General features: G+C 40.8%; 1 protein-coding gene and 2 long non-coding RNA genes across 3 annotated transcripts; 1 reads left to right on the forward strand and 2 right to left on the reverse strand.

The window, feature by feature from the left end:
* Positions 1-10,772: 10,772 nt before the first annotated feature.
* LOC138980181 (uncharacterized) lies at positions 10,773-53,213 on the reverse strand. Its single transcript, XM_070353016.1, has 3 exons — positions 53,089-53,213; positions 15,071-15,101; positions 10,773-12,542 (listed from the first exon to the last, which is right to left on the reverse strand). The coding sequence occupies exons 2-3, from the start codon at positions 15,095-15,097 to the stop codon at positions 11,202-11,204; spliced, it is 1,368 nt and encodes a 455-aa protein (XP_070209117.1). The 5' UTR covers positions 15,098-15,101; positions 53,089-53,213; the 3' UTR covers positions 10,773-11,201.
* On the reverse strand, positions 18,220-20,394 carry LOC138980882 (uncharacterized). The gene is made up of 3 exons (XR_011460475.1): positions 20,063-20,394; positions 19,510-19,606; positions 18,220-19,052 (listed from the first exon to the last, which is right to left on the reverse strand). It is a non-coding gene; the product is annotated as an uncharacterized lncRNA (long non-coding RNA).
* LOC138980185 (uncharacterized) lies at positions 33,565-37,215 on the forward strand. Its single transcript, XR_011460261.1, has 3 exons — positions 33,565-33,832; positions 34,637-34,872; positions 36,658-37,215. It is a non-coding gene; the product is annotated as an uncharacterized lncRNA (long non-coding RNA).
* Positions 53,214-62,500: the final 9,287 nt, after the last annotated feature.

Genomic DNA, 62,500 nt, shown 5'->3' on the forward strand with positions numbered 1-62,500 from the left:
GGAGGGGGAGCAGGGGGCAGGGTTAGTGTGTGTGTGTGTGTGGGGGGGGGGGGGATGATCATGATAGCGGGCGGGGGGTAACCCTTGAAAATGACACGGTATACTGGTTTGATGAGAGTTACCTCCCTTCCGTGGGTGACAAAGCATGACTTACCTCCCTTGCACTATGTAGACTGTATTGATAGATGGGGAGGGTCATTATCCGAGGAAGGAAACAATGCCTGGAGAAACTAAAACCCAGGTGCACATTTGTGGGTCCAGGGCAGTGTGCATGCAAAATATCTTGTGCTTATCTTTTGCCATCTCTGAGGTATGGCGACCACAGACAGACACACAGACAGACACTCTCTTTTATTATATGTATAGATACAACACAACACCACCGTAGCACAACCATGCACTACACAGCACAACCGTACACAACACAGCCATGCACAACACAACACGACCGTACTCAACACAACACAACCATAAACAACGTAGCACACCCATAAACAACTTCACCTAATCCAGCACAACACAAACATACACCGTACACAATCGAAAACAACACCACAACACAGCACAACCATGCACACCACAACACAACACAACGCAACACATCCGTACCTCTCTCAGCACAACCCAACACAACCCAACACCTCACACCTCGACAAAACCCCTTACAATAGAAAAACAGACATACACAACATAACCGTACACAACACAGCACGATCGTACACAACACAGCACGATCGTACACAACACAGCACGATCGTACACAACACAGCACGATCGTACACAACCCAACACAACCCAAAACAACCCAACACAACAAAACACCACCACACCGCACCACACACCACACCACACCACACCACACAACACTAACATGCACACTACAACAACACATGACACAACCATGCACACCACAACACAACCATGCACACCACAACACAACCATGCACACCACAACAAAACACAACACAACCATGCACACCACAACACAACCACACACAACCATGCACACCACCACACTACCCAACACAACCATGCACACCACCACACAACCCAACACAACCATGCACAACACAACACAACACAACCATGCACACCACCACCACAACCCAACACAACCATGCACACCACCACACAACCCAACACAACCATGCACACCACCCTACAACCCAACACAACCATGCACACCACCACACAACCCAACACAACCATGCACACCACCACACAACCCAACACAACCATGCACACCACCACACAACCCAACACAGCCATGCACACCACCACACAGCCCAACACAACCATGCACACCACCACACAACCCAACACAACCATGCACACCACCACACATCCCAACACAACCATGCACACCACCACACAACCCAACACAACCATGCACACCACCACACAACACAACACATCCATGCACACCACCACACAACCCAACACAACCATGCACACCACCACACAACACAATACAACCATGCACACCACCACACAACACAACACAACCGTGACCATGCACACCACAACACAACACAACCATGCACACCACAACACAACACAACACAACCATGCACACCACAACACAACACAACACAACCATGCACACCACCACACAACACAATACAACCATGCACATCACAACACAACACAACACAACCATGCACACCACAACACAACACAACACAACACAACCATGCACAACACAACACAACACAACCATGCACACCACCACACAACCCAACACAACCATGCACACCACCACACAACCCAACACAACCATGCACAACACAACACAACACAACCCAACACAACCATGCACACCACCACACAACCCAACACAACCATGCACACCACCACACAACCCAACACAACCATGCACACCACCACACAACACAACACAACCATGCACACCACCACACAACCCAACACAACCTTGCACACCACCACACAACATAATACAACCATGCACACCACCACACAACACAACACAACCATGCGCAACACAACACAACACAACCATGCACACCACAACACAACACAACACAACCATGCACACCACAACACAACACAACACAACCATGCACACCACCACACAACACAATACAACCATGCACATCACAACACAACACAACACAACCATGCACACCACAACACAACACAACCATGCACAACACAACACAACACAACACAACCATGCACACCACCACACAACCCAACACAACCATGCACACCACCACACAACCCAACACAACCATGCACAACACAACACAACACAACCCAACACAACCATGCACACCACCACACAACCCAACACAACCATGCACACCACCACACAACCCAACACAACCATGCACACCACCACACAACCCAACACAACCATGCACACCACCACACAACCCAACACAACCATGCACACCACCACACAACCCAACACAACCATGCACACCACCACACAACCCAACACAACCATGCACACCACCACACAACCCAACACAACCATGCACACCACCACACAACCCAACACAACCATGCACACCACCACACAACCCAACACAACCATGCACACCACCACACAACCCAACACAACCATGCACACCACCACACAACCCAACACAACCATGCACACCACCACACAACCCAACACAGCCATGCACACCACCACACAGCCCAACACAACCATGCACACCACCACACAACCCAACACAACCATGCACACCACCACACAACCCAACACAACCATGCACACCACCACACAACCCATCCCAACCATGCACACCACCACACAACCCAACACAACCATGCACACCACCACACAACACAACACAACACAACTATGCACACCACAACACAATGTAACTTAACCATGCACACCTCAACACAGCAAAACACAACTATGCACACCACACCACAACACAACACAACACGGCACGACGCAACACAACACAACACAGCACAATAGAACAAAACCACACACAACCATAGCCCAACCCAACCCAACACACCAACAGCACAGCACAGCACAGCACAGCACAACACAACACAACACAACACAAAACAACACAACACCACACCACACTGCAACACAACACAGCCGCACACAACACAGCACCACCATAAACATCACAACACATCCCAACCATGCACAACATAGCACAACCATACACAACACAGTCGTACACAACACAACACAACCGTACACAACCATACACAACACAACGCTTTGCTTAAAACGGTCATCACTATATGTAGCAAATTCTTCAACGTGTTTTAACTCGCATCTTTCCGAAAGACAGCAAAAAGTCTTCATAAATGACTGACATTCCTCAAAAACATGTTATGTTAGAAGTTCCTTCAGGCTCAGTCCTGAAACCCATTCTTTCCTCTATTACCACTTATGATCTGCCTTTACATGTATCTGATTGTGACTTAATTAACAGCATTGTTGTTGCTGACGCGTTTCTATACACATCTAGTGACACCATGTTATGAGGTCTTTGACTTGTGTTAAACAAACTCCATGATAATTCACACAAAAATATCAAAAGTATGGTGATCACCACAAGACAGAATTATCAACATGCGGTTTTAATTCTTAATGTCTTTAGTTAAAAACTGACGCATTGTAATATGTGTTATGTGCTTGAGATGCAGAACGGACAGGATGTAAGACTAAGTTGTGACTAAATCCTCTGTCCATATGTATCAAAGATCAGTCAGTCAGTCAGTCGATCAGCCCGCAAATTAGTCTCTCTCTCTCTCTCTCTCTCTCTCTCTCTCTCTCTCTCTCTCTCTCTCTCTCTCTCTCTCTCTCTCTCTCTCTATCTCTCTCTCTCTCTCTCAATCTCTCTCTCTCTCTCTCTCTCTCTCTCAATCTCTCTCTCTTTCTCTTTTCTCCATTAGTCTTTCTGGTTTTTTTTTAATTGTGTGTCTCTCTTATTCACACACTCCTTCTCAAACCCTTCTTGTATTATTTCGTTCCCGAGGAGCTTGCAAACACTTATGTGGGTGATTTACATAATTCAGACCGCTCAAGCTAAATGTATGTAGAGCAACAACTTCATAAAGAAAGTCATGGCAAGACAGCACTCGTTTATGATTGTATTGCCTTTATAACTGTTCCTGTGCCAACGGCATTAGCTCAACCGACCGCTCATTTTCTCTTACCAGCTCTGTAGTTTAGCAGATGTAAATCCAGGATGAACCCTTACACAACATATGCAGCAATTTGCGGACCACTAAAATACAGAGCTATAGCTCTCTCTCTTTCTCTCTCTCTTTCTAATGCAATGATCATTCATCCGATTAAAACAAAGAGTATGGTGATAACCACGAGACAAAAACACCAGTTAAGTCCTTTACTATTACAACTGTCAGTTGGTTCAACTCAAGTGCAGCAAGTTAAGGAACATAGACTATTAGGTGTTACCATTGATCAAGAGTTGAAATGGCAAACTCATTTGAGTAATATTTGCAAAGTAGTATCAAAGAATTTGTACCTGTTATCAAAATTAAGGCATTACGCCGATTCTGAAGCACTCAAAATGTTCTATTACGCCCACATAATGCCTCATATAAACTTCGCTTCGACACTTTGGGATAACTGCAGTGATGTTCATTTAAAAAGACTCAATTCCCTGCATCGCCGAGCTGCAAAACTTATTCTGCATGATTTGAATAGGTCCACGGATGAAAAACTAAAGCTCCTAAATTTCCTCCCCTTGAAAGATCAGTTGACGTTAAACAAGGCTGTGTTCATGTATAAAATTCTAAATGACGACTGTCCTAAATATTTGCAATCACATTTCAAACATGCCACAAAAAGATATGGGTCCCAAAAAATCATCCCTCCTATACCTCGCATAGACCTCTACAAATCGAGCCTAGCCTTCTCGGGAGCTTTTCTCTGGAACTCCTTCCCCCAACAGATAAGAAATGCAACTTCAGTGAAATTGTTTAAGAGACAGTCCCGTTCACACATCATTCGTGAATGAAATGTCTTGTTCGATTGTTATTTTGTTGAACATTTTGTACTAGTGTTAACGGATGTGTAGCTTATCTGAGCAACTTAATTCTCAAAATGAAAGGCTTAACTATGTCAATGTAATTTTGTAATTTTTGAGTTCTCCTTATATAATTCCGTAACTGCACATAATATTGCAATACATACAATTCTATATCTTATATGATTGAATTTTTATTTGTTATGTTCGTCTGTCTTTATGTGTTGTATAAAGGACAGGTTGGAAGAATAGGCTTTGCCTAAAACCTTTATCCTTTTGTAATAAAGTTCTGAGTCTGAGTCTGAGTCTGAGTCTCTCTCTCTCTCTCTCTCTCTCTCTCTGTTTCTGTCTGTCTGTCTGTCTGTCTGTCTGTCTCTCTCTCTCTCTCTGTTTCTGTCTGTCTGTCTGTCTGTCTGTCTGTCTGTCTCTCTCTCTCTCGCTTTATTATACATTTGTATTGGAAGTAAGGACCGGTTGTAAGAAAAGGCGTCGCCTTAAACCTCTATCCTTGAAAAATAAAGTTCCATCATCATCTCTCTCTCTCTCTCTCTCTCTCTCTCTCTCTCTCTCTTCTCTCTCTCTCCTTCTCTCTCTCTTTGTATCTGTCTCCTCTCTCTCTTTCCCCCTCTCTCTCCCTCTCTCTTTCTCTCTCTCTCTTTCTCTCTCTCTTTTTTACCAATTAATCTGTGTTGTTTTTATTACTGTGTCTTTCTGACTCGCAGATCACCTTCTTTAACCCTTCCTGCTTCCTCTCTTCCACTGATGCGGGTGAATTGCATAATTTAAACCTACCAAGCTAAATGTATTTGGAGCACCCACTTTATCAACAAACAAGTCCTTGAAAGACACCACTCCTTTATGATTGTATTGCCTTTTTCACCGCTCCTGTGCTAACAGCATTTGCTTTAGCGACCGATCTTACCAGCTCTGTAGTTAAACAGATGTAGTTCCAGAATTAGGCCTGACACAACACACACAACATACCAGCAGCAAGTGAGGACCACTAAAACGCAGGGCTATAGCTCTGTAGTTTTTTGGTCCGCAAATAGCTGCGAAATAGTGACTGTCCGCATATAGTCGCTTTTTTCAAATCGTTCGTAACGCTATATTAAGAGAAATATCGAAGTAAAAGTTTTTTTGACACCTTTGTGTCGAATTCCCTAAACATTTCGCTTACTTTCAACTTTCTATCTCTTCAAACAAAAAAAGTCAAAACAGGTCCTCATATTACCGCATTTTGACAGATGGACACAAATGATACACAATGTCCGCAAATAGGCGAATATCCCCCTATGCGTGTGTGTGTGTGTGTGTGTGTGTGTGTGTGTGTGTGTGTGTGTGTGTGTGTGTGTGTATGTGTGTGTGTGTGTGAGTGTGTGTGTGTGTGTGTGAGTGTGTGTGTGTGTGTGTGTGTGTGTGTGTGTGAGTGTGTGTGTGTGTGTGTGTGTGTGTGTGAGCAGTGTGTGTGTGTGTGTGTGTGTGTGTGTGTGTGTGAGTGTGTGTGCACGTTTTGGCTTAGTACAGTAGTCCCGTGAAAGATAAAGTAATGTTTTAGTTGTAATGTTGTTTTTGCTTTTTTGTCGACAGAAGCCAGAACGCGTTGTCTTCTACTCAAATGTATAGAGCATAGCATTTTGAGAAATGAATCGTCTGCCTTGGTTGACTGTTTTAGGACAGACAAGATTTGACAGAAAACACCATAGTTCTTCGGAAGACTTTAATAGGGTCGTCAACAATGGAAACTATGTTTTAACAGGTTTTGCTTTGAATGCTCTGTGGAACATAAATCAAGATTTAAGAGTTTTGTTTAGATTGTAAGGTGAAGCGAGAACACCTGCTTTGGTTATCAAATATTCAAACGCACAGCGCATGCTGATTGTAAAAATTGAATGGTTTGATTCAAAAAGTGTGTTGATCAAAATTGCTTTAAGCTATCTTGATTACCTTTAAGGCAGGGTTTGGTATCGCTGTGCGTAGAATTTGAAATAGGATAGTCAGTGTGCTATAAAACGTACAACGTAAATTGATGCAAGTGTCCATGTAAGTGCGTTTACGTCTGTCTTTTTATTCTGTGTGTGTATTTTCTTTATCTGTCCGTCAGTATTTGTCACCAAATGCGAAAAAACCCACAATTATGACTTTTTGAAACTGTTTGTAGATAGCTGTCAGAGTAGTTTTCAAGATTTTATTGACATCAATATGTATATTATGCAATGATACAATGATATAGTACGTGTATAAGTAAAGCGAAGCCTAGATCATAAAAATGCTTTGACTTTCGATTTGAATACCCGATAAAACGTGTGTGCAACGTCCTGGGTTGGGGGAGGTGAAACATACTTATATCTGTCTTTTTATTCTGTGTGTGCATTTTCTTTATCTGTCCGTCAGTATTTGTCACCGAATGCGAAAAAACCCACAATTATGACTTTTTTCAAACTGTTTGTAGATAGCTGTCAGAGTAGTTTTCAAGATTTTATTGACATCAATATGTATATTATGCAATGATACAATGATATAGTACGTGTATAAGTAAAGCGAAGCCTAGATCATAAAAATGCTTTGACTTTCGATTTGAATACCCGATAAAACGTGTGTGCAACGTCCTGGGTTGGGGGGGGGGGGGGGGGGGAGGGGGGTGTAACATACTTATATCTGTCTTTTTATTTTGTGTGTGTATTTTCTTTATCTGTCCGTCAGTATTTGTCACCAAATGCGAAAAAACCCACAATTATGACTCTTTGAAACTGTTTGTAAATAGCTGTCAGAGTAGTTTTCAAGATTTTATTGACATCAATATGTATATTATGCAATGATACAATGATATAGTACGTGTACAAGTAAAGCGAAGCCTGGATCATAAAAATGCTTTCTTCCTGAACCCCCTATAAAGTTTACGTTTCATTTCTTCGAGTTTGTGCTTCTCCACCTTTAAGAATGTGCACCCCATAGTAAGTCAACGCAGTGTCTGTTAAGGTTTCTCGTGATACACACGTAAACGTAAGCACATTTACTTACACACGTGCGCATTATGTTCGTTTTTGCACACTGATACACACACACACACACACACACACACACACACACACACACACACACACGCACACACACACACACTCACACACACACACACACACACACACACACACACTGTTTCGCTCTCAAGATCTCTGTCCTCTCGCTCTCTCTCGCTCTCTCTCTCTTTCTCTCTCTCTCTCTCTCTTTCTCTCTCTCTCTCTTTTTCTTTCTTTCTTTCAAAGCTACTTCCTTTATCCTTTACGTAAATCTGCTGCTTGTAAATAAAGTCGTGGAGGGTCTTGAGCTTTTTGCACAGTTGAATACATTGATTTTGGGAAGGGTAACTGTTAGGGATTGTTGGCCCCTCTGAAGACCTATGCCAGGCCTCATCGTGGCCAGAGGGTGACAACAGAGTAGACTGGTGGCTAACTGGCACGGCACCGTTGCTTCTTCCCATTGCTGCTTTTCTTTTTGCTGTCCGTTTGTTGCTGTTACGGAATTCGTATGGCTTGCAAAACCCCCTTTGATGCAAAGCGAATTTAAATTAGACAAATGAATGCGTGCATGCCAGAGCATTTTTATTGCATGTTGTTTTTACTAACATCAAGATTTATATAACGTTATGGTTTTGCTTGGTTGATGGTATCAAATTTACGCTGTTTACTGTTGTATTTTGCTTAATTTGTATTTACTTTGTCGATTGTTTTATGTTAAATTAAGTTGGCCGGTCGACACTGTCTAAACGGGCGGGGATATAGCTCAGTTGGTAGCGCGCTGGATTTGTATTCAGTTGGCCGCTGTCAGCGTGAGTTCGATCCCAGGTTCGGCGGAAATTTATTTCACAGAGTCAACTTTGTGTGCAGACTCTCTTCGGTGTCCGAACCTCCCCCCGTGTACACTACATTGGGTGTGCACGTTAAAGATCCCACGATTGACAAAAGGGTCTTTCCTGGCAAAATTGCTTAGGCACAGTTAATAATTGTCTACCTATACCCGTGTGACTTGGAATAATAGGCCGTGAAAGGTAAATATGCGCCGAAATGGCTGCAATCTACTGGCCGTATAAAATTTCATCTCACACGGTATCACTGCAGAGCGCCTAGAACTGTACCCACGGAATATGCGCGATATAAGACTCATTGATTGATTGATAAACGTTCGACAAAGAACAAAAAAACCACGATTATCTTTTCATAAAAAATCAAAAAACAAAACAAAGACAATGGATATGAAACGAAACTCATTTCGATGACGACATTTCTATTTACGTGTTTGTATCAAGTCGACACTTGACTAATTGTTTTGATATCGCTTCACGCGACTTGTTGTTTTATGCTGATAACTAGCTTGTTTTCTTGCGAAGAAGTTTCATTTTGTGCTTGGTAGTCCTTCTCTCTCAGGTTAACCGTTAGGCCTAAATAAAGTGAAATAGCTTTGACAGACATTCAGCAAAAATTAAATACAGAAAAAATCACAAAGGGTCCATATTAGGAGTCTGGGCGCCTAATATGGACCAGTGAAGCGGCCTTCACGTATCACTGTAAAAAGCCCCCTATACTTCAAAATAACATGATACAACTTAGTGTACAAGTCAGACTAATTCAAATATGCTTTAGATTTATCTGTTTCGGGTTGATGAGAGCATTATTTAAAGCACACCAGGAAACGAAAAAAGCTTAACTTCCACGAAAAGAAGACTTTTTGTTATATTTGTTTAAAATCTCGAGGGCTAATAACAGGTTATTTCCAGCAAGTTTCTTAATGAATTAATAAAACTAGCCTTTAGCTTTTATTTTCTTCGATTTGTTGAAGGTGGTCCATATTAGGGGACTCGCACATACTTTGAGATGTTGCTATTATTTTTTGTTTGCAGCAGAAATTCGGGGTCAACACTGCTAAAATGTAACCAATGCGGCCTTAGCTGTCATAAATAGCAATTTTTGTGTGATAAAAACCTTGGCTGTGGACAGAAACGAGTCCGTTTTAGACGGCAAATTTATATAGAACGCTGCCAAAAGTGAAAAAAGAGAAAAAGCCTAACGGGTTTGAGATTTGTGTTTCTGCAACTGTTTTGACATGTGCAAGTTATCCAGAGAGGGTGAATACAGCGAATAAAACTTTTTTGAGCGCTCTGGCGCCGTTAGTTTGTCAGAACAGGAGGTGGTCCATATTAGGAGCCGGTCCATATTGGGAGCCCTTCCCCTATATTAGTCCCTCTCTGGGCGAGGGCTGGTTAAAAAAAAGCTCGTTTATAATTATTGCTTATGCCACAACCCTCGAAAGATAAAATATGATTTAATTGATTTGATTTGATTTGATCTCTCTCTCTCTATCTCTCTCTTTCTCTCTCTTTCTCTCTCTCTCTCTCTCTATCTTTCTCTCTCTCTTTCCTCTCTCTCCATCTCTCTCTCTTTCTCTCTCTCCATCTCACTCTTTCCCTCTCTCTCTCTCTCCGTCTCTCTCTTTCTCTCTCTCTCCCTCTCTTTCTCCCTCTCTCTTTCTCTCTCTCCCTCTCTCTTTCTCCCTCTCTCTCCCATTCTCTCTCTTTCTCTCTCTCCCCTCTATTTCTCTCTCTCTATCTTTCTCTTTCTCTTTCTCCCTCTCTCTTTCTCTCTCTCCCTCTCTTTCTCTCTCTCTCTCATTCTCTCTCTCTCTCTCTCTCTCTCTCTCTCTCTCTCTCTCTCTCTCTCTCTCTCTCTCTCGTTTTGTTGGTTAACTTTTTAACTTTTCAATTTTTAATTTTTTAATTATATAATTGCGTGTCTATGCGTCCCAAGGACAGATTGTAAGAAAAGGCGTAGCCTTAAATCTTAATCCTTGTAAAATAAAGTTCAATTCAAATCAATTCTCTCTCTCTCTCTCTCTCTCTCTCTCTCTCTCTCTCTCTCTCTCTCTCTCTCTCTCTCTCTCTCTCTCTCTCTCTCTCTCTCTCTCTCTCTCTCTCTCTCTCTCTCTCTCTCTCTCTCTCTCTCTCTCTCGTTCCAAGGACAGGTTGGAAGATTAGGCTAAGCCTAAAACCTGTATCCTTATGTAATAAAGTTCTGAGTTCTGAGTTCTCTCTCTCTCTCCCCTAGCTCTTTCTCTGTCTCTCTCTGTCTCTCTCTCTCTCTCTCTCTCTCTCTCTCTCTCTCTCTCTCTCTCTCTCTCTCTCTCTCTCTCTCTCTCTCTCACCAATCCCACAGTCTACCCTATGACGTGATACAGCTGTCTGAGATGACGCCGCTGACACTGGATGAGCTGTCCCGTCATCAGGATACAGTACAGTCCGCTGTCCGTGCCTCGGATGTAGGCCGCCTGGCGACTCAGACCACTCATACTGACCACCAGCACGTCACAGCGAGCCAGCAGCTGCTGGTCAACCAGCACCTTGGTGAAGCCCTCACACACCTCCTGTCCCCGTTGTCCGCCCTTCCTGTCCACGTGCACGAACTGACCGCTGGTTCGGACAAAGCGCGCACCAAACACCTCTCCAGCCTGGTCAATGTACACCTTGGAGTCGGACGTGACGAAGAAACGGTAGTTGTCTGCCTTGGCGTAGGAAGGGGGTAGGGCAGCAGTGGCGGTGGCGTTGGAAGGGGGGAGGGCGGCGGTGGCGGTGGTGACGTTGAACAGGGGACTGGCGGGGTCGAGACTCTGCAGAAAGCGCAGCACGGTGTGTCCGTGGTCCCTGGTGTGACGCCTCATGGTGTCGCGCAACATCTCCGAGTTGCTGGCGAAGCGCACGTGCCCACACAGCAGCCTGTCGTCCGGGGAGGGTTTGGCTGAGGCGAGCGCGGACTGCAGAGCGCGGTCAACACGTGGGGCCGGTCTGAACAGCTGGTGGAAGATCCGCGCGAAGATCTGGTCGTTTGTGAGGGGCCGCATCCACTGTAACTGTCTCTCGTATCGCGCGTTTTTCTTCAGCAGGTCGAAGTAGTCCAGGTTGGCCTTGAAGAGAGTCACGCGTGCTGTGAAGATCTCGCTGAAGTTGACGGACGGCATGCTGTTGTAGAACGCCACCGACCCGAGCCTGTTGTACATCTTGGCGTCAGACTTCAAGTCCAATGAGTCGGGCAAGTCCCAGGGCACCTCAGCGGGCAACAGGAACTCTCTCAGCGGGCACGGGATGTCGTTGATCCGGATCCCGAACCGTCGATGAGTCAGGTTAGCGATGACGTAAGCAATGGCGATTCCCTTGAGCCGGTCGGCCCAGCCGCCGCATGCCCCCTTGCAGTCGTAGATCATGTAGCGGTCAGTGGCCAGAGGGGGATGAGACGGCTTGCCCCCCGCTGTCACGTTGTCTTCCTTGTGGGTCCCTTGTGACGGTTTACTCAGCGCTGTGACGTTGTCTTCGTTGTAGGCCCCCTGTGACGGCTTACCCTCTATGACGGCATTGTGTGATGACACCATGTGTCGCAGCGCAGTGACGGAGTCTATAGGGGCCAGTGGTGGTGCGGCGTTTTGTCCGGGGAGTAGGAGCGTCCACCACTGGGTGTAATAGATCACTGTCACTGCCGACAGCACGATCACCGGGCGGCTGGCCCGCTGAATCACAAACAGAAAGAACACTACATGTACATGGCTTGCTGTGTCATATCAGCTGAAACACACACACAAAGAACACTACATGTACATGGCTTGCTGTGTCATATCAGCTGAAACACACACAGAAAGAACACTACATGTACATGGCTTGCTGTGTCATATCAGCTGAAACACACACACAAAGAACACTACATGTACATGGCTTGCTGTGTCATATCAGCTGAAACACACACACAAAGAACACTACATGTACATTGCTTGCTGTGTCATATCAGCTGAAACACACACACAAAGAACACTACATGTACATGGCTTGCTGTGTCATATCAGCTGAAACACACACAGAAAGAACACTACATGTACATGGCTTGCTGTGTCATACCAGCTGAAACACACACATAATGCACACTACATGCACATGGCTTACTGGGTTATACCAGCTGAAACACACACAGCCAGAACACTACATGTACATGGCTTGCTGTGTCATATCAGCTGAAACACACACAGAACACTACATGTACATGGCTTGCTGTGTCATACCAGCTGAAACACACACAGAACACTACATGTACATGGCTTGCTGTGTCATACCAGCTGAAACACGCACACAAAAAACACTACATGGACATGGCTTGCTGTGTCATATCAGCTGAAAAACACACAGAAAGAACAGTACATGTACATGGCTTGCTGTGTCATACCAGCTGAAACACGCACACAAAAAACACTACATGGACATGGCTTGCTGTGTCATATCAGCTGAAAAACACACAGAAAGAACAGTACATGGACATGGCTTGCTGTGTCATATCAGCTGAAACACACAGACAGAACACTACATGTACATGGCTTGCTGTGTCATATCAGCTGAAACACACAGACAGAACACTACATGTACATGGCTTGCTGTGTCATATCAGCTGAAACACACACAGAATGCACACTACATGCACATGGCTTACTGGGTTATAACCAGCTGAAACACACACAGCCAGAACACTACATGTACATGGCTTGCTGTGTCATACCAGCTGAAACACACACACAAAGAACACTATATGAAATTGCTTGCTGTGTCATACCAGCTGAAAAACACACAGAACGAACACTACATGTACATGGCTTGCTGTGTCATACCAGCGGAAACACACACAGACAGAACACTACCTGTACATGGCTTGCTGTGTCATATCAGCTGAAACACACTGAAAGAACACTACATGTACATGGCTTGCTGTGTCATATCAGCTGAAACACACTGAAAGAACACTACATGTACATGGCTTGTTGTGTCATACCAGCTGAAACACACACAGAACGAACACTACATGTACATGGCTTGTTGTGTCATACCAGCTGAAACACACACATAAAGAACACTACCTGTACATGGCTTGCTGTGTCATATCAGCTGAAACACACTGAAAGAACACTACATGTACATGGCTTGCTGTGTCATAACCAGCTGAAACACACTGAAAGAACACTACATGTACATGGCTTGTTGTGTCATACCAGCTGAAACACACACATAAAGAACACTACCTGTACATGGCTTGCTGTGTCATACCAGCTGAAACACACACACAAAAAACACTACATGTACATGGCTTGAGTGTGTCATACCAGCTGAAACACACACAGAAAGAACGCTACATGTACATGCCTTGCTGTGTCATACCAGCTGAAACACGCACACAAAAAACACTACATGTACATGGCTTGCTGTGTCATACCAGCTGAAACACACACAGAAAAAACACTACATGTACATGGCTTGCTGGGTCATACCAGCAGAAACACACACACAAAGAACACTATATGTACATGGCTTGCTGTGTCATACCAGCAGAAACACACACACAAAGAACACTACATGTACATGGCTTGCTGTGTCATACCAACTGAAACACACACATAAAGAACACTGCCTGTACATGGCTTGCTGTGTTATACCAGCTGAAACACACACATAAAGAACACTGCCTGTACATGGCTTGCTGTGTCATACCAGCTGAAACACACACAGAACGAACACTACATGTACATGGCTTGTTGTGTCATACCAGCTGAAACACACACAGAACGAACACTACATGTACATGGCCTGTTGTGTCATACCAGCTGAAACACACACATAAAGAACACTGCCTGTACATGGCTTGCTGTGTCATACCAGCTGAAACACACACAGAAAGAGATCTAAATATACATGCCTTGCTGTGTCATACCAGATTTACAGGCGTTTTTTGTTTTAAATATTAAAATGCGAGTGAAAGCGATACGACTTGAATGCAGTCATGTGTGTTAGTGTTAGTGTGTGTGTGTATCAATAAGACAGATAGGCCGGCGACCAAGATAAATTTATACATCAAGGAAAACAGACAGGTACGTAAATACTACACAATTAATACGCATGAATTCATATACAAGCAAACAAACAAAAAAACAATAATAAAACAAACCAAAGCAAACCAAAGAGAAACAAATAAACAAAGCTTAGCAGTTCAACCTGTCGCTCTTACCTTCATATAATACAATGACGTGCGCATCCTCCTGAAAACAGACGAAGACTCAAAATCACTATCTTCACTCTCTCTCACTCTCCCCTCCCCCCTCTCTCTCTCAGCAAGACACACACATACACACACATACACACACACACACATATACACACACACACACATACACATACACACACACACACACATATACATACACACGCGCGCGCGCGGCGCACGCACGCAAGCACACACACACACACACACATAATTATATATGACTGCCATACCACGTTGAAAGCACCGGTTCTCGTCCTACATGTAAATCTGAATGTTGAACTTAACGCCGCATGTACACTTTTGGAGTTCTGCTGCATTTACACCAGCATCTTTCAGACCAACACTCTCACACAAGGCCGCTTTGCAAGTGCATTCTGGTCACATTCAAGTCGACTGAAATTAACCATACTGAAATGTCCTCACAATGTTATTTGTCTGGCAGATGCAATCATAAAGCAAATAAAGATTGAAACACATACAATTATAAATACTCAACATCCAAAATTGTGAAGGACACTAAATGACAAACAGAAAAAAATCAGTTACATTATCAAAAGGAGCCAGTCTGCCCATCATACTTTTGATTGTATGTTTGATTTTACTAGTCTGATTGGTGTAAACTATTTTATGACTTATGCCACCTGTACCCCTGCCGGTTACCTGTGGGAGTTATGAGCAGCTGAGTGCGACTTGAATGCACCTTCCTCCCTAATATTTTGGGCTTTTCGTGACTGATTCAACTGAAATATAGCTTGAACTTAAGACATATTTATCATCCGGAATGTTTGCTCCAACTTCCATGCAAATTACTTATTTATTTTCAGAGCTATAAAGCCAAACAAAGCTAGAATGACCACTTGATCGCTAAGCCTAGCTGGCCTTTTTTCACCTTAGCCAAACACCATTGGGCGGATAGGTGTAGTGGTTAGTGTGCAAGCCTATAACGCTGACCCTTTGTGGGATTGACTCTCACTCAGTGTACCTGATACTAGTTTATTTATCCCCGAGTACGCAGTACTAGGGTCCAACAGACTTTAATTGTGTGTGTGTGTGTGTGTGTGTGTGTGTGTGTGTGTGTGTGTGTGTGTGTGTGTATGTGTGTGTGTGTGTGTGTGTGTGTGTGTGTCTCGACTTAACAGCTTATTGCTGGGAAACTACTGGGCGCAGTTCGTTCAAAAGTTGATACACTAACTTGATAATAGGTCCGATTGATCGTATTAAAACTCCATAATGTTACCTGGGACCTAAATGCGAAATAAATCACAAAAGCCACTCTTAACGGTGGGAGTTTTTGCGGTGGGAGGCTGGTCGCTTTGCGAACAGCCTGAACTTAAAGGGGAGACTTGAGCGGCAAACACGTCACGCAGTGCCGAGAAAAGCATGATTTCAGTGCAAGCCAGACAACGGGTGAGGAAATGGTCTCGGCAAAGAAATTACAATGCAGGGTTTGGTCTCGGTGAAAGAGAGACAGAGAGCACGAGAGAGTCTATGGCCAAAGTGATCCGGGGTCGATTCATTTTGTGCACATGTGTTAGTGTTACTGTTTGTGTGTGTGTGTGTGTGTTTGTGTGTGTGTGTGTGTGTGTGTGTGCATGAGTCTGTACTCGTGTGTGTGTGTGTGTGTAAGAAAGAAAGAGAGAGAGGGAGGGAGTGAGGGAGAGAGAGAGTGTGTGTGTGTGTGTGTGTGTGTGTGTGTGTGTGTGTGTGTGTGTGTGTGTGTGTGTGTGTGTGTGTGTGAATGTCTGAAGAGTACTCGGGTCCAGCGCGAGCGTTTTTTTTTATTAATTTATTAGCTGTTGCTTTTTGGGTCCAGCGGACCATATAGGCCAAATCAGGACCCCACAAGTTTAACATTACACAAATTTGAATTAAACCAATTTCAAAAAAACAAAGTCAATGTATCACAGTAAAATTATTATCACAGTAAAACTATTATCACAGTCGTGGCACCATGGTGCCTCTTCTCTTTTAAGCAGGTGAACATGTTATATAAGTGTAACCAGTGTGTAACCTAGCCAAAACACTTTATTTTTATCTACTTGAAGCCATCAAAACCATACAAGATACGCCCTGAGAATAAATGTGTCAGCCACTCATCCCCTGGTCACACATGACAAACTCGGGATTCACCATATTTTGGGTAAAAAAGGTGGAGAATTTTATGGGTTAGAAAAGGTAAGTGAAAGGGCTTAGGGGAGGCAAAAATAGAGAAGAGACAAGAAAAAGATCCTAATTAGGTTCACGGCATCGAGAGTGATGCGACCTTCTCTCAGAAGTTAGTAGAGAAGGCTCCCCCATCCACCACCCGAGCGACGCGCCTCTACGCCAATTAGGGGGCGCGAGGTGATACTAGTTTGAGCGCTGTGTAGTTTAACCAGCTCAAAACAGGTGGTTGTGTAATGTGTACAATAAAAACAAAATTAAGGGTCTTTTTCTCGGTAAAAGTGCTTGTAGCTGTTATCAGAGCGTGAGCTATAGAAAAGTGATTTATTATCATTATTATTCAGGGTCAGAGAGGGTAAAAGCAGCTAAGAAAAGGAGATGAGCATTGCCTTCTGAAAGCATGTAAACTGCAAGGCATTGCTATGTGAATGCTATCAATCAATCAATCAATCAATCAATCAATAAGTCTTATATCGCGCATATTCCGTGGGTACAGTTCTAGGCGCTCAGCAGTGATGCCGTGTGAGATGAAATTTTATACGGCCAGTAGATTGCAGCCTTTTCGGCGCATATTTACCTTTCGCTAAGGTGACAGCAACCAACTCTGTCAAGAGCATCTACTGGAGGGTGAAGATGCTAGTACATGTATATTGTATGCATAAATATGATTTATGTAGAAAAATATTTCTGATGTTTTCATTTTTTTATTTCTAGGATGACACGAACTAAGATGTAAAGTCCACCCCACCACTCGATAACATCAACAAGCCTGAAAAATAGCGCTTCGCTACAAAAAATAAAAATACGAAACAGCCTACATTTTTTTCAAGAGGACGACAACATCTGAGCTTTAATGTACCCAAAAGAAATAAAACCATGTTAAAAAAAAAGAAAAACGATAGTGACGTAATCCTTCCCAATTCAAATATAAACAATAATAAAGATAAGAATAAAAAAAACAAGAAAGGTAGGTTGTTGGAACGTTTGTTATTGACAAAACAATACATTCACAGATATTTCGACCCAACGGTCTTTTAAGTGAACAGACAAACAAATATTCACACAAAACTTATCTTGATAGTTCTATTATCTTTAATAATAAAGATGATAAACCTTCCGGGAAACCCAACCCATCCAGTCCAAAAATTACATTAACACATTACAGCCGCCATGTCATGCATAGTAAATCCATAAGCAAGTTGATTAGGTAGCACCTGAATGGTCCAATTGTCTCCCTTGGTATGTCAGTCTATCATCCCTCCTCATTTACTTTTCCATTTGAACCTCACATATTATCTACAAATTCATTAACAGCAACCATAAATCTCAAACATTCCCCCCTGGTTTCCTATAGAATATCAATCAGAAAACAAACAAAATAAAAGGTCTCAGAAATTAAAGTACGCACGTGTTATTTGTTTGGTTTTTACAAAATTCAAATCAAGAAGTTTTGTTACTTGGGTTAATTTTTGCTTGTAGACAGCTTCAGAAGAGCAAACATAATTTCCTTAACAACAATAAACAAAAGAGCCACTAAGAGATGTCTCTAGCTGTGACTCACAAAAGCTTGTGATCCATGAGTACCTTATTATGTCATCTGGGAAAAAAAGGTTTTGCTTGTTTTAAATTTACTGCGTGACACAACAAATCCTGTAGGGACCTATGTAGAAATATTTCTGTCAAGTAATTCCCTGCTGTGATGACCTGCAGTGTCTCTGCAGGTCACAGCTGCAGTTAGATCCCTGAGTTTCTTCCACTTTAACCTGACCAGGTCTTGGTTGCCCTTTTGACAAATGAGAAAAAATAACAGAACTCAACAGAACTTCTAAAAACAATTGAAAGAAAAACATAAGTTTGAGCTGAGGGAGGTAGAAATTTGCATAGTTGCACACTTGCTAAAACACACTCAACTGTCAAAGGAACCCACAAGTAAAACTGAAAGTCAAATTAATTGCGCTGTGAGTATGACTAAACGTTCAGTTTACAGTAGTTGATTTAATTATCGAGGCTGTCAAAACTGTAAGCTAGTATTTACTGAACCCTGGACAAAGAATAATACAAGTAACAACAGTGTGTATACAGTGAAGTAATTCTAAAGCTGATTCTTTTTTTTCTGGGAATGATCAGAAAAACACAAAGACTAACAAAATATTACCCCATGTAGAACAAGAAAAGAAGAGCTTTTGACAATTGTTTTTATTATGGGTTATTAAGTTAGTTTGATGCATCTGTTCACTCACCAAGCGTTGAACCTCTGTGCCCATATAGCTGTTTTGCATTACTGCTAACCATGATCCTCGTGAAGTTCTTGAACCAGGTTGCACAGTATATGGAGGTCTTGAAGTTGAACAAACAAAAGTGAACCTATAATTCATTTTGTTGAAAACTGTACAATGGGAATACATGTCTAGAAGCCAGACCATAAAGCTACCAGCTATTAGTATTCTTTACATGCAGAACAAAGTGAGAAAAGCAAGTGAGCAAAACAAACAAAAACGAGGGACAGAGTTGCTCTTCAAAAGAGTAATACCATGGTCGCTTAAATTTGTTTTGATGAAATAACTCATTGACAATGATGGCTATATGAAACCATGTTAACAATTTAAGCACTGATGTTCACTGATAAAAAGCACTGTTACAAAAATAAAAAAAAATAAAAATCAGGTCTAAATAGTTACATATTTTCCTGTTGGATCTTTTTGTTTTACAGACATTAAAAAAAAAATTAAAACTAGGGTTTTTAAAGTTGGGTTCCATTGACAAGATAGACCTTAAAGGAGTGCAGACACTTACCTCCTCGACCAAGAATGCTAAGTACTGTACAAAGACTGCAACCAAAGTCTGTTGACAGCATCTTTTGCCTGGTGTACAAGTGTTCTGCAGCTGGGAGAATGGAACAAAAATACAAGTCCAATAAACAACAGAATATCAATAGACTGAAGAACATATTATACATGTATATAACTAGTTTAAAGGTTTACCCCTGAAACAACCACCCATAAAGCCGGGACCCTAACATGTATTTCCACCGTCAGAACTGCCAAATCAAAGACTGAAAACCTGTTTATTGCTGTTGTGCCACGGACAGTATACTATTAATTTATTAAAAAAGTAACATGCCCAGGAAACCAGCTTTGTTTGAAATCAAACGTTTTCAAATAATAGTCTTGTCATCAGTCACTGTCTAAATGGAAATCAAATTCGCCTGAATTTAAACAAGCACCCACTGATTATATTTGTATATATACATAGATATGTATGACTAAAATAAGTAAAGTGAATTAAGAATAATTTATCTTTAAACTGTTGTACCAACCACAAAAATGAGACCAAAATTGACAATGATTTTAGCGAAGAAACTGTTCATCATTACTTATGTAACCGAGTGCCAATTTACTTTACCATTTCTCACCGAGCACAAACACTCAAAGCAACTGACACAAGTTATATTACCAGGTTCTTTTATTCCATAAGGTGAAAAGGGGAATAATGTGTGGGATAACAGGGGTTTACCTTCAAATACAAAACTTTGAATGTATTACAACAGGACTAAACAACTCCAAAAACAACGCTCTCAATTCTTCACTCTAAAACTATATTCTAAATTATCCCTCTGAAGCTACACTTAAAAAAAAACACTAAATCCTTCCTCCAAACTAAACTCTAAAACTCTACTCTAAATCCTCACTATCCACTTTAACCCCAAAACACACAATGAAACTCTAATCTAAAACAAACGGAATCTAAAAAAACAACCTAAAAACAACTCTAAAAAAAAACAAATCTACAAAAACTCACTGAGCCCCTCTAACAAAAACTAGTCTACAGAACCCAGTCCACAAATCTACGAGAACCAGTCTACGAAAACCAGTCTACGAGAACTAATCTACGAGAACCAATCTACGAAAACTAATCTACAAAATCCCCATCTAGGAAAACTAATCTAAAATAACCCACTAAAAAACCCGTCTACGAAAACCCCATCTAAAAAAAAGAAAGAACTGAATCTAACTACACCCCTCTAGAAAAGAACCCCGTCGCACACTCCGCCATCCTGCAAACCACAGAATGCACGCCGTAAGCTATACGTAAACAACTCAACAATTTCAACTACCACAAACTAACTCTTTGAACAACAAAACACATCATTCCTATCAAATAACATACATACAGTACCGTTCTCTCAAACGGTTTTCTAAAGCATTCAATAAACAAAAGTTTTCCCAAACATTCAACTCACAAAACAGTCTTCATGAACATTCAAATAAATCCTCCCCCAAGCAGCATACTCTTCTTCTCACTGCTTACCCATTTACAGAAAGAAAATTGTATTAACCTACCAGCAAAAGAAATCCTCACATCCCAAAGGATTTCAGCCTGTGACCAAACATGTCACACCAGGCGTCCAGACAACACACGCAAAAAAAATATACGTTTTCGTTCTTCAGAAATCCAAGCAGAAAGAAAGTCTCAGTAGGACCCAGGGCCCAACATCCGCGTGCCTGCGTCACAAGGTTAACACACTTCGACTCGAGGGGTGTCGAGTACCTTTATTTTCTCTACTTGGTGCCCAACATCACCCTCAACTATTCAAAAGTACATCGCGGCGGAGAGAAAAAGAGAGACGGAATAAAGTCACCTGTCAATTGTTTCTTGTTCACAAAAACAATAATCACAATTTTACTCCAGAAACTTATACCAAAAAACAATCGTTTTACCTAAGAATCGGCTCTTCCGTCAGACCATTTCAATACCTAAAAACACAGTCTCGGAAACCTTAGTGGATCCCCGATAGTACAGGGGTACCCGAGTTCACAAGTTCAAACGGATGTACACAAGTGCATGTGCACCGTAACTGTCGTCGGTCACAAGCTCACACTTACCACAAGTTTCATCACATCTGGAACAGAAACTGGCTGTGTTGGACATGTGGATATATTCTGGCTGGTACTTGGAGATTTGTTGCATTTCTTTTTACTTCATCTTCCAGCTTGAGTGTGTACTTGACTGGCGGTGGCAGTGGCAGTGATGAGTGTTTTGTTGCTCACACATGACCTGTGTGTGTGTGTGTGTGTGTGTGTGTGTGTGTGTGTGTGTGTGTGTGTGTGTGTGTGTGTGTGTGTGTGTGTGTGTTGAGATTATCCAATGTTGTAAGTTTATTGTTACGTTATTTAGCTAGAAATAAAATGTATAATTATGCATTTGATGTTTAAATAGTATGTTTTTATTCATAGTAAATATGTAAAGCGAGGAGAGCATAGGTTACTGTGATTCGCGCTTGATAATCTGTCATGATTATCATTATTATTATGTTTTCTTTGTAAAGTGAATAATTGCTGAAATATCCAATTCTACATTAAAAAAAAACCACACAGCCAGATAGACAGTACATTTAAGTACTCGTGCAAGTGGAAATATATATTTATCACATGTAAACGGTTGGACAGATCTGTGAAGATTAACAACGTAGTTTATACGATAATGAAAGCATTTTTAAATGTTATGTTCAATCTTCCCTTTTTAAAAGGTTCTTTTTTATCATTCTGATTTGCAGCTATTTGTGTCTTGTTACTGTTTGAATTGAATTTCACGCTACTGTTTGACTGGTGTCAGGTTAGTTTGCCGATACGTATGAAGGTCAGCTGGTGGTTAGCTGTTATGTGCCTTACGTACACGCTGTTTTCTTATTGTATACTTTTGTACTACATGTATTTGAATAATATGCATTTTCGTTACTTTTACTGCTTGGCTGATCTTGTGTATTTTTGCGAGTACATATCACTATCAGTTGTGTTTTTAAATTTAGCTTGTAAGTAAGTTTTTAATTTTAAATTTTTGATAACTTGACTGCTTTTGTGTATTTTTACGAATACATATCGTAAATAAATAAAAATAAATAAAATAAATAAATATCAAGAAGCAATGCACTGGCGGTGCGTCCTCTTTCTGCTTTTATTACGTTTAGACAAGTTTTGACTAGATCTTTTCTGGAAGACTGGGAATCGAGACGAGGGTGATGGTGTGTGTGTGTGTGTGTGTGTGTGTGTGTGTGTGTGTGTGTGTGTGTGTGTGTGTGTGTGTGTGTGTGTGTGTGTGTGTGTGTGTGTAAAATAGTACAGGACTGATCTTATTAAAACCTAACATGTTAACTCTTCAAGATGGTATCCCGAGACACTCTTTTCATTTTATTTCAACAAATGCCTTAAACGACGTCCTATCTTGCTTTAAAAAAATTATTGAGGCGGCACTGTGGTCATTTAACTGGTTTACAGTCTTTGACCCGGTGCGGACTAAAGGATTGCATTTTTATCTTGGAAGCATATAAATTACTTAATAAGAAAATTAAACTCCGACATTCTGAACAGACAGATTAAACACAATTATTGCATTGTATTCCTTATTTTTCCTTAATGCAAGGTTTGAGAGTGAAACATTTCGTTTCTTTTTTTTTCATGTAGCCAATAGTTTTTTTGTTTTTTAATAATCGGCTTTTGCTTCTTGCCTATATCAAGCAAGTAAACGATGATGTAATTTGAACTAAACAATTCCATTGGCGTGCGTCGTGTTCGACCCAGATGGAATAAGTGCAGGAATATGTCACAGTGTTTATCACCAACCCGCTGGCGGGCGTGGATTTTGGATAATCGATTCCATACTCTGCAAAGAGGCACACAAGCGTTTCTCCCCGGTATGGTGGCGTGGGTAGTGTATAACACATACTTTTTACTTTGAAACCATCTTTGACAATACTGGGTCGTGCGTGACACAAGTCATTCCGACGGAGGTTAACTTGAGCACGATTCTTGCACTGACAATCGACCGTAAAATAAATCCCTCACGCGAAACCCACGAACCGGATGTCGTGTTGGACTCGATCACCATCTGATCAGCCTTTAAAGTCTGTTGGAGACATCAGTTTATGTTGATATATATATATGTATATAAAACATCAGAAATTGTGAAAGAAACAATTGAAAGTCAGCAGAGACTTTCTTCCGAGATTTGTTAAAATCTCTTAGCAGAGATAGAGAGAGAAATAAGTATCCCTTCACAGACAGCCTATTGGGAGCATCAGACCCTCCTCAAGGGGGACCGAGATTTACAGAGCAAAGTCCCTTTGTGGGGGACGTATCGCAAGGTAATCTAGTCCTGAGGAGGACCATTGTATTTGTACCTAGACCAGACACGTGTTTCGACACTACTGTGTCTCATCAGTGGTCAGGTGGTACTGATGGCGAGAGTTGTCAACCCATGGTATCCAACTAAGAAGCAAACCATTCTCTGAATGGTAGCTTCTGTTGTTGGCATGGGAGACTACCCTCATCTGACAACCCCAAGAGGATATCTGTGAAGGGAAACACTTTGATTTAAGGCCAAAGTGTAGAATTGATATTTATTAAGAAAGAATTTAGACAAGTTTTAACCAAGAAATTAGGTTAAAACAAGGGAAATTTGAAAAAGCCTAAAGGGAGGTAACTCTGTACCAGCCTGCAGATCCAGAAATGGATCATATATATATATATATATATATGCTCTTCTTTGATCCTTATCTAGCCTTGAAACGTTACGCGTGTTAATTTGACAAATGTCCTGCACGATCAAAGACAATCAAACGCAGTTGATGAACCAGAGGTTAGTACTATCCAAAAATCTGCCGACAAAAACATGCAAATAAACAGACCTTCAGAGGGCTCAACATTCAGGAATGAACATGAATTACAGGATCCAATTTTGCGGTGAGAAAGTTGCACAGGTATGCGTCCACAGTGTTGCCCCAAGGTCCATTCTAGTTTAGAATCCTACCCAATGTAATCAATGTCAACGGTTTCCAAGTGGTTGAAGGGACGTTAAAAATAAACCCAAAAACAACCATGGTTTCTTGTCCCCTCCCTTCCTCTCTTTCCCCCTCTTATCTAAAGTCGTGTATCATAGACTGACACGGAGTTGCAGTTGCACATGTGTGCTACTTACCTTTAGGTAACACCAGAAGCCTATCATGATAGAAACACCTTAATTACCAGCAGTCGACACGCAATGATACATATGCCCTTTGACCTTTCCTTGGGGATATCCTGTACTAAACATAGAATACGGGATTGTGGAAAAGCTGTTCAATGGCACTCACGCAGTATATTCGATTTCCAATACACGACTCAAAACCTTTGGGATAAATCAATAAGAATAAAATACAAGAATATATAGTTCAGAAAAGAAGGAACAAAAAGTTGAAAAATCATGTTTTGCAAAAGTCTTAGGGGACTCGAACTCCAGACCGCCGGCTTTGAAGGCAAACGTCTTACCACTCCGCCACAAGGCGCACACAATGTAAGCGTGAAATATAAGACTTGAACTGCCAACATAACTGCCACGTGCCCGGGTTTTTGAATCGAGCATTTGTTGACTCGTCGTTTTCCCCGTTTGTATTTGTGTTTTGTACGTTTTCTTGATATCATCATTACACGTGGTCGCGGATTTGCCTATAGGGTAATCAATGTTCACCAAAGCCGATGTTACTAAAAATAAAAAAATAAAAAAATGAATGGGTAATTCTGGGGATGATATTGTTCCACTGGAAGTAGACCTACTCAATAATTATGCAACTTTTATATTATTTAAATCATTTCATAATCCAAAACGTGTGGAATGAATATAATGAATAAAATACAAGAATTACGAGTTCAGAAAAAAATAAAAATAAAATTGCCCTCGAAGCGGATCGAACCCGGGACCACAAAAGTAAGGCCTAGCGCATGACCGGGCGCGACTGTACCAACTGAGCTAATCTGTCGCACTGTAGAGCGAGGGAGATTATAACTTCAAATATTACACTCGAGTTCTTGAGTGTGTCGACGACTGACTCGAGTTTCCGAGTCTCTCCGTTCGTATTTGTGTACTGTTTTCTATTTCTCACTGTTCGGGGCTAATTCAGTTCATAACTGACCCTACGCTCCCGGTCACTTCGTATTAGTTTGGAAAGCAATATCAAGTAGCGATAATTTCAAGTGTGACCAACATTATTGATACAAAATGCATTGACCAATCGCCGAAAGGCCGCGCTGACGTCATTGTATGAGCAGATTTTTGTACCCAAAATCCTCGATGACAAACTGAGGAGTTAGTGCGGGAGAACGACGATCTATGAACGGTTTATCATATAAAGGGAAGCAAGCGGTAAAAACGGGCGTCGATAGAGCCATTGAAATGAACCGTGTTATCTACTTGTAGTATTTCATTCCCTTGTGGTAACACTCAGTTGATACACGGAGTTTCCTGCGCGTTAGTAGTGAGGTTGCGGGGAAGACGCCCGACAACTCAGCACGACGACACTTGACGGTGACCTTCTTTTTTCCCCCTCACACAGTCGGAACGGGGCCTTTGCGAGACGTTCCGGCTGAAAAATGGAGCAATTTGTCGTCGTCGCAAAAACGGAAGATAGAAATTGGTCTTTGCTGTTAAGTCGACACGCCGCCAGAATACAAGCGTTGACTGATCATGCCGTTGTCAGCACGCCGCCAGAATCCGTGCGTTAGGTGCGTGAGTCACTTCGCCACACACCGCCATAATAGTGGCGTTGGAAGTGGAAAATACCACGCTGGGGATTTTCCATACGAAAACCCACGTGATAGGTTCAGAGGTCGGCTGCATTATCATACGCGACAAATAACTCCCAGAACAGTTGATTTCATTGGTTAGTTTGGATACTACAGGTCATTGACGGCACCAACCCATGCCTTAGTTTCATATTTAGGATTCCAAAATGTCGCGAGTTGTCAGTGTTGTTGTTGCGAAGCGAAGCGGCGTGCGGAAGGCAGGCAGTGTGTGCATCAAACAGTGTTGTTGTGATGGATGGATAAGTGAGTGATGAGGGTGAATGAGTTAGCCAAATCAAGAGCTCGAGGTGTCAATGCTACTTTGGCCAAAACCCAATGCAAGCGGACGGACGCGATTCTGGTGCCGGGAATGTGCTGTGGCCACATGGCTGTGGCGCTTTGTGTTGAGCCGTGCTTCGAAGTGTGGCACACAAAGAAGGATGTTCTCCGTGCATAAACCGAGTTCTAAACAAGTCATTTATACAAAAACTGTAAATACTGTGACAGCAAGTGTTTCTTTTCTTCTATGGATAAAACCCAACGCAATGGGACTCGATTCTGGTGCCTGGAATGTGGTGTGGCGTTTTGCGTTGAGCTGTGCTTCCAAGTGTGGCACTGTAAATACTGTGACAGCAAGTGTTTCTTTTCTTCTACATGGATATATTCATCATAGTCATCACCCAGTCATCTCATTGTCTCATTCAGGTTAGTAAATTCTTTTTTGAGTATTCACTAACAACATTTTGTGCATATTTTCAAACATGTCTGTAGTATTTTATGTGGTGCCTCTGGACTTTTTTTATTTAAATTGTTGACATTTTCAATAGCATACCACACAAACACAACAAGCCTTTTGACAAATACAAAGTACATTTCTGAAACAATGAAAGATCTTTCTTTAATTGTGTGCAAACAGTAAGTCTCCACATGTACTAGTTTTATTACAATATTTTTTTCAAAATACAATATTTTTTTTCAAAATTAACCAATTTTGGTTGTCAGCAGGCTATTTATTGACATTTTCAATAGCATACCACACAAACACAACAAGCCTTTTGACAAATACAAAGTACATTTCTGAAACAATAAAAGATCTTTCTTTAATTGTGTGCAAAAAGTAAATCTCCACATGTACTAGTTTTTTTACAATACTTTTTTCAAAATACAATATTTTTTTCAAAATTTCCCAATTTTGGTTGTCAGCAGGCTATTTATATGCTTTGGCTCAGGCGTTCTGAGTGTATAGTCATGTCATAGGGTGGACGTGTTGAATGAGTTGTTATGGACATATAGATTGTTCATTTTGCAAATGGCTTTTGAAGAAAAAAACAAATCTTTGATAGGCGTGGATTTACAGTTTGTTTTGTCGGGTACCATCTCAGATGCTCACAAGTCTTCTCAATGAAGCCGCTATAAACTGTTTGCGAAATTTGGTGTTTTTCACGTCCGGGCCGAACGAATGAATTAAATACTAGTTTTATTCTTAACTTGAGATGTTTGGATGGTGCTTTCTTCTCTGTTTGAGGTTCCAGTTTGTGATCGGCTAAAAAGCAAAACCATGTTTTTGAAGGGGAAAATAGTTGAGTTATAAGGGGTTGATCAATGACACATACACACACACACACACACACACACACACATGCGCACGGGCGCACATGCACCCGCGCACACTCACACACCCACACACACGCGCGCACGCACACACACACACACACACACAAACAAACAAACACATGCACACCACACACACACACACACACACACAAACACACACACACACACATAAAATGTATGGGCTAACACGCAACAGCTGTTGCTTTTTTATTAGGTCACAGACATGGAAGACCCAGGTGCAAGACGAATAATTCATATTGATACTGAAATGCGTGTTCCCCACCACCCAAAACATGCCCCGAGGGGCTTCGCCTCTACAAGTCGTGTCAAAATCATTCGTTCTTATCATGTAATTCTTTGGCTCTCTTTTTCGTGTGCCTGTTGTATGATGACAATGGAGGTGTGCGCTGTGTACTGTGAAACCAAACGCCCTAAAAGGCTAAACCGTGAGATACAGCACACTTTTATTCCAAGAGTTATGCGGATATTCAGCACGTGTTTTTCAAGTTGGAGGCAAATAACTGTCTTCTGTTGAAGTGTGTGTGTGTGTGTGTGGATGAAAGAGAGAACATGTGTGTGTCGGTGTATCAATGTGTGGGGGGTAGGAGGACAGTACACTGTGGACTGCAAGCCTCCATACCTTGCTGTTGGTTTAAACAGTGTTTTATTCAAATACAACTTTACAAAGCCATGAAAAATATGTTTTAATAAAGGAGCACAACAAGATAAACTTATGAATGTGCTCTTAGAGACAAAATAATGAATTGGCGGACGATATTGTAAATTCTTAATTCAAACCAATCAAAACAACAATAATAAGAATAACGAGAACAAAACTAGTACTTCAACAACAACAACAGCAGAGAAGCACACAAAATGGAGTATCACATATGTAAATAGAGAAAAAGAGAAAGAGGCTGAGACAGACAGAGAGAGAGAGAGAGAGAGAGAGAGAGAGAGAGAAAGAGAGAAAGAGAGAGAAAGAGAGAAAGAGAGAGATGGTTGAAAAGACAAATTACCCCCCCCCCCCCCCCTTGGCAGGGTTGCTATTTTGAAATCTTTGATATTGTCAAATATCACACATTTATGGATGATGCTGCCATTTGTTGTTTTAGTGATAATGTGATAATGTGTATACACATTTAGGGCTGTTTTTCAGTATTAATAACATGTTCTGTTTGATTAAGGGTATTCAGCTGGTATTTCCTTGTTTTTACTACCTATTTTATTCATGTTTTTATTACTTAATTAGTGGAAGAATCTGTTGTAATGTATGTTTGATGGTGTATGCTTTTAATCAAGCGTTGCTGACTATGAATGTAGATGTAAATGCTTGTATAACTGTGTTTGAATTTTAAATGTGTCAAGCGCAAAGAGCATAATTGTAAAGTTATGATGTTGCGCTATATAAATGCTCATTTATTATTATTATTATTATAACCCACATGACCATATGTTTCATTTGATTCAGAAAACAGCATTTTAATTTATATGGGCTAATAAAAAATATATTAGTAGTAGAAAAACAGTTGTTCGAACAGTTGAAAAAGGAGGGCCAGGAGTACCATAATTGCAATCATAAATGGAAAAATGTTATATTTTCTGTTTGTCCCAAAGTTAAATATTTATGTGAATTAGGTCCTAGCCTCCCAGATGATAAAAATTAGAACAGTTTTTGGAAAAATGTTTTTTCGGCCCAAAACATTTGGCAGTAAAATAAGTTGTGAAAATCCTCAAGAATGATTGCAAAAGCCAATTTGTTTATAATGAGAATGATAAAGTGAAAGGCAACTTTTTTCTTTTTGTGTGTGATAAAACATGGTTTGAAAAAGGTGTATATTGTATAAAGCACATGATGTCAGCTGATGGAACCTCTTTGTCATACAGAGCCTTTAAAACAAAATACGATTTAAACACAGAGTTTATTACATTTACTGGTCTGTTTGAACAATCGTTTTAGAGCTGGTTATGTATCAGCGAGGTGACCCGTCTTCGTCGGAGGACAGTTGTGTGACGAGTTCTGAAAGTGTTGTGCTGTATATTGAGGAGAAAACTACACAACCTTCTGGTACATGTTAAAATAAAGTCACGTTACTGCAACCCCTGACTGGCGTCTCTATTCAATGCTTCCTGATCTGAGCACCCCACTCCAATTTACAATATCGTCCGCCAATTCATTATTTTGTCTCTAAGAGCACATTCATAAGTGTATCTTGTTGTGCTCCTTTATTAAAACATATTTTTCATGGCTTTGTGAAGTTGTATTTGAATAAAACACTGTTTAAATCAGCAGCAAGGTATGGAGGCTTGCAGTCCACAGTGTACTGTCCTCCTACCCCCACACATTGATACACCGACACACATGTTCTCTCTTTCATCCACACACACACACACACACACACACACACACACACACACACACACACTTCAACAGAAGACAGTTATTTGCCTCCAACTTGAAAAAAACGTGCTGAATATCCGCATAACCCTTGGAAAAAAAGTGTGCTGTATCTCACGGTTTAGCCTTTTAGGGCGTTTGGTTTCACAGTACACAGCGCACACCTCCATTGTCATTATACAACAGGCACATGAAAAAGAGAGCCAAAGAATAACATAATTATATACAGATGGGTTTACCTGGTGATCATTTCCTTCCTGAAGAGTTCGTCCACATGTTCCCTGAATTTGACTCGGAACAGTCTTTCCGTTTTTAAGATTTGCTAATACTTTTCCGTGCGTCGTCCAAGAAGCAATACTTGCGGAATGGTTATATTCTTCACTTGCCAGTTTTGCATTTGTGATCGTCAGATCTTCGTCTTCTGATACGCCCTTGTCTTTCAGTTTGTTTCTGTCATGAATCACACTATCTCTCTATTTTCATTTTCTTCTTGTTCTTAATAATTCTTTAGTTTTTTACAAGTGGTTTTCGTTATAACCCAGCCAGCATGATTCTGCGTGACGCATGCGTTATTTCTGCGTTTTTCATTCGGGGATGCGTACGGCCTCGTGACACCTTCGCTTCGCGCGCGTTACTTTTCGCAAACTTTTACGCAGATTGTCGCATTCGAAACGACTTCACCACGCAGTGTTTAGCACGCGTGGATTCAATGAAAAGGTGATTGCAATTATTGTTTTTCCTAATTTTATACCGTGTGTTTATGCTTGTTCTTCATGAAATAATTTATTATATTTTATGTTATTAAAAAATATTTATTTTTACATTTTGGTTATGAATAGTTATTCTTCTTCAAAAACTTTTTTTTTTTTTAGAAAAAAATTGCATAAAAACTTTCAATCTGTTATTTTTCAGTTTATCTTAAGACAGTTTCGGTTAAAAAAAATACATTTAAAAGTTTAATAAAATATGTTTATTTTATGTAATGGTTTTCCCATTTAATTTTTATTTAATCATTTTGTTATTACTAACATTTATTTGTTTAATTTTTATCCTGATTATTTTTATCTTAAAATAAATATATATATAATGATTATTTTAATTTGTATTATCATTATAATTGTTTTAGCATGTATTATTATTATTGTAAGGTTGAAGACTCAGTTCTTCCCGTAGCTGGCTGCGACTTTCATGTTCGACGTGATGTGTTGTGCCCCAAAAGACATTCTTGTGCTGTGCTCTGTGAGAGGTGTTTTCTTTGTGCTTAATATTATTTTGTTTGGACCTAGCTATTGATGTGTACATTGTTGTTAAACAGTTGTTTGTTGTATGTTTATCAGGGTTTGCTAGTGTGTGATAGGGTTCGTTTCCGTCTGTAGATGTTAGTTTCTTTGTTAGTCCCGTGTTGACAACTCTTCGACAAGCGCTTAGAACTGTACCCACGGAATACGCGCTATATAAGCTTCATATTGATTGATTGATTGATAATGGGGATTTGGTATTGTTGTAGAAATTAGCTTTTCAAAAAATAATGTCGTGGAAAAGTCTAGGCAAAGCATAATAAAATTATTATATGAACAGAAAAGATAACTGAAATCTATATGAACACCCATAACAAAACGATCAAAACATAAAAAAAAATTCAGATTAAACAACAAAAAAAGTAAATTAAAGTAACTCTGAAACTAATTATCTACTCAAAATAAAGGCTGATGTTAATGGTTACATAAAAATTTTTCTCAGCATTTTTTCCTTTTATTTTATTTTGCTGTGGAAGAAAATCTCTATAAAAGTTCAATTCCAGGGGAGACAGTTACCTTGACTGCAAAGAGAAATTTATTGAAGTTATTTCCCTTGTCTGTCAGACCTACTTCAATCTTCAACTTCCTGTTGGCAAGAAGTCTGTCAATCCACATTGTATCGGCGTTTTCTTGCTTTTTCTTCTTATTGACTTGTATTTTTGACTTGCGTATTGGATGCAAGGTAATCTTATCCTTCTCTCTGAAATGAAGATTGACTTCTTTCAAGAATAGGTAAGTTGATCAACTGAAGGAAAGATTTGGGAATTTGAATTTTTGAAAGCTCGCGGCCTTCGGCTTCCGAGTTTGATAGCAGAGAGAATTTCTCACACTTTCGATTTTTAGCCTAGAAGAACACTGTTCTATTCATTCATGTTTGTTTTGTCTGAAAGATGAATGAATGAACTAACTTTTCCAAAAGCATAAAGTTGATTGATGCAGTGGTTTGTTTTTAAGGAGTTGTGGAAGAGTGAAAATGCCATCCGATCCGAATCCCGATTCGCGGGTCGCATACGGCACTATAAAAACTGAATTTTCGTTTATCATTTTATGTCTCATTGTCTGTTTCTTTATGAACTTTTGTTGGTTCCTAATCTGGTCGAGTCATTGCGGCAGCAGTTGTCAGGAGCTTTAGTAGTAATACTAATAGGCTCTTCATATATCTGTTTTTTTATTTGTATCTTTTTATTTTTCCACAGATGTTCAACGTTCAGTTCCGCATACTGACATAGTGGAATATTCTGTGTCTGAGTCTCGGAAAAGAGAAAAATTACCCTTGTTCCCGAGGCATGCATAGACTAGAGAGGCAGGCAGAGGCTGTGTCAGTGTGTGCAGTGATAAAGTTGAAAAACAGATGTTTTTGAAAGAAAAATAAAAAATACATCACAGAGAAAATAAATTTACTAATTTAGTGAAATTGAGATGCTTATATTTAATAATTGATATTCCAGTTTTGATGTTTGCGTGTTACTGTTAGGTTTGGGAATCAATGTGATCCTATTTAACTTCCAAGTATTTATTTTTTCAGAAAGCTTTGAGTATGACGGTGCTCACTGCTTGTTTGAACTGAAGGTGAAGAAAGCTGAGATGGACAGTGACCTTAACACCGCCACCGATGCCAGTAACGCAGACTGTCGTTCCGTCCCGGCGAGGTGAAGATGAACAGGTATGGCTCGATAGCAATGAGTGTCTCATTCAGAGTCATTGATAGTGACAGCGTCTTTTTGTTCTGTGACTTTGGCTTATTTTGTGTTTTATTCTTTTAGTTATAACCAGATGTGTCAAACAAATTCAGCTGATCTCTTTTACTGTTTTAGTGAAACAAATGTATTGTTTCCAGCCAAGGGAAAAAAAGGGTGGGGGCTGTTGGTCGATGTTATTTTTAAATTTTTAAATTTTTATTTTATTTTAATAGTTTTATTGATGTTTGTTTTTAATTAACACAGGCATCTCATTGATGAGAAAGTGTGAACTGTGTCCGCGGGATGCCAGAGAAGAGTAACTTTTCAACCAAAGTCTGCTTAAAATTTAACCTTTTTGATGAATACTTTTGAATGAATACAAAAAGTTCTAGTGTTTGGAGGAAAACATAAGGTCAGTTTAACTTTAAACAAGGATTTTTAGTGTGTGTTTGTTCTTCTGTCTAAAAAAAAAAAGAAATCTGCTTGAAGTAAATACACACAAAAATGTTCATCTCTAACTGCTGAGTCCCTACATCTTTTTACCCCATCAAATGCCACTCTGTATGCCCCTTTAAAAATGATTGCAGTATATATATATATAATATATATATATAAATATATATTCCTCATCTTCTCATGAATCCAAAAATATAGAGATGTCACGTTTACTTTGAACATTTGCTCAGATTGGTTTTTAGTGCTGATCGTTTCTTTTCAGGCCGACAGATTGTCTAAAATATGTATTGCTTCATGTACATGACTTTTTGTTCTTCTTTTCTTCTATTCAGCGGACACAAGACTACGAGCAGAGCAGAGCGGCAAGATGAACATCAGTTCTTGCTGCTGGAGAAGATTCTACAGGAGCAGATGGACCTGATGCGACTAATTTAGTAATTGGTCGCCAAAGAATCATGGTGGAGCCAGAGCCTTTGCTACTGTTCGATGGAGTCATCTTTTTACTGTTGAGTGTGGAAGATGTTGAAGGCACATGATGGATCTGTCGAAGGAGTGATCAGTGGTACTGGTAGGTGGCTTTGAATGCTATTGTTAAAGCAGACCAGTCATGCCTGTGCTATTTTCCCCAGAGAACTGTAGCAAGATCTTGTGAGTGTGACATGTTATTGCAGACGCTCTTTAGACTTTAAATGTTACCTTGAGTGTGTGCTTTTTGGAGGATGCCAGATGGCATCACGGTTCACGGGTGTATCTTAACTGTTCATCAGTTCTCAGTCATGACCAGTTTCCCATTATCCTGGGAATTCATGCAAGGTTTATGCGTATTGGTCACATTTGTGAATTTAACCAACACATCTTTATGATAAAACTATGCTTATGGGGACGCACAATGATGGGCCTCTTTTTCTCATGTGGGGTGCGGAAAATGCATGCACCACTTTGTTTTCTGTGATCATTGCATCTGTGAGAAATAATGCAAATATTGCTCTGTGGCCAGAGCTGCCATCTGCTAGGTTTTCAGGGATGTAACAGAAATTGCTACGCTGTTTCCTCAAGTTCAAAATTGCAAGTGCTACACTCAAGCAAACAATCACAAACATGCAACAGTGCCTTCTTGTGAGTTCTGATTCTCACTTCGTGTAGGCATCGGATTATGGGTCAGAAAAAAATTGTCCACACTGAATAGTATCACGGTCGACGCTCTCTTCTAACTATGTTTGTGCTTTCCAAATGAAGATTTGTGAGATAGTATTGAATGATTGATGCAGGTCACCTGAGGTGTGTGATCACATTTTATGACAATGCTACACTCAATTACCATTTGCTCTTGGTTTAAACAGTGTTTTATTAAATCAAACATGGTACAACAATACAACGATAAACAATAGGGACACGAACTCAAGCGAACGCTTATATTATGCGCCCTACGTAGTTACAAATTAACAAACATATGATGTCGGACAAACATTACTTTTAAACTATGGAACTATCTAGGTCAACAACATAGTTGACGCAAACAAAAAAGAACAGGAAAGAGCTAGCAGGAGGAAGAGGGGAGGGTGGAGGTGGGACGAAAGAATGGTAGTTACATATGAAAGATGAAGGTGGTTAGCGCATACAAAAAGAATATACATAGTACATTGTAAACTGTAATCCAGTGGCAAATAAGCAGTGGTTCGCTGAATATATAATTGAAAAATGTATATAAAATAAAGGTTGTTGGCATGGATATGCGTACTGAGTCAAATTAACAAAAACGACCAGATTTACAGATAAACAATTGGACACTTTCCAGTTTCCAGACTTTTACGATTTAATCTGTATTTATAATATCTTAAACAATTAATTAAGAGGGTGACCTTTTTTACGATGCTTCTCACTTGGAAGTCCCATTTACAATTATTCTGCAAAATTACGCCAAGATGTTTATGTTGGTTCACGTTTTCCAAAACAATATTATTAAACATGATTGGTTCGGTTGGTATATTATCACGTTTTATGTCTAACAATTCCGTTTTTGCTTCGTTAAATTTAACTTTCCACTGTTTTGCCCAGGTGCTAATTTTATTTAGGTCTGCGTTCAAAGTCTGCGCTCGTCTAATTGGATCTTCTAGGGACATGGACATGCTCGTGTCATCAGCAAACAACTTTATAACAGATTCAGTATCATTTATAATGTCATTAATATATATCAGGAATAACAATAACATTTGCTCTTCTGAAAACTTGTTTTTTAAAGCAAGTGCAATTATTGATTTTTTGTTCCAGGTGACAGTATGTTGCTTCCAGATTGAATTGTTTGTATGTGAAGAAGAGCTGTCTGAATATTTGATTTTTAGATTGTTTGTTTCAGATCCATGACCATGAGCTCGGTGTGGTTGGTGGACATGAACTAAAGACGACTACTGATGCTGTGATGACGAAGGTGTTCCATAGGCTACACGGTTGCTGACAGGGGGCTCTGGGGGAGGGCAGGGAAAGAGACCATGGTGTACGCTGCGACTAAAAGCCATCAACAGTGAGTTGTTTTTCATAATTTGTAAAATCATCCTGGTCCTTTTAGGAAGAAGATAAAATCCATGTCTACAAAACAGCAAATTATTTCTGTCTCAAATTTTGTTCTTTGGAATCAATTTTAAATTTGCCATGTTTCACATGTGAATGATAGTTGTCAAAGCTTTTACACTTCACATTAAATTGCTAGAAGCCAAGTTCCTGAGCTCATTTGTCAGTGTCATGGATTTTCGACTACATACGAAATAAGGATGTTAGCAAACGGTACGATGTCGTCACACATGCGTCTGCACGTCACAGTACATATATTATGAATTTCCGAAGGCCCCCAAAGAAAAAGTCATTGTAAAGGTAACTTTAAAACAAATATTAGGGTAGGTATTTTTTTTATTTCTCTTCTACAAGGATTACAATGTGTTGTAATTTCCTCACTCAAGTATAGTTGGTGTATTGTAAAAGCGTATGGTGTGTATGCAAGTTTGTGTGTCTGTATGATTTTTAGCAAGTTTACAGGCGTCAAGAAATAAACTTTAGACTTTCCTCAAATCAGTGATAGTTGTTTGATGATCTAAGTTCATGTTATTTTTTTTGTCATGCAAAGGCTGTTCCGTGAAGCTGTACGGGTGCCACAGGTCAAGACCTTGAAGACGGCCGTTCAAGACTGGTTTTTGGAGGCCTGTGATAAAAGAAAGAGACAAGAGGCCATGGAAGAGCCTTCATGATTTGGTTTACAGTAATTGAACTTTGTAATCTCTGTAGGCTTATTTACAATGCTAGTTGCAAAAATTTGATGAATGCAAGATTTGACTCGCCTGAGAAATTGCTAGTGAGTAATTGCATTTCACAGTTCAGGTCTGTGTGGCTGATGGGTAATGTACAGAAGAATCTGGGGTTTTGTTGGACATTATTTAAGCTAAGCTTTAAACTTCACACTCTTCTACAGATGATGTTCAGACATAATGTACCCTTTTAGGTTGTGTCAGAACGACAGAAGACTAAACTGGAAGTGCTCAACTACCATTACTATCAGTGGAGACGCATGGATGCATTTGAACTTTTCTTGTGGGTATCCCGTACTAAAAATATAGAATACATGATTCTGGGAAAGCTGTTCAATGGCACTTACACACTATATTCGATTTTTAATACACGACTCAAACCTTCAGGATAAATCAAAATGAATAAAATACAAGCATAAAGAGTTCAGAAAAGAAGAAAACAAAAAGTGAACAAATAGAGAGAAAAGGTTTTAACAATTCCTTGCCATTTATGGGAGTCGAACCCAAGACCGCCAGGACGGCTAGTGTACTACCACTGAGCCAACCAAGCACACAATTCCCACGCATGAACATAGGCAGTTGAACTGCAAACATTCATTACACTTGGGTTCTTGAGAGTGTGTCGACTCGTCGGTTTCAGACTTTCTCCGTTTGTATTTGGGTTTTGTAAGTTTTCTTAATCTCACAATTATTTGTGGTTGCGGCGATACCCATAGGGCATTTGAGGACTGGGTGGCCGAGTGGTAACGCACTTGCGCTCGGAAGCGAGAGGTTGCGAGTTCAACCCTGGGTCAGGGCGTTAGCAATTTTCTCCCCCCTTTCCTAACCTAGGTGGTGGGTTCAAGTCCTAGTCTTGCGGATGAGACGAAAAACCGAGGTCCCTTCGTGTACACTACATTGGGGTGTGCACGTTAAAGATCCCACGATTGACAAAAGGGTCTTTCCTGGCAAAATTGTATGGGCATAGATAAAAATGTCCACCAAAATACCCGTGTGACTTGGAATAATAGGCCGTGAAAAGTAGGATAGGCGCCGAAATGGCTGCGATCTGCTGGCCGATGTGAATGCGTGATGTATTGTGTAACAAAATTCCATCTCACACGGCATAAATAAATCCCTGCGCCTTGAATATGTGCGCGATATAAATTGCATAACATAAAAATTAAAAAAAATTAAAAAAATCCCTGCGCTTACAACTGTACCCAAGGAATACGCGCGATATAAGCCTCATATTGATTGATTGATTGATTTGACAAAGGCTGATGTTACTAAAAAATAGAATTGGTAATTCTGGGAAATAGTCCGCTGGAAGTACTCAATAATCATGCAACCTTTTGATTATTTTGATTCATTAGATAATCCAAAACGTTTGGAATGAAGAAAATACAAGAATGACAAATTACGAATTTGTTTTTTTAAAGTAATGGAGAAAAAAATGCAGCGGAAGAGGGTCAAACCCGTGAACAACTATGTAAGAAAAAGCGATCAGGCGCTTTACCAACTGAGCTAATGTATCTCACGGTTGATTTTAACTTCAAATATTACACTACAGTTCTTGAGCGTGGGTATCAGTATTGACTCGACTCAAGTGTCCAAGTCTCTCCGTTCACATTAGTGTACTGTACATTTTCTTTATCTCACTGTTTGAGTTAAGTTATTAACTGACCCTATTCTCTTGTTCACTTTGTATAAGAATAACAAGTCGCGTAAGGCGAAAATACAATATTTAGTCAAGTAGCTGTCGAACTCACAGAATGAAACTGAACGCAATGCCATTTTTCAGCAAGACCGTATACTCGTAGCATCGTCAGTCCACCGCTCATGGCAAAGGCAGTGAAATTGACAAGAAGAGCGGGGTAGTAGTTACGCTAAGAAGGATAGCACGCTTTTCTGTACCTCTCTTCGTTTTAACTTTCTGAGCGTGTTTTTAATCCAAACATATCATATCTATATGTTTTTGGAATCAGGAACCGACAAGGAATAAGATGAAAGTGTTTTTAAATTGATTTCGACAATTTAATTTTGATAATAATTTTTATATATTTAATTTTGAGAGCTTGTTTTTAATCCGAATATAACATATTTATATGTTTGTGGAATCAGCAAATGATGGAGAATAAGATAAACGTAAATTTGGATCGTTTTATAAAAGAAATATTTTTTTTACAATTTTCAGATTTTTAATGACCAAAGTCATTAATTAATTTTTAAGCCACCAAGCTGAAATGCAATACCGAAGTCCGGGCTTCGTCGAAAATTACTTGACCAACATTTCAACCAATTTGGTTGAAAAATGAGGGCGTGACAGTGCCGCCTCAACTTTCACGAAAAGCCGGATATGACGTCATCAAAGACATTTATCAAAAAAATGAAAAAAACGTCTGGGGATATAAATCCCAGAAACTCTCATGTCAAATTTCATAAAGATCGGTCTAGTAGTTTGGTCTGAATCGCTCTACACGCACGCACGCACACACACACACACATACACACACACATACACACACACATACACCACGACCCTCGTTTCGATTCCCCCTCGATGTTAAAATATTTAGTCAAAACTTGACTAAATATAAAAAGCAGTATCAAGTAGCGTTAACTTCAAGTGTGACCGACATTATGTTGTTGTCTGGCTCCAAAATGCATTGACCAATCGCCGAAAGGCGCTGACGCCATTGCATGAAAGGAAGCAAGCCATTAAAAATGGGCGTCGACAGAGCCAATGAAGGGGGATACCAACTTGCAGTTCTCATTCACTTGTGGTTGTGTTCAGTTGTAGTAAATGTTTACTGAGCCTGAATTTGCTGTGCAGAGGATGTTACATGTAAAACACGCCTGTGTTGCACAAAATTGGAAAATTTGCCTTTGACAAGTGATTTTCATCAGTGCACTTATATTAGATTTTTTCATGTGTACAATTTGTGTGCTATTTGATGGTTTAAAAAAAAGTAAGCTTATGCTGCAACAAAAATTAATGGTAAAACCCCCAAAATCAGCAACAGAAAAAAACAACAACATTCCGGTCAAAAATCCAAACTGATGTTAAGTGTTTATCTGCTTCACATCAAACATTTTTGTTTAAGTACAGCAGGGGTTATGTTTCTGATATATTTATTACACATGAGCAAAAGCTTTTTTTCACACTGGCCTTCTACGGGTGCAATTCAGTCTGCACTGCATGTGCTGGACTGCTTTTTATCAGTTTTGTTCTAGTTATCCTTTCTTTTGGTCATCTTGAAGCCTATTTGATAATGTTGAAAACTGAAGCTTTATTTTTTGTATTGGTATTTTCCAGGTTGACTGAGTTGCTTGTTCATGCTTAAATATGTGCCTAAGGTTCACAGCCATATGTCAGGGTCAAATGTCCTTCTTTTTTATACAGTATATTTTTTTTCAATTATTGGAAAGTTCGTTTGGGTTAATATTATTTTTGATCTTTGTTTTCATTAATAAAATGTTGTGGACTGCAAATTATTTTGTTTGTTTAAGTAAGAGACTGTGCTCTTCGAATGCATTACAATTATTGTGGGATGTGCGTAAAGTGATCGTGTCGTCTGCGTGAGAATGTGTAATTTGTAAAGCAATTTTGTGGCCTGCGTGAGACTTCGTAAAGTGGAGGTGTCGACTGCGTGAGATTGCGTAAAGTAGTTGTGAGAGTGCGTAAAGTAGTCGTGTCAACTTCGTGGGAGTGCGTAAAACAATTGTGACATCTGCGTGGAGAGTGCGTAAAGCAATTGTAACATCTGCGTGGAGAGTGCGTAAAGTAGTTGTGTCACCTGCGTGAGTGCGTAAAGCAATCGTGACGTCTGCGTGAGAGCGCATACTTAGTCTTCATGTTGCATAAGTGTGCGCTGGGGGCGCGTATGGTCTTCGTTATCTGAGGGAAAACGAATTCGTCACGCACTGATTTCGATTTGCAAAAACGTGCGCGTATCGAGTGCGTCTTTCGCAGTTGGAACGCATTATTTGGCGACTGCGAGACGCATTCGCTGCGCATAATTTTGCTGGCTGGGAATCGACAAGGTGATTTGCAGAAAGACTTCATGTTGTCTGTTTTATATTACTAGTATTACCCGCTTTTAACACAAACACATGATTCATAAGTGCCGCGTGTTAGTCAGGTAACATATCAGTTTTAAGCTGCAAGAGTTACAAGAAAATTACTCTCTCTTTCTGTCTCTCTCCCTCTCTCTCACCCTCTCTCTCTCTCTCTCTCTCTCTCTCTCTCTCACCCTCTCTCTCTCTCTCTCTCTCTCTCCCCCCTCTCTCTATATCTCTCTCTCTCTCTCTCTCTCTCTCTCTCTCTCTCTCTCTCTCTCTCTCTCTCTCTCTCTCTCTCTCTCTCTCATAACTCGTGTCCCGCCACCATGGTTTCCCTCTTTGATCAATGGTTGGACACAAGGAACGAGTTTCGTGGTGTCGTTTTTGTAGATTGTGCCAAAGCTTTTGATGTAATTGACCGCATGTTGCATTTGAGAAAATTAACATTATACTCACGCGGTATTTATACAGTCAAATTTCATCAGGTAATTTCTGCGTGACAGACAACAAACAAGGACTTAGGCTATATCTACTTATCATAATTATTGTACAGTACAACAGTTACAGACCCATCTCACTCACCCCCCATTTAGGGAAAATCTACGAAAGTATTATCAAAAACAGGTTGGAGTACTTCCTTGATAAAAATAACATTATTCCGCCTTGCCAGGCAGGTTTTCGCAAAGGACGCTCCTGCACAGACCATGTGGTACGGCTGGTGGAGAAAATTAAAAACACTTTAACAAGTAAAAACAAAACTCTATCAACTACCTTTTTCGACGTAAAGAAGGCCTACGATACCGTATGGCACGCCCGCCTACTTGTTAAAATCCAGCGGCTAGGAATCACAGGCCACACCTACAACTTTGTTAAAGATTTCATTACAGGCAGATCTATGCAGGTTAAAGTGGGCGACGCTCTCTCTTACTCACACCCTTTAGAAATGAGGGTACCCCAGGGCAGTATAATTGCTCCGATTCTCTTCAGTGTCATGCTCCATGACATAGACCTAGTAGACGTGAAAGGCGCAACCGTCTTACTGTATGCAGACGATATGGTCATCATTGACACACATAAACCTAACATTTATAACAAAGCAGAACCCAAAATGAACCCTTTTTCAAACCAAGGTAAATAACCTGATAGATTACATGTACCTAAACCTTTCTGCAGAGAAAACAGTTTTCATGGTTGTATCCAGACAGAAAGTACTATTAGACAACTGTCGCCTTACAGTGGGTGACATAAAATTAAAACCAAGTAAAACCGTAAAATTCTTAGGGGTCGTTATTCACAGAAACCTGCTCTGGGGCCCCCACATAAACCACCTAGTAGAAAAAGCAAACAAGGTAATTAGTGTGATAAATTTTTTACGAGCGGAACCATGGGCTAGGGGACAGAAGTTTTTAATAGATATAGTTAAAACACTTGTCCGATCACGCCTCACATACGGCCAGGAAGCCTTTTTAGACTACCCGGCGTAGAACTCTATCGTTCAAGCTGGTTATACAGAGAAGAGTACCATGTGAACTTTGCAGAACCTGGTACCTAACTACTAAAAGAATAGAATTCATCAATGTTCACGCACTAACAGCTGCGCATACGCTAGTACTGATTTTATTAATGAATTAATTTAGCAAAGAAGCAGTTATCTCCCTGCCGAAGCCACGATTATTCCCCATGGAAAATCGTCCACAGTGAAAAGCTTTTTAACCAATGAGAATTTAGCTGTGTTTGTTTCCGTGGGACATATCATCATGGCAGCGAACTGCACCATAATTTTCAGAATGTAGACACTGACGAAAAACTGACCCCATTTTCAAGTGTTTCGTGGGCAAAAGCTTTGACATGTGCATCTGAGTGGATTAACCTTGAGCGTGAAGAACAGGCTGTCTGCCAAAAAATTGACGGAACGAGTCGCAAATGGACAAACAGCTGAAACGAGTACCTATCATCGTGTCGTCTGCTACCAGCGTCTGACATGTATTGTTCGACTCCAGCGAGCGAAGAAACACTATGTACAGCGAATTGACACTTCCAGTGATGCTGTTGTTGTCACTCCTTCAGATCCACAGTGTGTGTCAAGCCAAGCGTAAGAAAGCGAAATGCAACAGTGTGTTGATCCCAGACATCTGCCTTCATGCGTATGTTACACTACTAGTTTTTCTATGATAGTGGTGGTCCAGTGAACGATACCTTCCGCCTGTGGTTACACATAAAAGGAAAGGGCCTGAACCTTCTGATCAACCCGTGGATACTTGTGCTGACATATGTCGAGATGTGTTGGTGAGTAAAAACCTGCTTGAATTTCATTTGAAATAGCTGTGTGTATATTTCTGAGCAAATTATGTTTGATATTGATAATCTTCTAATTAACACTTCATAGCATCACAACAGTTTATGATTGATATAGCAGAGGTACAATAAGGTGCAGATGCAACATGTTATTGTTTATACAGGGGCCTATGTGATTGATATATCATTTTTCTTGTATTGGTTACAGCTAAGGCCTAAAAATAATAAAGGTGTGGTTACGGTAACCCGACCTACACTATTTTTAGGGGCCGGCCCTATAACTTTTTATTACATTTGTCCAAAAAAACACAAGAAAACGAGTGCAGAAAACGCAATGAAAGCGAAAGCGCTCGAGTCGCACACTTATTTCCCTGTCAAGTAGGTTTAATTTGTACACATTAGAAAAAAAAGTTTAAAAAAAAGTGATTGCCTACCTTCCTATCCTATTTTTCTTGGCTATGTTACCGTAACCACACCTATTTTTTTTGTTGGCCTAATGAGTTGTTATGATAGTAAACTGCTTTTCAATGGGTTAAATTCAGAGTATGAAATGCAACTATCCAGTTGTTTTACTGCAAGAAAGATCACCTACTTTGGTAATTTTGAATTCTGACTGTAGGTACTAAGGTTGTCATTAATATTATGACAGAAATTTATGTTAGGATACACAATAACACTGCAGTACATGCATGCAGACATTGACAAACTAGTGCTTGGGCACACACATGTTCTGTTCTGTTTACATATGTCATTGTTTTTGTATAGATCTGAGTTTTAACTGCACAAATGTTTATTGTACACACATTGAAACACATTGTACACACCCCCTATGGTGATGTTATACATTTCAACCATTTATGTATCTGATTATTTCTCCTGCAGTTCCTCCCCTTGGCACTTGACCTATACTAGCCTTCTTTACAAAGCTTCCTCAGCTGCATCTACAGACCTTACACAATTGGACTGGATTCAATGCTGCAGATTCCGCCAATGTCGAAAGTAGGTTTGATGAATTGTGTTCCATACAAAATAGGATTATATACTAACAGTAACAGTGTAACGAATACATTGGAATTGGTTTCCACTAACATTTTCTAACACCCTGTCACTTTTTTTTTTAAAGTTGAAAGGAAGTGAGGACATTTTATTTCTTGTAAGTGTATGCAGTGGAACCCCCAAAGTTAAGACCTCCTCCATTTAAGACCTTGCCTTTTCAGATTTTCTGTTCATAACTTCTCTAAATTTACCCCCGATTTAAGATTCTCCTTTTTAAGACCTGGTTTTCTCAGATTTTTGGAGGTCATAAATGTGGGTTCCACTGTACATGTATAAACCTAACATGTTTTTTGTAACTAACCACTTTAGTGGAAATGTAACTTCTTTTTTTTTAAACACTGGGACCATAAACTGTTTCTTTTATCTTTGTTCTTAGCACAGGCACAGTGACACAAAATATACTTTCATTATTATTATTTTTCAAGCAGCCAAAATGTGGGGTTTTTTAAAGCAAAAATGTATTTACACTTTCTCACACAAACTTTTCGTTGTTTATTCTGCTTCAAGCATTTGATTGTTTTCTCGGCTTGCACGTTTTCCTATGTAATATGTTGTACAGTCTGGGTACCTGTTTAACAAAATAACTGAAAAGAAACATGTATACACCTAAAATGTTTTTTTTGGGTTTTTTTACCCTTCCACTTTATTGGACATGTCTGTTTGTGGGTTTTTTAAACACTGGATCCTTAAAGGTGTTTCTTTTATCTTTGTTCCTAGCACAGGCACACAAATAAAATGTTATACTTTTTTTTTAAACACAAGCAACCAAAATGTGTTATTAGTTTAAACAAACATTCATTTACACGTACTCACACAAACAAACTTGTCGTTCTTGTTATCTACTTCAAGCACAATTATGCTCTTTTACCCCGCTTGTACGTTTTCCTTTGTCTGTTGTTCAGGTTCCATACCTGCCTATGATAGTCAGGAGTCAAACAGACACATCGAGGGTTCTTGCCATACATTCAAGTTTCAAGGGAACTGGAACTGCAACACATTGTCCTCGTTTTTGACCAGGCCATTTTTGCAAAAGCACAGGTCATCAGGTGGGAAGACCCAGTCTTCAAGGAGACCCTGATTCATTCCTGACTTTGAACATGCAGTGTACAAAAACTTTGCTGATCATGTGTACATTTTTCATTTCAAGATCCTATGTGAGCTGAGCGTGCATAGAACAGAAACTTTGTAGGTGTGTGCATCTTCCCCATATTCCGATGAGTGCTGAGAAACTTTGCGGTACATATCACGCTTTGTCCTTGTGTCAACTGTTCCGCCGCGCCTTTGCTTAAACTTGCGGATAATGCAATTATCTTCATTCGCCAGTATTTGATGGTAGGTTCTATTAATATTCCCTTGAAAGTCAATCATATAGTTTAAAGAGTTTTAAGTGTGTTTTGTACAGTTTGCAGCATGATATCAGGGATGTTCCTACAAATTCATACATGTATACAAGACAAATGTCCTCTAGCTCTTCAACATCAATAGGACATTTGAACGCTTTTAGAAACGTCAATGGACATCATAATTTTGTGCAAAACACATTCCATAGAATGGCTTCAAAATCATACGCTCAAGGAAAAGCTTAATATTTTCACACACTCACACACTCACACACGCACACACACACAGTCATATACAAAGAATATTTGTGCTTAGATTGTTTTATAATCTAGTTTGAAACATGTTCAGCTTTATTTGATCTTTGGCAGGCTCTAGGTTTTTTGTGTGTGGCATATTTCAGTGAGCTTCGTCAAAGTGTAATACGTAAGAGCGCTGAAGTTTTGTATAGAAAGGAAAAGTTAACGAATATTGCGCTGTTTGAAGGAATGGAGTTCTTTTCGCCAAAAGATTTCCAGTGATTAACTAAGTTGTGAAGGGCAGTTGACCGTTCTACCTGGGGAGGGGTTGCATTATGTTGGTGGTATATATACATATATATATCATCCAATTTCAGTAAAACTTCGGTCACAAATTAAATCATACATTCAATAATAAGGAACAATAAACATAGTGTGCAGAAATTGTTTTTTTGATGTATGGCACACAGCTCCACAGTGTGGTTGTTTTTTTGCAACATGCCAACATTCTTCTTCTTCTTCTTCTCTCCGTTTGGGATCGGGTTTATTTTTATAATACTTCAAAAAACATCACAGGAAAACACAAACTTTTTAACGCGTCAAAATGAGAATGTCAAAATTGACACATCAACTGTGTAGAAATACGATATTGGAACTAATTACGACAACAAATTCAAAATGTTTAACAATATTTAGGCATTTCTATATTAAAATAACACATTATGGAATGGAAAATAGAGTTTTTGTCAAAATCCCAGGTAGTACTGCCACTTTATAGTTGATTAAAAAAAAATATATTTTTTACATATTTTTTTTTGTTTTTTTAATTTTAATTATTATTTTGTTTTTGTTTTTGGAAATAAACTTCTTGAGGTGTGACTCTAAACACATGCAGACGGTAGAAAAAAAACAGCTTTAAAATGTGAAAAAGTCCAAATAGCTATTTCTTTAATTTAATTCGGCGGCTAAACGGCTCAAGCGATTTCAAAATCCTTTTAAGACAGTATCATGCTATTGAAGGGGTACACTAAAAAAAAAATTGGCAAAACAATATCTGGCCCCTGACGGCAAGCAGCTTGATTTCCCCAAAATGTTTCACGAGAGCGGCGTCCTAACCGTAAGAGCTAGCGCCTGCGGATTTTTTGTGAACGAAGAGGGGGGGAATGTGCTTATGAAAATCAAATTTTCGAGAGCCTATAGGTCTTGTTTGTTTTTTAAATGAATTTAGTGGGGGGCGTCGGAAAAAATCTGTTTTCAAATGTAAACACAGTAGATAGAATAATAAGAAGATAGATAGATCTGTTTAACCAATAACAATGGAACTCCAAAATATTCCATAGATTTGTTTACTTAATTTTTAAAAGATAATTCGAAATATTATCATCTGATAAGTCGCCGTATAACCCGCCGTATAACCTTAAATAGGTTCCAGCGACTAAATATTCCTGATCCTGTTCCCCGGGTTTTCGAACCAAGGGCGGCAACTGTGCAACCATAGACATGTACGTCATCATGATCTCCCCTAATTATGCGTTATTCATCGTCAATGATTTGACCGTTATTTTGGCTGTCTTAGTGAAATGGTAAGATATATCTCTATGTTTTTTACATGTAAGTGTTCGGAAAAAATACAGTTATAGCAGTTATGTACAAAAATAAGCAGCATATGCTCTTTTCGCCAAAGTAAAGTCCTTTTTTCTTTTGGTTTCTTACATGTGTCACAGCACACCGCAAGCATTTAGGCAAATAGCAAGTGAGTGGTATATATATATCATCAATTGTATAGTAGGTAACGGTGTTAATTACTTGCCATGTTCATTACACGTTTTCCATTTGTGTCATTGTTTATTGCTTGATGCCATGTATGATATTACAATATGTCTTTCAACAGTTTGTCAACAGTGTGTCCAGTTAGATTGCGTACATGCATAGTCATCGTAACTCGAATTTTGTTTTACTTCGAATTACTTGGGATGCGCCGCATCGACTTCTAGCATGCATGTCACCTGCTCCAGGCATGGTCACGCGATGGTCAGGCGCACCATATACGCATGCGCCGCGCATGAGGCACATGCACGGCGCGGCGACTAGTGGACGATCATAGTATTGACTGAGGCGCATGCACCAAAGCCGGTTCCATGAGGCGCATGCACGGCGCAGGTGTATGGTGCATGCGCGGCGCATGCGCCTCAGACAATCCACGAACCGTGCATGTGCCTCATGAAACTTTGGTGCATGCGTGGCGCACCCAAAATGTTTACTGGGCATGGCTTCACGAGAACACAGTTTTAAAGACACCCCTGACGGGCGCTGTGGCGGGGTGGTAAGACGTCGGCCTCTTAATCGGAAGGTCGAGGGTTCGAATCCCGGTCGCGGCCGCCTGGTGGGTTAAGTGTGGAGATTTTTCCGATCTCCCAGGTCAACTTATGTGCAGACCTGCCAGTGGCTTATCCCCCTTCGTGTGTACACGCAAGCACAAGACCAAGTGCGCACGGAAAAGATCCTGTAATCCATGTCAGAGTTCGGTGGGTTATAGAAACACGAAAATATCCAGCATGCTTCCTCCGAAAGCGGCGTATGGCTGCCTTAATGGCGGGGTAAAAACGGTCATACACGTAAAATTCCACTCGTGCAAAAAACACGAGTGTACGTGGGAGTTTCAGCCCACGAACGCAGAAGAAGAAGAAGAAGAAAGACACCCCGACTAGATGTAACGGTGATCTCAAAGTGTTTGTAAACAAATTAAAAATTCCACCAGAAGACCAAGAAGTCGGGATTGTTTGTGTTGATAATCATTGATCTATCAGTTTACTGTCAGTGTAGTGCGCCTTATTCATTGCCGTGGTTCGACAATATTGTGATGTGCGTGTGTTTGTATGTGTGTGTGCCGGTGTATGTGTGTATGGGGCGGGGATATAGCTCAGTTGGTAGCGCGCTGGATTTGTATTCAGTTGGCCGCTGTCAGCGTGAGTTCGATCCCAGGTTCGGCGGAAATTTATTTCACAGAGTCAACTTTGTGTGCAGACTCTCTTCGGTGTCCGAACCTCCCCCCGTGTACACTACATTGGGTGTGCACGTTAAAAATCCCACGATTGACAAAAGGGTCTTTCCTGGCAAAATTGCTTAGGCACAGTTAATAATTGTCTACCTATACCCGTGTGACTTGGAATAATAGGCCGCGAAAGGTAAATATGCGCCGAAATGGCTGCAATCTACTGGCCGTATAAAATTTCATCTCACACGGCATCACTGCAGAGCGCCTAGAACTGTACCCACGGAATATGCGCGATATAAGACTCATTGATTGATTGATTGATTGATTGATGTGCGCTTATGAATATATACATCTGTGAGGGGTTTAGGTAGAATATGTGGGTATGTGTATCAGTGAGTGGTTGATGTGGGTGTGTTTTAAAGTCTTAGGTATGACCCGGCCGGGGTTCGAACCCACGACCTCCCGATCACGGGGCGGACGCCTAACAGGTTTGCAAACTATGTGCCAGTCAGCGACAGTAAGCATAGGCAAGTGAATGTGCTTGCCACACAAGCAAGGAATTTGCAACACATCCAATTACAGTATACAGACACGGGTCAACCAGTCCTAGCAATGACCTCATAATGCCGGCATGTGGCAAGGTAGTTGTTAGATTGCCAATTTTGTCTGATGGTATTTGCCCAAAAATATACTACTGCTACAGAAAAAGACTGGTTTCGTTCCGACAATTTTTCCATTCCAAGTTTTTGGACAACGCGCGAGTAAAATGTCCTCCTTTTTGGAGCGCGAATCTATTGCTCGCCAAATAAACTGCGCCCTCCTTTTTGGAGCGCGAATCTTAAGAAATGTGATTTGATTGGCTAACTATTTTTACCAGCCAATCAATCCTTAACTGGAGCGCTCAGTTTAGGCGCCCTCACTTATTTCGCCCTCCTTAAATGAGCGCTCCGTTTGGGCCTATTTGCCCCATAACGATAAGCTGCGCCCTCAATAAATGCGCGCTCATTTTTGGAGCGCGAATCTATCGCTCGCCAATTAAACTGCGCCCTCCTTTTTGGAGCGCGAATCTTAAGAAATGTGATTTGATTGGCTAACTATTTTTACCAGCCAATCAATCCTTAACTGGAGCGCTCAGTTTAGGCGCCCTCACTTATTTCGCCCTCCGTAAATGAGCGCTCCGTTTGGGCCCATTTGCCCTTTCATAGATACCCTCCAAATGCCTGCGCCCCACAAGGGAGCGCTCCCATTGGCCGGTGCCCCACTGGGGGCCTGAGCACAGGCGACGATTATAAATAGCATAAGAAACTGGTGTACTATGAACCCCCTCTGTGTCGTGCTGCAATACCTTCGCGCCGCGGAGTAAAGCCGCACATTGATATTAAATGGAATGAATGTCTGTCCTGTGTTGTACATACTATATTCGTTTAAGGCAAGGCAACCTATGCGTACTATGCACAGATGTATATAATTTTAATCAGGAAAATTCTCTCTGGACTTTTAAAACTTTTTATCAGATGGCTCTGAAATTTTATCAACTTTTATAATAAATGTGATCGATTAAAAAACAATCAAACACCTGTTTAACTACCCTATTCCCCCGTAGTGGTCTCAGTCCAGAAAAGGTACGAACCCTTACCTAACAAGAAAGTAGTTTTTAAAAACGCAACTTTTTAACCTATTACCGACCACACCCAGTCCCCCTCCAATCCCCCTCCCCCCATTACGCCCCCCTTTTTAATATCGTATAAAAAAATCATGTCCCAATATAGGTCCCTAGTTACCTGGGAGGACGTTAAGCCCCATACTCTCTCTCTCTCTCTCTCTCTCTCTCTCTCTCTCTCTCTCTCTCTCTCTCTCTCTCTCTCTCTCTCTCTCTCTCTCTCTCTCTCTCTCTCTCTCTCTCTCTCTCTCTCTCTCTCTCTCTCTCTCTCTCTCTCTCACTTTTTGATGTTTTGAGAAAAACGCAAAAAACTTTCTTTGGTTTCTGAACAATCTGCCTATCTCATTTTAGTTATAAGTTGCAAACTGCCTATCTGGAGCGGTGACAGCTGGATAAACGTGAGATAAAGAGCTGACAGCAACATTTTCAATCAGCAAACATGTATAACAACCCACACAGAGCTTTCACATACTTTCACATTTTCAAAACAAGTCTTCCTGTATTATAAAGAAAAAGTGCTCAAGAAACGAGATCGGCAGTTTTGCTTAAGTTTCCGTGGCAATGGTTTCCGATGGTCTGAGAGTTTGTACTCTCTAACACATGATGATAAAATGTATGCATATATGTATGCATCTATGTATCTCAACAGGTTTGGGGGGATGTGTCTACCTCCCGGTCAAAATCAGCTAGCCCAGAATGACCCCCCGGTCAAAACTGACTAGGCCAGTCAGTTTTGACACCCCCCCTTCAAACTTCAAGAATAAGTACTTTAAGACATTTTAAAACGAATTAAATGTAAATGTGGACAATATTTGGTTGAAAATGATATTGAAAAAATTATTTGATAAAAAAACAACTTTAAAACAAAAATTTAAAAAAATAAGTTTTGACGTTTCCCTTCCAACTTTAAGAATAAGTACAATAGCACTTCACACGACGAAATGTATGCATATATGTATGCATCTATGTATCTCAACAGGTTTGGGAATGACCTCCCGGTCAAAATCAGCTAGCCCAGAATGACCCCCGGTCAAAACTGACTAGGCCAGTCAGTGTTGACCCCCTCTTCAAACTTCAAGAATGAGTACTTTAAGACCTTTTAAAACGATTTAAATGTAAATGTGGACAATATTTGTTGCAAAATGATATTGCAATTTTTTTTTAAATAAAGAAATCAAAAAAACTTTAACTTATTTTTCTAAAGTCCTAATGTACTTATTCTTGAAGTTTGAAGGGAAACGTCGAAACATTATTTTATTTTAGAAAAATAAGTTAAAGTTTTTTTTCGATTTCTTCATTTAAATTTTTTTTTTGCAATATCATTTTGCAACAAATATTGTCCACATTTACATTCAAATCGTTTTAAAAGGTCTTAAAGTACTCATTCTTGAAGTTTGAAGGGGGGTCAAAACTGACTGGCCTAGTCAGTTTTGACCGGGGGGTCATTCAGGCTGTTGTGATCCAAAATAGGCACTCCGAGGACACCATGTGTTAGGCCCAGTGTTATTCACTATGTACATACAGCCGTTAAGCAAAGTCATAAAGCACCACAATGTCCTGTACCACATGTTCGCAGACAACACTCAACTACAAAATCCGCACACCAAACAGAGTTTACAGAGTTAGTGCAGTCAATAGAATCATGCAGCGATTCCATCAAACAGTGGATGACAGTCAACAAGCTCAAGATGAACGATGATAAGACAGAGATCATGCCAGTTGGCAAACAATCAAACTTAAAGCTTCTTTCAGAAACATCCAGTCTTACCCTTTCTAATACCACAGTCACATTCAGCACCAAAGTAAAAAAACCTGGGTGTCCACCTTGACAGTAGCCTGTCAATGGACGCCCACATCAACTCACTCTGCAGAACCGCCTTTCTTGAAATGCGGAGGATTAGCCAAATCAGACACCTTCTTTCCCTCGACGCAACCAAGACACTGGTTTCGGCTTTTATTTTGTCGAGACTGGATTACTGCAACTCGCTCCTAGCCGGCCTCCCAGACGCCAAGCTAGACCGCCTACAGCGCATCATGAACAATGCAGCACGTCTTGTGCTGCGCAAGCGCAAGCGCGACCATGTCACCCCTCTCCTCATGACCCTTCACTGGCTACCAATCAAAGCACGCATAACATATAAAATAGCTACCATGTGTTACCGTAGCCTTCATCATATATCATCATTCATCGTTTTGCCTTGGTCACTGTTGGATCGGGTGCGAGATCCGGGAAAAAGAATAACATAAAAAACACCTCTGTGACTGTGCTCTTTTAACCTGCTTGGCGCGGTCTCGAATAGCAGCTAGCATCTGCTGAAGAGACATTAAACCCCAAAAACCAACCAACCAACCTGCTTGGCGTCGTGCCTACTGTGATTGCTGTTGTGCTTGTTCACTTTCGACTTTTCTATCTGTGATATCCAGCTTGTGCTTTTTGTGAACCTTTGCTGTGCTTGCTTTATTTAACTATCCTGAACCTTTAACTTTTCTTTTCCTGTGCTTACATGTGTCTTGCTCGTCGTTCACCCACCCACCCACCATTTTGTGTGCGTGCCATAGCGTTTTCGCTCACCGCTTCCCTGCCACTGCGTGCTGTACATCACGCCACGCCCACTTCGCCACGCTACTACTACTCCATACCTCTACACTTCACTTCTTCTCACGACCCCTACGGTATTTTCCCACCCCCTTTTTCACCCTATAGCCACCTAACGAAACTTGCCACAGACTAAATTGCTAAATTCTGGTTAGCTGTAACCATGCATAGTAATTCCTGAAAATAAATTTCCCACAGCAGATACCCTTGTTTACATTCAGTCCAGTGTGGGGCCTCTGTAGCAGGTAGTGGTTGTCTCCCTTGTCCTGTTCGTCTTGTGTATGTGCTGTAGTGGTCGTTTCCCCTTCTCCACTCCTTGTGTCTCTAGTCTAAGTCGCAACAGCCAGGCTGGGTTGGAAGGGGTAACATGAATAAGACCGAATATACATACGTGCCTAAGGCCGAAAATATACATTGTCGCCTAAGGTCGAAAATATACATTGTGCAGAAGACCGAATATACATCGTCGCCTAACACCGAATATACACTTGCGCCTAAGGTCGAAAATATACATTTTGCCTAAGACCGAATGTACATTGTCGCCCAACACCGAATATACACTTGCGCCTAAGGTCGAAGATATACATTATGCCCAAGACCGAATATACATTGTCGCCTAAGACCGAATATACACTTGCGCACAAGGTCGAAAATATACATTTTGCCTAAGGCCGATAGAAACTAAGATCACAGTTTATCCGATAAGCGCACGTTTTCGTATTGCTAATAAACGCGCATGGTTAAAATAGATCCTAGATTAAAATGGATTCGTCCAATACCAAACCAATACGAAGGTCTGAAATAATGAATGATCATTTATTGAATTTATACTGTCGCGCATACAAACATAAATCTCTCTCTCTCTCTCTCTCTCTCTCTCTCTCTCTCTCTCTCTCTCTCTCTCTCTCTCTCTCTCTCTCTCTCTCTCTCTCTCTCTCTCTCTCTCTCTCTCTCTCTCTCTCTCTCTCCCTCTCTCTCTCTCTATCTCTTTCTCTCTCTCTGTCTCTCTGTCTCTTGTACAATATAATAATGGAAAGTTTAAAAACAAGTCGCGTAAGGCGAAAATACAATATTTAGTCAAGTAGCTGTCGAACTCACAGAATGAAACTCAACGCAACGCAACGCAGCAAGACCGTATACTCGTAGCATCGTCAGTCCACCGCGCACGGCAAAGGCAGTGAAATTGACAAGAAGAGCGGGGTAGTACTTGCGCTGAGAAGGATAGCACGCTTTTCTGTACCTCTCTTTGTTTTAACTTTCTGAGCGTGTTTTTAATCCAAACATATCATATCTATATGTTTTTGGAATCAGGAACCGACAAGGAATAAGATGAAGGTGTTTTTAAATTGATTTGGACAATTTAATTTTGATAATAATTTTTATATTTTCAATTTTCAGAGCTTGTTTTTAATCAACATATAACATATTTATATATTTTTGGAATCAGCAAATGATGGAGAATAAGATGTACGTAAATTTGGATCTATTTTTAGAATGTTTTTTTTTTTTTACAATTTTCAGATTTTTAATGACCAAACTCACTCATTAGTTTTTAAGCCACCAATCTGAAATACAATACCAAACCCCGGCCTTCGTCGAAGATTACTTGACCAAAATTTCAACCAATTTGGTTGAAAAATGAGAGCGTGACAGTGCCGCCTCAACTTTCACGAAAAGCCGGATATGACGTCATCAAAGACATTTATAAAAAAAAATGAAAAAAAATGTATGGGGATTTCATACCCAGGAACTCTCATGTCAAATTTCATAAAGATCGGTCTAGTAGTTTAGTCTGAATCGCTCTACACACACACACACACACAGACAGACAGACACACACACACACACACACACACATACACCACGACCCTCGTCTCGATTCCCCCCTCTACGTTAAAATATTTAGTCAAAACTTGACTAAATATAAAAATACATTAAATAGACCGCATGCGATCGAATCAGACATAAGTCATAAAGTAGCTCAGAAAAACATAAATCCACGAAGTTATGTCTCTTTGTCAGAACTTTGGATGAAGGTGGACGGGTATGAAAGGTAGCTTGAAGTGCGTCATACACCAAGCCTTGAACACTCCAAGGACATCCCGAACACGCGCACCACACTCCCAATGTCTGACCGACAGCAATGACATCGGTTCAATGGCGGTACGTTATTGCTGATGTGGACTGAGACTGCATCCACGTCTAAATTAGCCCCAGTAAGTAAAAGCAATGAACCAGGACAGAAGTCAGTGAAGCAAAACTCAGACGAGACAAACACAAAACATGTCTCTACAGTGAGCAAACATAACGATTCAAAAATCGAACATCATGTTCCTATGCACAAGACAGTTGTCCCACTTGAACCCAGTTCTGACATCGAAATAAGGTCGAGCTCTTCAGAGGAAAACACCATCCATGAGATGGAGATAACTCTGAGGGAAAACAAAAGAAAACGTTCGCTTAATAACGATGAAATTCAAAAAGCAAAGAATGTCGTTCAAAATGGGAACCCGGCAGCAAACCTGACCAAAACAAAACAAAACATGGAATCCGAAAAAACTTCACTTCTGAAATTAGAAACAAAACAGGAAAGGGGGCAAGGCGGTCTCTTTTCAAAGGGAGGCAACCTACTCCCGAGTACGTACAATACCCAGTTATTATTGAAGACACTAAAGAAGGAGTGGCCACCTTTAGAGGGCTGGGCCTCCGGCGCTTCCGTACCCTGAACTCAACCATTGGTGACGTCATCTCTCTTCGGCCCTTAGCAGGGGAGAGGTGACTGATCGGTTGCTCCAGTGGCAGACAACAGCAGAAACTGTTACAGTTAACCAACATAGCCGTTGTTTCCATCAGATCGTTTATTCCTGAACCCATCACAGAGGGAGTCATAAAAAAGGTCCCCCTTCAACATTCTGATGAGGAACTACTCACCATGAAAATCACATTTCAAATCCAAACAGAATCCGGATGTCCAGCCCAAAAAGGTCGAGAGACAGTCAAACGTTTTTACAGGTTAAAAAACAAGGACAAAGAACTGTCCGAAGCAGTAAAAGTCACCTTCAAAACGGCAGTCTTGCCACGTATTATGTCTCTCCAGGTAGAGGAATACTCAGTAGAGCCCTATGCCTGCCCTGTTCGCCGCTGCAGTCATTGCAACCGGTTTGGCCACGGGGCGGCTCAATGCAAAGCACCCACCCCCACATGTACCCAGTGCGGTACCAAAGGTCATGGCTGTGGGCGGGACCGTCACTGCGTGAATTGTGGGGGTGATCACACAGCAGCATACCTCGGCTGTGCGGAGTATAAGGTAAGGCTCAGAGCGAACAGGATTCGTGCAGCCTCCTATATTCCGTATACCGAGGCTATGCAAAGAGCAAAAGAAGAAATAAACAACGAAAAAGCGGAAAGACTACAGAGAGTAGCACCCCCCCAGTCCCCACGAGAACAAAAAGACAGTTTTTGGAGAGCGGATGCTCCCCAAAAGACCTCAACCCCCCAAACTGGATACGCTAATGCCGTTCGCCACGGCCGTTACAACAAAGATAAACACCCCCCCTCACCCCTGGTGAAAAGCTCAGTCAAAACAAACCATAAGGAGGCGGACAATGGCACTCACCGCACTGCAAAGAGTCCACTAAACAAGGGAAGAGACAAGCCATTTAACCAAGAAGAATTTGTCGCCTCAGTGGCCGATCAAATTTACAGTATAGCAATGAAAAAGATCGAAACCGACCTGGAACAAAAACAGCGAGACATTAAACTTTCGCAGGAAAGGGAACTGACAGCAGAAGTCCTCAAAAAAAGTCGATAGTCACAGAGACTCTGTGTTCATAACAACCCAAAAACAAGAAGAACAAGAAATTCCTCCGAGGTAGGAAAAACACCCCCGTCCTTACCATTCTCACTGCCACCAACTGAGAAGGCACTGCTAACAAGTGTGGTTAAAATAAGTTGATTGAGTGGACAAAGAGACAGGCGGAGAAAAAGACAAATCAATATAACTCTTTCTGTAACACCTACTGACCGCATACAGAAAACAAAAGATCCCGAAAAAAAAAATCGGTTTGCGCTGCGCGCTGAGAGCAGGTATTGAAATATCTCATCGACCAGATTTTGTCCGGGGTGTATCTGCCGCTTCGCCGGGTAGCAAGTAGAGCCGAATACCCGGCTTGAGTGGCGCACTGTACGCCGGCTTCGAACCATGGACCCGTCAAGCTTCGGTCCCTTCCAGACTCGTGGAATGGGAACAGCACGAACATGATTCAGGGGCCATAATGCCATTCCTGATCATATCATGTCGAGTCCCATACTTGTCGTTAAAATTAATATTAAAAGTCCTACGGTTTTGAGCCATTAAGGACTTGAGTGTTTGTCCGCTTTCAGAAAGAGGAAAGAAAGAAACAAAAAATAAGGAGAGGAGGGCAGGGGGTGGGGTTGAGTTGATAATGCTCTGTGGAATTTGTTAAAATGAAAAGTAGTTAAGATGTTTCTTGGTAAGAATTATAAGTCTGTATTCTATATCTTGAATAACGGGTTTGTAAAATGATTATTTTATTTTATTCAAATCGAGTTAAAAAGTGGAACCTTTCAGGATCACCAATAAAACCAAATAGATGAGCAAGTAAGAGGAACACGAACAATAAATCTCAAAACTTTTTACAAATAAAAGGATTAAGATGTAAGCCACGAAGGCCGTGGTAATAAAAACAATATGTACAGTTTGGCGACTAGTGGGCCTAGGGTGAGGATATGTTGTCTAGAGGGTAGTCGCTAGAATCAGGAGGGATGGCGGGAGCCACTCGACCTCAAACTGAAACACGCTGATGTGATAATCTGGGCTTAGAGTTATACCCACAGCCCCATGTCCGAGTCCCTGACCAGTCGGCACAGCAGCAAGCTGTGTGACCAGCCTAGAGAACTGCTACTGCGCAAATAATCCTGGGGACTCAGACCATGGAGCTGCATATGGTCATATAAGGTTTTAAAGGTAATTCTATTTGTAGCGCATGGAGCGAAAATGTGTTGAAATGAATAGGGTTCTCCACAATGGCAGGACTTGTTAAAGATATGGAAGCGGCAGCCGCCGGCACGGAGGCGTCTGAAGATAGTGAGGAGGTTTGTTGGGAGATCGGGGTGTAGATCGTTCATATCAATGGGTTGATAGGACAGAGATGTTACGTACTGACTTCGAATGAGTTTACGGATTTTACTGTAGAACTCGGTTACTGAGTAGCCGATGTTAGTGTTAGCTGGGCTAGATTCTGCCGCTTCTTTGGCAGCGACATCCACCAGTTCATTTCCCCGGACCCCCACGTGAGAGGGGACCCAGAGAAATGATACGGATGTGCCGGATGAGATTAACTGGTGGCATATAAAGAGGATTTCTCTTTGTAGCTCTGCCCGATTTGATGTGTTTCGATGCAGAGCTTGTAATGAAGAGCGCGAGTCAGAGCAGAAAACTACCGCACGCGGTGTGACTGGGAGGTCATTTATGAAAGTGCATGCCATGAGCAAGGCAAATAGCTCGGCTGAGAATATGGAGATGTCTTTATTAAGAGTATATTTCCTTGAGATTTTAAGATCTGGGATCACAAAGGCGCAGCCAACGCTGCCGTCTGCAAATTTGGATCCGTCAGTAAAGACTTTTAAATGCTCCGAGAATTTGTAGTTTAGGGTTTCTTTTGTAACAGTAGCTAGGTAGACGGGGTTATCTTTTTTGGTAGTATTATCTTCACTGTCGTATATGATAGTAGGGGTTTCCTCAAGCCAAGGCGGGTAGGAGGGCGGGGGGACCCTGGCCAGCTCACTGACCTTCACCCCGCTATCGGCTAGAATGCGGTTTACTGTGTCGGATAAGGGTAGCGTTTTGGCCAAGAGTTGAGTGCTATGTTTGGTGTTGGCCTCATAATTTTGGTGCTGAGGAAAAAAGTCAGTCAGGTCGACGACGCCCTATGTACCACATCACAAACAGAACTGTGCAATACACAGGTGTTTTCTACAGACACACTCAAACACACACACACAGAGAAGCCGTATATATATATATATATATATCTATATCTATTGTATAAATATATAGAGATAGATGAGAGTGTATTTTTCGCGTGGCTATAAATTGATTCGACCTTTGCACTTTTACAGTGAGGATAATTTACGGGTTCAATTTACGTTCTGGACACTGCGGTGACCTTCTAAAAATAGTAACAGAACGCCGGGAATATCCGAAGGGAATATAGTGCACCATACGAAGGAAGGGAGGTAAACGCTGAAAACATGGAGAAGATAAGGAAGAGTTATGCTGTAGTTGATCCCCCAAAAAACCCAAAATCCACCAATAACTCCCTAACCGTGTGTTTGACTGGTCCCAATTTTTGTAAGGACCGTCTCAGGAATGTATAGAATTCCTGTTCACCAAGTTTGGTGACGATCGGTCCGTTCAGTCTTGAGATCTACTTGCGAACACAAACAAACACATCGAGTGAAACCTATACACACCCCTATACCGGGGGTGTAAAAAGACCTGAGAGGCTACCTGGAGCTCTGCCTCACCTCTATGGTGACTGCTAGGCAGAAGCAGAGCCCCGAGGCTCTCATCAACTTATTAACGGATACCTACTGTTTTGTGACAAAAAATAAAGTGTTCGTCCCTAAACCAGACACCTATCTCATGGCTCTCAGCGCTCTCGCGGGGAGCAGAGATCTGTCGTCTGAGGAAATTCTCACAATTAAAAAAGCACTGTAAGTCCCTTGTAATTCTGGACTCCCTAAATGGGGGGCAAAATAAAATAAAGCCAGCATAAATATATGATCGTCATTTGTCAACGGTATTAACTTAAACAAAGGGGACACACAGCTCGTAGGGAGCGAAGGGCATTGCCCCACCTCGCGGGCGTGTGTGTGTTTTTTTTTTCTTCTTTTTTTTCCTGATGGTTTTAAACTCCTGTTTCCGGATTACACAATAAACATAAAAACATGATTATATAAACGGGAGGATAGCTGTTTCCTCTCTCAGTTAATACTGCTAATGTGACTCGTCTCCCCTGCGACTATTGTAGTGGCGGGGAGGTCGACGGACAACGCAGATAGATCTTTTTATCCTATTTAAAATTAACAAATGCCGCATAGCAACTCATGCGTGCGTCAATGAAATGATGTATCCAAATGTTACTACCCTATAGAAGATCAGTATTACGTTTTGCGCATGTTCTTTATATTTTTCTCACAATGTTGTCACTTTTAAACCTTCTAACAGGTGGTCCTGAGGTTTATCTTTTTCTTAACGAAACTAAAATTGAATTAAAAATCCATGTTTTTAATGGTCCTTCCCCTAGGAAGTCAACGCATATAAAGGAAAAATTATTGATATTCCTCTTACAAGGATCTTAACGTATATTTCTCATTGCCCCACCCCCCTCCCTTATTCATGGAGAGCGGGGCCGGGGTCCTATCACGGTCGGGCTTGCTTGGTCTTGCCCTTTTCTTTCCCTCCTTTTCTTCTTTTAGCGTATCATCAACTCATGTCCCTAAAACGAAAATTTCCTGTGAGGACGTTAAGGACCCCCTTTTATTATTATCACGCTGGACTAGCAATACAAAAGTCTACCGCGAGGCAGGCTGGCTCAGCCTTAGCGACTACCGCAAACTACACTGTGCGCGCTATTAGGCACGCGCCCGTTCAGTGCCAAACACGGTCACTGATGTGCTCGATAACCTTTCCAAGGAGTATCCCAACCTATGTACTGCAAATCGTATTAGCGAAAACAGAAAGTCAAAAACTCAGCCTATAATAGATTATATATCCCCCAATGCCATATTAAAAGAATGTAACTTTAACGTAAACTGTAATCAAGTACCTGTATCGCCATACCCCCCCCCCCCCCCCCCCCTGGTTGCTGGAGACTCCCGAGTTTCACTGCGACCTAGGGGCGGAGATTAGTAAAAAAGATAATCCTCTCCTCCTGGCGACTATGGCCAAGGAAAAAATTAACACTAAATTTTCACATTTTTTACATGTCTATACAGACGGTTCGAAGCTGGATGACGGAAGAGTGGGCTGTGCCTTTGTTATCCCGTCCTTAAAAATAACAAAGAAATACAGATTAAATAATGAAGTCTCAATTTTCACAGCTGAGCTTTTTGCCATACTCATGGCGCTTACCTTTATAAACGACCTTATTGTAACCCCACACCACGTTGTGATCTTATCTGACTCTTTATCATCGTTGCAGGCCCTGTTGTACGGTTCTGGTAATCGTACTGACATGATCCACGACATAAATATAATTTCACATCAAATAATTGTCTCAGGCACCCAGCTGGACCTCCAATGGGTCCCGTCTCACGTTGGCTTAGCTGGTAACGAGGCGGCTGACCTTGCAGCTAAAGAAGCAACTGATAACCCCTTTATAAACACAAACGTAGGCTTCTCACTATCCGAAATCTACTCCAAAATAAATTCTATTTATAAAACCTTATTCTACCCAAAAAACACTTGTCTGCCCACTCCCGTACTGCCCCCAGTGCTATTGCGTATTTTTAGACGCCTTCGTACTGGTGGCACTATCTATAAGATCTTTAAACCACACTGCTCCTGTGGACAACTAATCGGTTTAGAGCACGTCTTTGACCAGTGTCCGGAAAATATACCCTATTTCCTAAACTTACATTTAAACATATGTCA

This window comes from Littorina saxatilis, linkage group LG11 (genome assembly GCF_037325665.1).
Source record: "Littorina saxatilis isolate snail1 linkage group LG11, US_GU_Lsax_2.0, whole genome shotgun sequence".
NCBI classification, from domain to species: Eukaryota; Metazoa; Mollusca; class Gastropoda; order Littorinimorpha; family Littorinidae; genus Littorina; species Littorina saxatilis.

Excerpts from the sequence above, each read along its gene's own strand:
- LOC138980181 (XM_070353016.1), bottom strand. The coding sequence starts at position 15,097 with ATGCGCACGTCATTGTATTATATGAAG. Across the intron at positions 12,543-15,070 it reads CGTCATTGTATTATATGAAG|CGGGCCAGCCGCCCGGTGAT; the intron begins GTAAGAGCGACA and ends TTTGTGATTCAG.